Source organism: Dasypus novemcinctus, chromosome 15, assembly GCF_030445035.2.
Source record: "Dasypus novemcinctus isolate mDasNov1 chromosome 15, mDasNov1.1.hap2, whole genome shotgun sequence".
Taxonomy (NCBI): domain Eukaryota; kingdom Metazoa; phylum Chordata; class Mammalia; order Cingulata; family Dasypodidae; genus Dasypus; species Dasypus novemcinctus.
Window position 1 is genome coordinate 45888778 of NC_080687.1, and position 72089 is coordinate 45960866.

Consider the following 72089-nt stretch of genomic DNA (forward strand, 5'->3'; position numbering starts at 1 on the left):
TTTCTTGGACAACGACTTTGAGAGATGACAATCCAGGAAATTCTAACAACCTCTAATCAAAAGAGCTTGCAAGAAATTTGATAACATTCATCCAAGCTTCAGCGTATCTGACTTCTTAAGGTATCATTTAAGTAAAAACATATCATCTATGACTGTAATTCATTTGTTCTATCAGTACTTTTGAACTACCACTCATTGTACACAATGATATTTCAAGTGTTTTCAGTTGATATTGCAATGCATCTAACATTTAAAGTGTCTATTCATTGATTTATTTCAGTGTTTTACAAAAAAGTTTCTTGGGTCAAAAATGTGTTCAAATGTATCAGGTATACATGTGTTTCCAACTGATCTCTTACAATCCTAGAAAGGATAAATAAGGAAGGAGAATGTGGGTTTCGGTTTCTTCTCAATAAAAGTAGAAACTCTTCCACTGATATGCTTCTTGGTACCAAAAGTTTACTACAATGTTTCTCTTCGTAAACAAAATGACTCCACATTTCCATTCTGCATTCACTGCTTTTTCCTTTATTGTCCCCAACATGCTATGCTGAATCTTGTTAAACATATGTAACTATTTCTGAGACTCTTTTTCTTTTAGTCCTGACACTTGTCGAAAATAGCAAAACGCTAAATTATTCACAACTTAACAAAACAAAATGTAAAGGGGTTATTGAATAGATCAGATTTGTGAACCAGAGGACAAACACTAGAGATGGAGATGGTTCTGGTAACATTTGCAGTCAAAGCTTGAACTTTATAACATTCCATATTTGAACCTTGTTTTCTCATCTTTCAGCTTGTCAGATTCACTCTCTCAGAGGGGTTTTCTTCAAAGTAGAAGACATGGCTGCTTGTGATACCTTATATATATATAATTAAAGTAGAACTTCAGAAGACCCGACAAAACTTTTAGATTTAAAGTGATTTCACAGCTGCATTCTTGCTTCTTTCTTACTTGGCACAAACATCAAAATATGATATAAAAATTTTTATATTGCAAAAAAGATTATTTTAATAAGAATTTGTTGTAGTAACCCATTATTTTTCATATAATTAATCATTTTTCACTCAAATTATTCTCTTGTCATATAATTGATATATTCAATTACTTAAGTATAACTTAAATTTCAACATTTAAAAATGAGTAATTATTATGATAGAATTATTTTCTAAATGTATCATATCTATGTTCTGTTGAATTGGTTACCTCAGTTTGGACATGCTCTTGTTCTTGGTATGCATTCTGTTGACTTTGCACCCATTTTAAATAAGATATTGCATCAGTTAAAGTGAGCCCACTCAATCAGGTTGGTCTTTAATCTGGATTACCAGAGTCCTTTATAAACAGAGCTAAAGTCAGAGAAAAAGAAGTCATTGGGAGCTGCCAGAAGTTGGAAGTCAATGGAACTTGGAAGTAAAAGGGTAAGACATTACCATGTGCATTGCCATGTAAGTGAAAAGTCAAGGAATTCCAAAGATTGCTGGCCAACTAGAAGATGCCAACCCTGGAAGGAAGCAAGCCTCTAACCTCTGAAACCATTAACCAATAAATTCCTATTGTTAAGCCAAGCCATTGCATGGTATTTATTTTAGCAGTCAGGAAATTAAAATAATAACTATGGGAGAGGGTGTAGCCCAGTGGCTTGAATGCCTGCTTCCTATGTATGATGCCCTGGGTTGAATTCCCAGTACCTTTTAAAACATAATATTAAAAAATATATATCTGTATTCTAGTTTGCCAAGAAACAGAAATTGTTATTAATTTATGGTGTCCATTTATCCAGGTTCAGCCCAAATTCTTGATTTTCCTTCAACTAACATTAAAATTTAACACTATTTACATATGGGGCAGAAACATTGTCATGAATGTTAGAATAAGGAACTCTGACAAACCTTTCCAAAAGAGCAATAAAAATTCCAACAAAAAGTGGTCAAAATCCACGGTTTCAGAACTCTGAAATATTTGGATTAGCCAATGGCATGCCGAAATCCAGGGAACACATTTTTTAAGACATGTCTAAGTAAGAACAATGAGCTTTGCTATATTTTAATTTGCCCTACTACAATTCTTTTCTTTTGGGTTCCATGGTAGACTTGAAAATCAACAGCTTACTATTGAGAAATAAAAAGCATAACCTTGCAAAAATATCTAACAAGTCACTCCTGCCCCCACTTCTGTGGATCATCCTGTGAGGGCATGGCCTTGCAGGAGAATATCAAATGAATAACTCTTGCCCCTGTTTATGTAAATCAGCCTGTAAAAACATAAAACATGTCCTAGCAGGAAGATATCAACCAAGTGACTTCCCTCACTGGCCCCATGCTTCTGTAAATCAACCTGCAACCTTGCACCTGCATTCTGCTTCTCTAAGTCCACTTGCAAAATTTTGCCTAACAATGCGTTAGTCAATGAGCCAAAGTCATGTCAATCCCACATAAAATCCTATATAAACCTATGAAAACTGAAAAACAGGGCTCAGAATTTGGAGATTGACTCTCCTCTGGGCCCTTATGTAATAAATCTGTTCTTCCACTTCTCCTGAGAAGCTGGTTTTGGGTTTTTCTGTGGTTCAGAACTCCTGGCTTTGTAACATTTGGTTCTCTAGCCAGGAAACCCAACTGTGTTGGCCCTTTGAGCCTCCAGTTTGGGACTGGCTGACATGGCTGGCAGAGTTCTCCATATGAACAAGGTGGTGCCATCTATCCCCTTGATGGGGCCTTCTTTGAGGAAAGGATCCCTGTGGGCCACATCCTCCACCCCAGCCTGACTTGGTGGAGAGGTGGATTGAACATCAAGAGACATCAGAAAGGTAAAGTCCTGGGGTTCTGAGTCCCAGTCAGACCCATCTTTGGAGGGAAGGGGAGACTGATCACCTCCCAAAATCTCCAAATTCAAGATTGCAAGATAGGGCAGTCCATTGGGTTGGACTTTGTAACCTCTGAGTGATTGTGTGAATGAATGTGGACTACAGAAGTTTGCCTCTGCTGATCCAGTTTGTGGCTCCACAGCCAGCAGTATGGAGTCTGAGCGGGTCTCCACCTGCACTCCACTGCTACATCATACGGCATAATGGCTAATCTGGACTCTACATGGACACCTTAGCTAAGATGAGCCTAAGTTCTCATGAGAGACGTGAACAGGCAGGCATCTGAGTGGTCTCATGAGAGGCCCTCCTCCTTTGTTTGTCCTGCAACACTGGTTCAGGGATGGGATCATCCAAACTCACAATCTTAGGTTGTATGTGAAGGGACTGTCTCCCAAAATCTTGAGATTCAAGATTCCAGGATAAGGTAGTCCCTTGGGTGGGAATGTGTAACCTCTGGTTGATTGAGTGAATGAATGGGGACTGCAAAGGCTTGCCTCTGCTGATCCGGTTTGTGACTCCACAGCCTATGCTAAGGAGTCCAAGTGGGCCCCAACCTGCACTCCACAGCTACATCATATGGCATAATGGCTAATCCAGACTCCACACAGACAATAGCTAAGATGAGCCTAAGTTCTTGCAAGAGACTTGGACAGGCAGGTGGGCATCTGAGTGGCCTCATGAGAGGCCCCCTCCTTTGTTTGTACTGCAACACCAGTTCAGTGGTGGAATCATCACAGTCCAAACTCACAGTCTTAGATTTTATGTTAAAAAACTTCAAGAAAGACTTTTCTGGGAATTATAGTGCTCATATGTTCCCCAGATCTTTCTGGACTCTGTGCAAAGTAAAGTGGCCTAAGTTTAGTGTTAATTAGCCCTCAGAGAGAACCCTAGAGGTGGCCAAAGTTCATGCAGTTTGGCAGACAGTTACTGAGATCCCCAGCCACCCTAATCAGTTTGCTTCCATCAATTCCTGGTCAAAAACTGCCCAAACCCGGCTTCCTTAAGTTTAATTCTGTGTTGAAAGGAAGGGTCAGAATAGGATCCTAGTAATAGCCAAACTTCAAAAACCTATTATTCTACATAATCTCTGGAACAAAACCCACTACCCCTGCCATTTGTTCCAGCCATTCCAGAACAAATCCCTGCCCCAGAGCCTCCACAAGCAGATCACCCAGAAACTCCTCCACCTTCAGTCTCCCTGGGCCCATCAGCACCCCCTGCCCAGGGAGATCCTGAAACCCCTTTTCAAAAAGACTCCAGCCAGTGCAACCTGTGCTTAAGGGGCCCATCTATGAAACACAGGATCCAGCCCAGATCAGTGCAGGTGGAACAGCCCAACCTGGGAGGCCAATCCTATTTTATCAGCCTTTCACAACTACAGATCTCAAACTGAAATCACCACACCCCTTCATATTCAGAAAAGCCTCAGACTCTTATTGACCTCATGGAGTCCATTTTGCAAACCCACCACCCCACTTGGGATGATTGCTGCCAACTACTCCTAGCCCCATTCAATACAGAGGAGAGGCATCAAATCCCCAAGGAAGCCAAAAAGTGGTTGCAAGAAACAGGCCCCCACAGGTGTCTTAGAACCCAGAGGAATGGGCCTGAGAAGCAGTACCAGAAGCCCAACTGGCCTGGGACTTTAACACAGATCAGAGGTAGGCTGCCCTTCAGCAGTATTGAGAAGCCTTCCTCAGAGAGGTAGGGGAAAGAGCAAAGTGGCCCACAAACATGCTCCAAATGGCGCCATCACTCAAAAGCCAGGGAAATTTTTATAAGCAACTTTGCAAAGCCTTCACAATTTACACCCCCTTTGATCCAGAAATCCCAGAAAGCCAGAAAATGGTCAATGCAGCTTTCATCATCCAGGTGGCACCAGACATCAAACAAAAACTTCAGAAGCTAAATGGGTTCACAGAGATAAACCTCTCCCAGCTCTTCAAAATCACAAAAACATGTATTCATCAATCAGGACAAAACTGTTGAGGGGGAAGCAAAAAGTAAATAAAATAGCAGGTCTCCCTATTAACGGCAGCCTTAAAAATCCAGACCCAACCAACTGAGACAATCCATCTCAGAAATAGGAGAACACTTCACCCTGAAACTCCCCACTGCTGCCAGTACTGCCTGGTTTATGTTTCTGGATTTAAAGGATGTTTTTTTTCTGCCCACGGGTAGCTGCCCAGAGTCAGTCACTATTTGCTTTTAAATGGGAGAATCCCAAGACTCAAAAAAAAAAAAAAAAAAAAAGACTCAGTGGTGGACTTGGCTCAGTGGTTAGGGCATCTGCCCACCACATGGGAGGTCCATGGTTCAAACCCCGGACCTCCTTGACCTGTGTGGAGCTGGCCTATGTGCAGTGCTGATGCATGCAAGGAGTGCCGTGCCACGTAGGGGTGTCCCCCACATAGGGAGCCCCACACACAAGGAGTGCGCCCCATAAGGAGAGCCACCCAGCATGAAAGAAAGTGCAGCCTGCCCAAGAATGACACCACCCACACAGAGAGCTGACACAACTAGATGACACAACAAAAAGAAACACAGATTCCCGTGCCACTGACAACAACAGAAACTAACAAAGAAGACGCAGCAAATAGACACAGAAAACAACTTGGGGGAGGGGAGAGAAATAAATACATAAATACATACATACATACGTACATACATATATAAATCTCTTAAAAAAAAAAAGACTTGATTAACTTGGACTCATCTCCTGCAGAGCTTCAAAAAACTCCCCACCTCTTTTCCTAAATCCTGCCACTTTCCTGCCAACTGAAAGAGGAACTCCTGAACACAACTGTGCAGAAATGACAAAAAGATGTGTACCAGCCACCCCAACCTCCAGGAAAGGCCACTTCCTTGTCCAGATCAAACCCTATTCACAAACATCAGCAATTTTATCAGAAATGAAATGAGGCTTGCTAAACACAGTCATCACAGCTAAATAAATAATAAATGCAGCTCTCCAACCTAAAAGGTAGTCTGCACAGCAAGCAAAACTCTGGGCACTAATTCAAACCCTACAACTGGTCACCAGGCAAATGGTAAACATTTACACTAATTCTAAGTATGCATTTGCTACAGTACATATCCATGGAGCAATTTATAAGGAGAAGGGACTCCTAACTGCAAGAAAAAAAAAATCCTTCAACTACTGAAGGCAGTCTGGAAGTCAGGCAGGGTCACTGGCATACATTGCCAGGAACATCAAAAGAAAATGGATGCAGTTACTAAAAGAAATACACTAGCCAATGAAGCAGCTTGACAGGCAACCAAAAGGCCCACAAATGGCAACCCCACCACTGGTGCCTCACACCATTAAAACATTAAAACAACACATTAAAATCTAAACTATACCTTGGAGAAACAGGAGTGAGTAAAGAAAAAGGCACCAGACCCCAGAGAAAAACTGACTACTCCCAGATAGCCAAGTCTTCATCCCAGAGGGACCACCTACACCCTTATTCAACAATACCACTAGCTCTCCCACTTGAAAAAAAAAAAAAACTGCTCAGAAAATATTATTACATTGTCTGGATAACCTTGCTCTGCACCACTGTTAGCAGCCAATGCCAAATCTGCACTAAAAACAACCCCTTCCAAGATCCCCAGGCCCTGACTGGCATCCAACATACAGGAACTTCCCCTTTTAAAAATGTAACAATGGACAATGGACTTTAGAGAAATAAAACCAAGTCAAATGTATAGGTATTTATTAGTAATAATGTGCACCACCTTGGGCTGGGGCAAAGCCTTTCCCACCTGCACTGAAAACAAGAAAAGTAACTAAAGCTTTGCTCTGAATAATAGTTCCCTGGAATGGGATACCTTTATCCATAAGTAGCAACAATGGCCCAGCTTTCATGTCCACTGTTGTCCAAGAGCTAGCAAAATGTTAGGGATTAAATAAAAACTCCACACAGCATATATGCCCCAAACCTCAGGGAAAGTAAAATGCATAAATCAAACCCTCAAAACCACCCTAGCTGAGGTCTGTAAATACATATATATATAAAACAGAGCTCCCAAGAATAAATCTACTCCCATTAGTCCTCCTTAAAGTCATACTGCAGACCCTGGATTCTCAGGATTTTCACCTTTTGAAGTTCTGTTTAAACAACCACCCCCAATTATTCAAACCTTCAAGGGAAATCTCAGGCTCCTAGGAAAAACTGGCCAGGATTCTATCCTCCAGCAGTTAAAAAAACCCTAGCCCAAATACACAGAACTGTCCTGTCTCAGGATCCCATCCCATTAGGCCACCCAATATACTCACACTTGCCCAGAAACCTAATTTGGGTAAAAGACTGAAACAAAAAAAAGGCCCTCCAATCTACCTGGATGGGCCCACATACCATTATCCTTGTAACCCCCATTGTTCTCAGTTTCAGGTATTGGCCCTTGGATTCATCACACTAAAGTTAAAAGGGCACATTCGAATGAAAACCAAGATAAGCAGGCAACTCACCCTGTATCTGACTGTCCCTTGAAAATCTGAATTACCCAGAGCCACTGAGAATTGACATCACCTAACTAGATAAACTCCTGTTCCCCATAGTTGCTACTCCTCTTCAAACTGCTCAGATTACTGTTTGGGCCTGAACTAAAAACTACATCTCCCAGAAACTGGAATGTAGTTAAAAAAAAAAAAAAATACTAATCTTAATAATGCACTTGTGTTCTGTAAAATGCTTTACTAACTTATTTTTCCACTTAGCTTGAGTATTGCCCTATAAAAGTTATAAGGGCATTAAAGGGGGGGATTCTTGAGAAATAAAAAGCATAACCTTGCAAAAATATCTAACAAGTCACTCCTGTCCTCACTTCCATGGATTGGCCTGTGAGAGCATGGCCTCACAGGAGAATATCAAATGAATAACTCCTACCCCCTGTTTCTGTAAATCAGCCTGTAAAATCATGGCCTGGCAGGAAGATATCAAATGAATGATGTCCCTCCTACTTCTGTAAATCAGCCCCCAACCTTGTACCTGCATTCTGCTTCTGTAACCCTGATTGCAAAAGTTCACCTAGCCACATGTTAACCAATGAGCAAAAGTCATGCTGATCCCATATAAAACCCTATATAAACTTATGAAAACTGAAAAACAGGGCTCAGAATTTAGAGATTGACTCTCCTCTGGACCTGTGAGTTATAAATCTGTTCCTCCACTTCTCCTGAGAAGCTGGTTTTGGGTTTTTCTGTGGTTCAGAACTCCTGGCTTTGCTGCAACACTACCATAATAGTATAAACTATGAACCTATCAGTCACTGAAAGAGTCAGATGAGTTTGCAGGTGTTTCAATTACTATAGGATTATTTGAGTTCCATGTAAAATTGTGTTCACAAGACTTTATTAGACATAGAACTTATTAGACATAGAACTTTCCCAGTGTAAACAGTTTTTTTCCCATGGAGTTATTTGTAGAAAACTACTAGCAGAATTTTTTTTAAAACATTGCAGCTGCCTGGAGCAGTGACAGTGGTTGGTGTAAGCAAGCTAACAAAAACTTCAAAACAAAAGCTGGGAAAGGAGAAGTGCACTTTGTAAATCTCTGAAATATTCCTGGGAATGTAGAATAGTATGCAATGTATAGGGCTTTGAATATGTACACTGCTTTGTCATTCTCAGAAAGACCTGAGAAAATAATATGAACTCACATCTGGTTAAAATTGAGGCTCTTCAAAAGAAGGAAGTGAAAACTGAGGCTGAGCTGTAAACTGCCTGACTGAGTTTAAATGCACAATCTTGCTATGGAATAGACAGTTAATAGTTTCAGGCATTGAATGAAATCTCTTCCCAATAATTAAATGAGCAGACTTCTACCGAATTAACTCAAGAAAGTCATGAAGTAACCAGCCAAACAGCATTGACAACAAAAACAAGCATCAACAACAACAAACCCTAGGAAAAGGGGAGAAAATGAATTACAGAGTTAGTTTTATGTTATATTACATAAAATGTCCAGTTTTCACTAAAAGTAATAAAACATATTAAGAAACAAGGAAGTATAATTCATACACAGTAAAAAAGGAGTCATAAAAACTATCCATGAGGATATGATGACAATGAATTAATAGGTAAAAATTTTAGTCCAGGTATTTAAAATTATTTAAAGATCTAAAAAGTTAAGGAACTAAAAAAAACCATAAAAATAATGACCCTGTGAATAAAGAATTCCAATAAAATATAGAAATTATTTTAAAATAGAAGACAAAATTAACACAATCCCAGAGTTTTGAAAAATCAGATGATTTTTTCACCAGAATTCTCCAAGGTAGAAGTACTAACGATGGTATAACTAAATGAAAGGACACTAAACAGTAAGTCAAATCTCATGAAGGAAGAAAGGGAAACAAAAAAGGTCACTATATAGTTAAATATAAAAGAGTATAAACATACTGTTTTGTTTGTAAAACACTTTTTTTCTAGCACATGATTAGAAAGACAAGTGTCTAAAACAATAGTTATATATTAGTGTTTATGGGTATTCAGTGAGTGATAATTTGTGTGACAAAAATAGCATAAAGGAAGAGGGAAAGAATGGAAGTATTTAGGAGCAATAGTTATAGAAATTTAGTTGCAATAATGCAAACTACACTGTGATAAATTCAAATGTAAATTATAATCTCTAGAATACTTTTAAAATTTAGTAAAATAAATAGAAATATACTAAAATAAATTAGAAGACAATTTAATATGTTAATGAAAAATATTTAACACAAGAGAGTACTAGAAATAAACAGGAAAAACTACAATAAAAATGATATGACATATAGGAAGCAAATGACAAAATGGCTGGTATAAATCATATGTTATTGGTAATAACATTCTGTGTAAATAGATTTTATCCTCCAATAAAAAAGCAGAGAATGGCAGAATATTATTTTAAAAAACATAAACCAATAATATGCCATCTACAAGAGACTCACAATAAATTCAAAGACATAAATTAGTTTGAAAGAAAAAAAATACACCATGCAAAAAGAAAACAACAAAAGAGTAGGAGTCATTATTCTAATATCAGACAAAATAGATTTTAAACCAAAAATTGTTACTAAAATACAATTTGATTATAATAACCTGTTTAATCACTCAAAAAGATATAACAACCAAAAAGATATATGCACATAAAAACAGAGAAGCAAAATGTCTGAAGGAAAAAAGAACCTGACAGAATTAAAGGAAAAATAGAGAATTCAACAAAAATAATGGCAGTTTCAAGGTTTCATGTTCAATAATTGATAGAACAACTAAACAGAAGCAAAAGTATTGGGGGAAAATAAGAAAAATTAGAATGGAAATAAGTACATTGAGATTAGAAAACAATAGAGAAGATCAACAAACTTAAAGCTGTTTTTTTTTTTTTTTGAAAAGGTCAGTAAAATTCAAACTTCATTTAGATGGACTAAGAAAAAAGAAAGAATTAATTGAAATCAAGGATGAAGGAGAGTACATTACAACAAATATTACAGAAACTAAAAAATGCTTATAAAAAACTAAGAAATAATGTTAGTAAATTTGATAACCTATATTAAATGGACAAATTCATAGAAACACAAAAACTACCAAAATTGATGCAATAAGAAATTGAAAATACCTATGAAGAAATGAAGAACTTGAATTAAAAATCAATCAATTCCTAGAATCAGTTCACTTCACTGTTGAAATCTATCAGATATTTAAAGAAGGATTAATAGCACTAATTTACAATCTACTAAAAGAAAAAAATGAAGGTGACAAGTACTTTTTCCACTCATTCTATGAGGCCAATATTACCCTCAGATCAAACCCAAAGATAAGGGGAAAAAAACTGTAAACTAATATCCCATATGAATATACAGGTAAAGATTCTCAAAAAAAGTACAAGCAAACTGAATCCATGAGCATGTAACGTGGATTATATATTATAACCAAGAGGGATTTATCCCAGTAATTCACAGCTAGTTCAATGGACAAAAATAAAGCAATGCAATACATCACATTAATAGAATGAAGGAAAAAATTATCATCATCTCAATTGATGCAGAATTCTTTGACAAAATTAACATCCTTTCAGGAAAAAAAAAATCCTAAAACTAGTAATAGAAATAAACTTCTTCCATGATAGAGGGCATTTCTGAAACACACACAGATAATATTATGCCCAAGGCTGAAAGGCTGAAAGCTCTCCCCCTAAATACAGAAACAAGACAAAACTGCCAACTTTAATGACTTCTTCACAACATTACACTGGAATTTCCAGCCAGAGCATTTAGGCAAGAAAATTAAATAAATAAAAAGCATTCAGATTAGAAAAGAGTAAATCTATTTCTATGCACAGGTATATGATCTTAATAATAGAAAATTTCAAGTAATTAACATACAAAAAAATTAGATTTGATAAACTAGTTTAGCAAGGTTCCAAGATAAAAGAACAGCATAAAGAGACTATTGTATTTCTACATAGTAGCAATGAACTAGTCAAAAAAAAATTTACAAAACAAATTAATTTATGATAGCATCACAAGGAATAAAATACTTGAGACCAAATTTATAATAGAAATGCAAGACTCATTCACTAAAAACTATAAAATATTATTTAAAGAAATTAAAGAAGATCTGGATAAATGGAATGATATTCTGTGTTCTTGGTTTGGAACACTTACTAACATTAAGATTGTAGTACTCCCCAATTTGATTTCATATACAATGTAGTTATTATAAAAATCACAGCTTGAACTTTTCCAGAAATTGACAAACTGAAATGCAAGGAACAGAAAATAAAAATACAATATCGAAAAAGAAAAATTAAATTGGGCAACTCTCACTTCCCATTTTCAAAATATGCTATAGAACTACAGTAATCAAGATTATGGTAATGGATATGGATCAATATATAGGTTAATGGAATGGAGTTGAGAATCCTGAAATAAATCATCACAGATTTTGTCAAGTTGATTTACATTTAGAGTATAATGAAAATTCAATGAAGAAATAATAGCCTTTTTGTGATGGTTAAGCTAATGTGTCAAGTAGGCCATGTAATTGTGCCCAGTTGTTTGGTCAAGCAAACACTGGGCTAACTCTAATACAAGGGCATTTATGGACTTTAGTCACCACTGACTTTACTGAAGTGGTAAATTATAGATTACAGTTACACCAATCAGGGAGATTGCCATCAGCAATGAGTGACACTTTGTCCAATCAGTTAAATGCCTTAAAAGGGGAAGTGATTCCAGCATTGAGTGAGAATTTTCCAGTCCATCTTTGGACAGCCAACATCTCCCAGAACTCATCAAGAACCTTTATTGGACTTTCCTTGGAGCCACTGGTTGCAACCTGCCTGGGGAACCTGGACTTGTGCATCTTCACCGTCATGTGAGAGACTCATAAAATCAGATACTATTGACAGATATCTCTTGTTGATTCTATTTCCCTAGAGAACCATGACTAAGCTTGGTACTGGGAGTGGTTCTTAAGGAACATAGTTTTAAACATGGGGAATCTGAGGTGGTTCTGGGAGTTTTGCAATTGGCACTCTATTCTAATTGGATTCAAAGTTATTGATACCTCCCTTTCCAATAACGAAGAGGGTGCTAACAGTCCATGGCATGAGTTGGCAATTAAGATACCCAAAATATCATCACTGGATTCCCCTACTTCCTTGCTTATAAGAAGCAAGGATCTGGATGAGAGTGTTTTCAACACCTTAATGAAGTTTTGTGGAGTCAAATGGTATAATGATTTTGACTGGCTCCTAGATAATCTGGGTATGGTTACAAAAGAAAGAGATGAGGTAAAGGCTTCAAATTTGAAACTTAAATGCTGCATGAATGATGGGAAAGTTTCTATGTGTGCTCTGAAAGAAAATCTTGTCTCCTGTAGCGACAGGCTCGAAATATCTAAGAACCAAACTCAGACTCTCATTGTATGAATAGGAGAATTACAAAGGAATCTAAAATCTCAACCCTGCAGGCTTTCTGCAGCTAAAGTGAAGGCATTGATTGGAAAAGAGTGGAATCCTGAGAATTGGAATGGAGACATATGGGATGATGATAATAATGGTAGAGACATTGGAACCCTGAATTCTGCTGAGACTTTACCAGATAAGCCTGCGATGACCTGCCCTGTCCAGACCACACCTTGTCAACCTTGTATCACCCAACCTCCAGCCTACCCCAGGGAGTCTGAAACAACTTTCAGCTCTGAGGTGGGCACCAGCCAAACTGAAGACTGCTCTACCCAGTCTCTGGTCTGCCCCAGGGAGTCTGGACCTCTTCCCAGCTCTGACACATGTACCAGCCAAAATCCAGCATGAACAGCCAAGCCTATAGTCTACCCTGAGGAAACAGCCTTCCAATCTCTGCCTGAAGAAATTAATCCTGTCTCACCAGAAGAAAACACAAGGGAATGCCCTGAAGACAGTAGCATGCAAGGCATTTCTAATCTTTCTCCTTACCTACCCCCACCACCTCTCTTGTCTTCAAGACCTATTACTAGAATAAAATCATAACAAGTCCCCAAAGATGAAATATAAAGTGTGACCCATGAATAAGTAAGGTATACTCAGAAAGAACTGCATGAGTTTTTGACTTATATAGAAAGAAATCAGGGGAATATATGAGGGAATGGATATTAAGGGTATGGGATAAGGATGGAAGGAATATAAAGTTGGATCAGGCTGAATTTATTGATATGGGCCCACTAAGCAAAAATTCTGGATTCAGTGCTGTAGCTCAGGGGGTTAGAAAGGGCTCTAACAGTTTGTTTGGTGGCTGACTGAAACATGGATCAAAAGATGGCCTAGCATGTCTGAGGTTGAGATGCCTGATTTACCCTGGTATACAGTAGAAGAGGAAATTCAAAAGCTTAGGGAGATTGGAATGCTAGAATGGATTTACCATTTGAGAGCTGCCCACCCACCCCAGGAGTGTACAGAGGACACACCTTTAGCCAGGACTGTGAGGAATAAATTTGTAAGGCCAACTCCATCTTCCCTGAAGAGTTCTGTGGTTGCTCTTCTCTATAGTGCAGTAGGGAGGGCTGTGATGGAATTAGAATCCTTAAACATTATGGGAATGATCAGATGTCAGTTAGGTAAAAGTCAAGTATTGGCAGTTAATCACTAAAGTCAAGGTGGGCATGGCTACCACAATGAAAGACAGATTCAAAAAAGCACTCACAATAATCAGTCATATAGATTTATGTCATTTGCTAATACATCATGGGGGTACCTAGCAGTGAAATAGATGGGCAGTCTACTAAATTTCTTCTGTATCTGTATGAACAGAAGAGTTCAAGGCCAAGTGAACAAAACCCTACCTCAAGTTACAGACACAGAGAATCATATCCCCTTAATCAATTCCCAGACCTGAGACAGTTTACAGACCCAGAACCCCTTCAATAAGGAGAAGGCCAGGTCTCCTTGGAGAAGAATCATGTTAAACTGTCAAAAATTTATACTGTTAATCTTTCTCCCCTTTTTCCCCAAAGAGATCTATAGCCTTTTACCAGGATAATTGTGCACTGAGGAAAAGGAAATGATCAGACATTTCAGGGATTATTAGACATTGGCTCAGAGTGACATTAATTCCAGGAGACCCAAAATGGCACTGTTTTCCCCCAATCAGGGTATGGGCTTATGGAGGTCAGGTAATCATTGGAGTTTTAGCTCAGTCCATCTCACAGTTGGTTTAATGGGTTCCTGGACTCACTCTGTGATTATTTTCCCAGTTCCAGAATACATAATTGGAATAGACATAGTCAGCATTTGGTAGAATCCCCAAATTGGATCCCTGCCTTGTGGAGTGAAGGCTATTATGGTTGGAAAGGCCTAGTGGAAGCCACTAGAACTTCCCCTGCTTATCAAAATAGTAAGCCAAAAGCAATACCAGATTCCTCAAGGGATTGCAGAAATTAGTGCTACCACTAAGGATTTGAAGGATGCAGGGGGGTGATTCCCATCACATCCCCATTCAACTCTCCTATTTGGTCTGTACAGAAAACAGATGGATCTTGGAGGATGACAATAGATTATCATAAACTTAATCAGGTGGTGACTCCAATTGCAGCTGCTGTCCCAGATGTGGTATCATTGCTTGAGCAAATCAACACATCCCCCGGTACCTGGTATGCAGCTGTTGATTTGGCAAATGCTTTTTTCTCAATTGCTATTAGTAAGGGCTGCCAGAAACAGTTTGCTTTCATCTAGCAAGGCCAGCAGTATACCTTTACTGTCCTGCCTCAGATGTATATCAATTCTCCAGCACTCTGTCATAATATTGTCCACAGGGATCTTGATCATCTCTCCCTCCCACAAGACATCACACTGGTTCATTATATTGATAATACCATGTTGATAGGACCTAGTGAGCAGGAAGTAGCAAAGACTCTAGACTTATGAGTAAGGCATTTGTGTGAGAGAGGATGGGAGATAAATCCAACTAAAATATAAGGTCCTTCAACCTCAGTGAAATTTTGAGGTGTCCAGTGGTGTGGGGCATGTCAAGATATCCCTTCTAAAGTGAGGGATAAGCTGTTGTATCTGGCCCCTCCTATGACCAAAAAAGAGGCACAGCACTTAGTTGGTCTCTGGATTTTGTCAACAACACATTTCTTATTTGGGTGTGCTACTCTGGTCCATTTACTGGGTGACCAGAAAAGCTGTTAGTTTTGATTGGGGACTGGAACAAGAAGAGGCTCTGCTTTAAGTCCAGGCTGCTGTGCAAGCTTTTCCACCACTTGGGCCATATATTCCAGCAGATTCAATGGTGCTGGAAGTTTCAGTGGAAATAGAGACGCTGTCTGGAGCCTTTGGCAGGGCCCTGTAAGAGAACGACAATGCAGACCCTTATGATTTTGGAGCAAAACCCTGCCATTCTTTGCAGATAACTACTCCCCTTTTGAGAAACAGCTGGACTTCTACTGGGCCTTTGTATTGACTGAACTCTTAACCATGCACCATCAAATTATCATGAGAACTGAGTTGCCTGTCATGAGCTGGGTATTGTCTGACCCACCAAACCATAAAGTTGGGCATACATAGCAGCACTCCATAATAAAGTGGAAGTGGTACATACAAGATAGGGATTGAGCAGGTCTTGAAGGCACAAGTAAGTTACATGAGGAATTAGTCCAAATATCCATGGTCACAATCCCTGCCATGTTACATTCTCTTTCCCAGCTCAAAGCTTTGGCCTCTTGGGGAGTCCCTTACAATCAGTTAACTGAGGAAGAGAAAACTCAGCCTTAGTTTACAGATGGTTCTGCACAATATGCAGGTGCCACCCAAAAATGGACAGCTGCAGCACTGTGGCCCCTTTTTGGGACATCCCTAAAGGACAGCGGTGAGGACAAATCCTCCCAGTTGACAGAAATTCATGTGGTGCCCCTGGTTGTTCATTTTGCTTGGAAGAAGAAATGACCAGAGGCCATTCATGGGCTGTTTTCAATTGTTTGGCTGGATGATCAGGGAATTGAAAGGAACATGATTGGAAAATTGGTGACAAACAGTTCTGGGGAAGAGGTATGTGAATAGACATTTTTGAGTGGGCAAAAATATGAAAATATTTGTGTCCCACATGAATGTTCACCAGAGGGTGATTTCAGCAGAGGAAGATTTTAATAATCAAGTGGTTAAGATGACCACTCTGTGGCTAATGCTCAACTCTTTCTCCAGCCACTACTGTCATTACCCAATGGGCTCATGAACATAGTTGCTGTGGAGGTATAGATGGAGATTACACATGGACTCCGCTACACAGACTTCCTCTTACCAAGAATGACTTGGCTACAGCCACTGTTTGGTGACCAATCTGGAAGTAGCAGAGGCCCACATTCAGCTCCCAATATGGCACCATTCCTCGAGGTGACCAGCCTACTACCTGGTGGTAGGTTGACTACATTGGACCACTTCCACCATGGAAGAGGCGATGATTTATTTTAATTGGAATAGACACACACTCTGGATATAGCTTTGCTTTTCCTGCATGCAATGCTTCTTCCAAAACTACCATCTGTGGACTTACCAAATGTCTTATCTACCACACTGGCATTCCACACGGCATTGTTTCTGATCAAGGAACCCACTTCATAGCAAATGATGAGTGGGAATGGGCATATGCCCATGGAATTCACTGTCTTATCATGTTCCCCATCACTCTGAAGCAGTTGGATTGATAGAACGGTGCTCTACCTAGGTGCAACATTTTTGAAAACTCAGTTACGATGGCAACTAGGTGGCAATATCTTGCAGGGATGGGGCAATGTTTTCCAGGAGGCTGTGTGTATGCTCTGAATCAGTGTCCACTCTATAGTGCTGTTTCTCCCATAACGTGGATTTGGGGTCCAGGAATCAAGGGGTGGAAATGGGAATGGCACCACTCACTATTACCTCTAGTGACCCAGTAGGAAAATTTTTTGCTTCCTGTCCCTGCAACCTCAAACTCTACTGATCTATAAGGTTTAGTCCCAAAAGGAGGATGTCTGTCACCAGAGAACAGAACAATGATTCCATTGAACTGGAAGTTAAAACTGCCACCTGGCCACTTTGGGCTCCTCTTACCTCTGAAACAACAGTCAAAGAAGGGAATTACTGTACTGACTGGGGTGATTGATCCTAACTATGAAGGAGAAATACAACTGCATCTACATAATGGGGGTAAAGAAGAGTTTGCCTGGAATAGAGGAGATCCTCGAGGGCATCTCATAGTACTACCATGTCCTATGATTAAAAGCAATGGGAAATTGCAACAACCCAATTCAAGCAGGACTAATAATGGCCCAGAATCTTCAGGAATGAAAGTTTGGGTCACCCCACCAGGCAAAGAACCATGGCCAGCTGAAGTGCTTGCTGAGGGTCATGGAAACATGGAATGGGTAGTGGAAGAAGGTAGTTATAAACATGAACTTTGACCACATGACCAGTTACAGAAACATTACAGAGAACTATAATGGTTCAAGAATCTTTCTTCCTTGTTTCATTATGATGATGATAGTATACGTACACAAAATGAATTTATTTATGTTCTTTCCCAAACTTTTCCCTTATCATAAAACAAGTTGTATCAGTTTCATGTCATAATATTTGAGGATGTCAAGTTTAAGAGTGAGTATTACCCAAAATCTTGCATCCTATTCTGCATGGAATTAAAGTTTTTTTTTAAGATTTATTTATTTATTTTCTCTCCCTTCCCTCCCCACCCCCCACCCTGGTTCCCCCTGCCCCAGTTGACTGTTCTCTATTTGCTGTATCTTCTTCTTTGTCCGCTTCTGTTGTTGTCAGCAGCACTGGAATCTGTGTCTCTTTTAGTTGCGTCATCTTGTTATGTCAGCTCTCTGTGTGTGCGATGCCATTCCTGGGCAGGCTGCACTTTCTTTTGTGCTGGGCGGCTCTCCTTATGGGGTGCACTCCTTGTGCATGTGGCTCCCCTACGTAGGGGACACCCCTGTGTGGCACAGCACTCCTTGTGCGCATCGGCACTGTGCTTGGGCCAGCTCTACACGGGTCAAGGAGGCCCGGGGTTTGAACCACGGACCTCCCATGTGGTAGAAGGGCGCCCTAACCACTGGGTCAAGTCCTCTTCCCAATGCGTTTCTTGTTATATGCAAGAGAGTTGAACACTGTTAGGCAGAAAAAAAAAAAAAAAAAAATATATATATATATATATATATATGCATGTTTGTTATTGTTTTTACTTAGAGACTAAGTACGGTTTAAGATAATGTGTATAGTTGCCAAGTTGACAAGGCATGGACTATGATGGTTAGGCTAATGTATCAACTCAGCCAAGTAATTGTGCTAATGTGTCAACTAGGCTAGGTAATTGTTTGGTCAAGCAAGCACTGGGGTAACTCTAATACAAGGGCATTTATGGACTTCCGTCTCCATTGACTTTATTGCAGTGGTAAATCATAGATAGCTGATTACAATTGCATCAATCAGGGAGATTGCCATCAGCAATGAGTGACACTTTATCCAGTCACTTGAATGCCTTAAAAGGAGAAATGATTCCTGCATTGAGTGAGAATTTCCCAGCTCATCTTTGGACAGCCAGTGTGTCCTAAGAACCTTCACTGGACTTTCATTGGAGCTCCTGGTTGCAGCCTGCCTAGGGAACCTGAATGTAAGCATCCCCACAGTCATGTGAAAGACTCATAAAATTGGATACTATTGACAGTTATCTCTTATTGATTCTGTTTCCCTAGAGAACTGTGACTAACACACTTTTCAAGAAATGCTGTTGGAAAACTGGATAACCACATGCAAATAAGAAGAAATATGACTAATTTTCTACATGTAAAAATTAACTCAAATTAGAATTAAAAGCTCATAGATGAAAACAGAAGCATAAATTTTTTATGCCCTTGGATTAGACAATTTTATTGTAGATATGGAACCAAAAGCATAAACTACACACACACAAAAAAGAAGGAAGGTAGATAAATTGGGTTTCATCAAAAGAAAAAAAATCTTTGTGCTATAAAGGGCACAGCCAAGAAAGTGAAAAGATTATCCACAGAATCAGGGATAAGTCTTCTGAATCATGTATTTGTTAAGGTACTAGAATATGGCACATATAAGTAGCACCTACACCTTAACAATCAAAAGACAAAAAGACAAAACAAACCTTTATCCAAAGTAGATATATATATGGCTAATAAGCACATGAAAAGATGCACATTATTAGACAGTAGGCAAATAGAAATCAAAATCACAATAGGATAACATCTCACACCCACTACAATGGAATAATAATAATAAACAGAAAAAATGGAAAATAATAAATGTTAGGGAAATGTGGAGACATTGGAACCCTTGTACATGACTGGAATATAGGAATGTAAAATACTACACTGGTGGTTACTCAAAAGGTTAATGAAAGAGTTACCACATGACTCAGAAATTCCACTCCTTGGAGTATCCAAAGAATTTAAAATGGGTATTAAAACAAAAACTAGTACATGAATGTTCATAGTAACATTATAATTATATTAGCCAAAAAAAGGTGGAAACTACACAAATGTTCATGATGGAGAAATAAACAAAATATTGTATATTATGCATTGGAATGCTATTCAGTTATCAAAAGAAATGAAGTAATGTTACACTCTAGAGCATCAATAAACTTCGAAAGTATTATGTGAAGTGGACATGGTCAGACAAAAAAATGTAAGTGTTGTATGATTACATTTATATGAATTATCCAAAATAGGCAAATCCTTGAAGACTTAAAGTAAATTAGTGGTTGTTAGAGGCTGGATATAGGGGTATACAGGAAATGACAGTATGGAGAGGAGATGCTTCAACTGTTATGCAGCAATGGCAGAGAGAGTAGTTTAAGGGGAGGCACTAGAAAACTGGGCATACAATCACGAGTTCATATTTCAAACATCCTTTTTTGGTATAATATATATTCTTTAGGTGATTAAAAAAATATCTTGTATGTGTGTATGTGTGTGTATATACATATATATAAAGGGTCAAAACCATAAAATGAAACAGACACATCTGAAGGGAAATAAATAGGTCAAATTCTATGACCTGACTATTTTCTTGACAGCTTGTGAGGTATGCCGAAAATATCTTTATTTCAGTGATACAGATTCATTGCAATGATGGCCACAGGTCTTTACCACTCCCTTTAGCCATACCTATTGATCTTCTGACTTCACATATTCTCACTAAATAGGCAGAGTCAAATTCCCCATCCCCTAAACCTAGACTAGCCTTCAGACTTGCTTTAACTTTGGAGATATTAGCAGACATAAAACAAGCAGACTTGTTTAAAAATAACTTCCAAGTCAGAGAGTTTACAAGCATGAGAATGATTCAGTACACCATTACTACCTTTGAAGACGGAGGGAGACACATGAAAGGAAGAGAAACCAATGGTAGACAGTCAGCAAGAAAGCAGGAACCTCAGTTATAAAACAACAAGGAGACAGATTCTGCCAATAACTGAGCTAGTGTTGAAGTGGATTTCTTGGAATATGCACTATTGAATCCACTACTATTGAAAAAACATCTTGGTCAGCACATGGATTTCAGCCTTGTAAGACCATAAGAAAAGAATCCAACTGAGCCTGTCCAGACTTCTGACTTACAGAAATGTGACTTAATACATGGGTACTTTACAAGCCACTAAGTCTTTTGATGATTTGTTACCCAGCCATAGAAAACCGATAAACAATCAATCTTAGCGATATGAAAATTCATCCTAATCAATTTTCACTATAATGTTTCTCAAATACTTATAATTATTTGAAATGTTTGTAAATATGCCAAAATCATATTAATGTATATAAGCAATTATTAATCTGTTTTATAATATTTTGCTGTTGAAATTGTCAGTTTTGCAAGTCTATTTCATATTTTTTTAATAGAGAAAACACCACAGAAATTAGCCCATTACTGAAAACTTAGAGAAAAGAAGGCAATCTTTTATTTCCACTAGGGTGGAGGTTATCAAATTTCTCCCATAAATATTTTAGGCTTTGAAAATCTTACAATTTCTGTCACATCTACTAAATTCTGCCATTGTAGCACAAAAGTGGCAGTAGACTATGTAAATAAATGCTTGTGGCTATGTTCTAACAAAACTTTAATACAAAGGTGGCAGTCCAGATTTGGCAGACAGGTTCTAGTTTACAGACCCCAGTATCACTGTCTATCATCTTAAAGTGAAGAAAGGGGCACAAATATGATTAATATAAACTATTATCATTACGATAAAAAAAGTGGTTAAAATAGGTCTAACATGTGAGTGAAAGAGTCACACTACTTGGTTTTAGGTTACGACTTCCTTAAGCCTTACTTTCCTTATCTATAAAATAGAAGTAATAAAAATATCTGTCAATAATAATGCTATGAGATAACATGAAATGGTTTAATCCATGTAATTTGAACATCCTATCTGATATAAGACCTTTAATAATTTTATCCATTATTTAACTAACATTATCTTAATTGTTAGTTATATTAATTTTCTCACTGTTATGAATGGTGGGAAGTAATAGACGTAAGTTATATTGCAGTTGAAATATGGACAAGGTGAAAGGAGAACTAAACATTGCTCAAATTTTCATAAAATATAATAAAAATACAGTTTAATTTATATCAGAAGGATACCTTCTTTCCCAACTATCTTATTTTATTCTTATGAGAGTATAAACAAGTTAAACAGTAGTGAGTAGCAGATACATCAGGATAAACAGTTGTTAGCTTTTTAAAAAAATGCAGTTTCCTCTTCAGGTTCACATATTGCATTTGGCTAATTTCCTTCACACTATTTTAATATAGAAAAGTCCTTGAGGCCTTGTTTACTTCTTTTTTCTCTTGGCATTGACATTTTAGGAGATTGTAAGCCATTTGTCTTGTACAACTTCCCATATTCTCAATTTTTTTTAGATTTCTCAATACTGTATCAGTTAGAAATTTTCTGGCAAATGTACAATATAGGTAATATTGTGTATCTCTACTTTTATAAAATCCCGAAGCATATCATAACAGTTCTGTCCCACGATAGAACTAAGTTTGACCACTTATTTGAGTTTGACCTAAGGCCAAAACTATTAATTATAAAAGTTCATTTTCACCCTGTGAATATACTATTTCCCAATGAACTTATCCCCAAGAGTTTTTACACCTACTTATGATCCAGACTTAATCAATTTTTGTGAGGTTGCAAAGTTATTGTTTTGCTTTTTTTCTTTTGCTTCTACCTATCCTTCTACATTTATTTCTTGCTTTCTCTATAAAGCACCAATTTTCATAAGTATATATTTACCTTTTAGTATATATGGTAGAATAAAGGGTAACATAGAAATTGAGCAGAGAAAGAATGAGAGAGAGAGAGAAAGAAATAAGAAGACTTTTCTAGCTATAGTTCTCATGAAAATTGAATGACATTTTAAAAGCTGCAGAGGCAGAATCAATACTAAGAATTGTCAGAAATCCATTCTGTACCAGTATGTCCAGATTTGATGGCATAAACCCAGACTGCTTTATGTCTTATTAGAGGGATTTAAAATGTATAAAATTATTCTAGTTTTGGAAAACTATACTGCATGTTCCTTAATCCACATACCTGGTAAATTTATTGACTTAGGATACTGAAGGAAGGAATATGGAAGGTGAAAGAGCTAAAGTATCAAGTAGAAAACTAACACATCAAAGAGTGAATTGTATTTTGGATTGTTAGATTATCCTATATGGAATCATGCTATTGAATGAATAGAAATTATAAAAGATTTTTTGAACAATTAGAAAATTGGAATATAGGGAATATAACCTGTGTACCATTTATGGTGCGAGAACTCACAAGAGAGTATGAAGATAAATGTATTCTAACAATAATATAACTTAAAATGTAAATCTGCTTCTACCTTTGCCTTAGATGTGTAAAGTTAGAAAGAGTGCCACTTCCACAATAACAGAAAAAAATTTAAAAGATCAAAACTTCTTGAATTATTGAAGACCCAAAGCTGCAAATCATCAAAATAGCCTAAAGTCTAAAGAAAGAAGGCTGCATATAAGGAAAGATGGAGCCCAAGGACTAGCTCATTGGAGTAGAGGTTAAGAGGAAGATAGTGCTGCCATACAAGTGAGTAAAAATAATTCAGTTACAAGTCCTAATTAACTGCTAAAGACTGAGTGTGGTTTAGCATGAGTGCTAAAGACATAGCAGAGGGTTTCCAGTCACTCCTGTCCTCTTTCCCATGGAACTCCACCAGGCACAAATGAGAAAGTTTGATTGATTAGAAAAAGACTGAGTAAAAGTTCCAGTGTAGTATAGAACTAGAGGGAGATAGCCGCAACAACCACAAAAAACACCAAGACTTACCCAAACTCTACTTCTAAGGGCAAATTGCAAGGGGAAGAGCAACAAACCCTGTGGCCCACAAGATGAAGTTTAAATTCATTACTGCTGGGAAAGGGGAGAGGAAATATGTTTCTATAAGGAGGGTGGGGTCATTTGTAGACATAAATATAATATAATTCAGCCTTGTAATGGGTGGCTAACATGTTTGAAGTTGGCTTAAGCCATCCTTAGCTTTTGGTAGACCTTGTGTTCATTGGTGTAGAACCTGAGTGCAGCTACCACCTTTCCCTGGGATCCACAAATAAACCTGTGCATGGAAGCAGATGATAAAACTCATCTTCTAACAGACAGTGATCCCTACATATTCCCTTAACCTGAAGCTCCTGTAAGTGTTATGATGCCTGACTTTTCCCCCTCTGCAGTATCAGTTCTCAATGGAGAGGGAGGGACAGTTTTTGTTTTGTGGCACAAGGGGTGTGTGCATATGATATATCCCTGAATTGACCAGCACACTGAGATTTGCTAGACATGAGGGACTGACAATCTTTAAGAAGAACTTGCTCTGTCTCTCTGAGTTATGCCTATGTGAGTCATCCTTTGCTGGCAACCCTGACAACTGTTAAGTCATGGAGTGGATTGTAGACCTAGGATCACTGTTGCTGGGACAGGCATCATTGTTCTCTTGCTACCCACTATGTGGTGAGACCCCACTCATAGAGATGATAATATATGTCTCTCTTTTTGACCAATAGTTTGGCACAGCAAGTAGGGTGCTAACCCTTGGTATCAGAGATGGAACTTACCATGGATCCTACTTTTTCTCTAGCAAAGAAAAGTAAGACAATAGTTGTCTACTGCTGAGTAAATAACAATGGCATAAAGAGAGAATCTCTCTAAGAAAAAGATGCCCAGAAGAGGTCTAAAGGTGAGGGAGGAATAGGAACATTGAGGAAAACTCCAGTAAAGCAGTCCACACCCTAAATGCAAGTTAATGCTAGAGAAATTTGAGACTGATGTTACAGTCATATTTACTATTATAAAAGCAAAAGCAAACTGCAGACCTGCTTCTGACTAGATGAATTCAGTGCTTTCCACTAGTTGTCTAGAAACAAAAGAGGTATAGATATATGAACTGATAAATACAGCTTATCTCAGGGTCAAGTGTGCCACACAGTATCAAGCATTCCAAAAATTTATGATGTACATGCAAAAACTCCAAACAGTAAAAAGAAATATAAAAGAACAACAGAATCATAGATGCCATAAATGTTGGAACCATTAGACGGTGAATTTAAAATAAAATTAAAATTGTTAAAAGATCTAGTGGAAGACTTGTACAACACGCATGAGTAGATGGGGAATTTCAGCATAGAGATTAAAAACTGTAAGAGAAATAAAAATGAAATGCTAGAAATAGAAAATGCAGTAATGGAAATGAAAAATTACTTGGACAGTTCCATCAAGAGATACAGCTAACATAAGAATCAGTAAATATAAATACAGACAATTGTAAGTTACCAAACTCAAAAGAAAAGGAAAAAAACTTGGAGGAAAAAATAAAGCATCCAAGAGCTATGGAAAAAAAAAATGTTTTGACTTTGGAGAAGAAAAATTCTTAAGTATTTGAAGAGATAATGGTTGAAAATTTTCAAAAATTACTGAAACATAAAATCAAGTACCCAAGAAGCAGAGAGAAACACAATCAGGTTAAATAAAAAAAATTAAAACGTGCCTAAGTACACCACAGTCTAACTAGGGTATGCAAAATAACTTTTTAAAAAGCCTAGGAAGTGGGGTGGTCAGGGAAGACACATTGCACTCAGAAAGAAAAAATATATGAATTGTATCAGACTTCATATCAGAATCTATGCAAGCCAGGAGACATTATAGTGGCATCTTTAAGATCCTGAAGGAAATACCTTTCAATCCATAATTCTATACCTTGTGAAAATAGTTAGCAAAAATGAAGATCAAACAATTTTTATTAGAGAAACAAAAACTGCTTTGTTTTTTTAAGAATGTATCAAGTTTCAAATGCTGTATCTTCTTTTTTTAAAAAAGATTTATTTATTTATTTCTATCCCCTTCCCCTTCCCCTTCCCTGGCCCCGACTCTGGTTGTCTGTTTTCTGTGTCTTCTTCTTTGTCTGCTTCTGTTGTTGTCAGCGGCACGGGAATCTGTGTTTCTTTTTGTTGCGTCATCTTGTGTGTCAGCTCTCCGTGTGTGCAGCGCCATTCCTGGGCAGGCTGCACTTTCTTTCATGCTGGGCGGCTTTCCTTATGGGACACACTCCTTGAGCGTGGGGCTCCTCTATGCCGGGGACACCCCTGCGTGGCAGGGCACTCCTTGCACGCATTAGCACTGAGCATGGGTCAGATCCACACGGGTCAAGGAGGCCTGGGGTTTAAACCTTGGACCTCCCATGTGGTAGACGGATGCCCTAACCCCTGGGCCAAGTCTGCTTCCCTGCTGTATCTTCTTGATGGATTAACCCTTTCATAAGTGTATAGTGACCTACGTTAGCTTTTGTAATATTTTTTGCCTTAAATTTTTTTTGTTTTTTGTTTTTTGGTAATACTAAAGCCATCCAGCTGTTTTGGATACTATTTGCATGGATAATATTTTTTCCATCCTTTCACTTTCATCCTATTCATATCTTTAAATTTAGAGTGAGTCTTTTGTAGACATCATATAGTTGGATCATGTGTTCTTATTTTCAATCCATCCTACCAATCTCTGTCTTTTAATCAGATAGTTTAATTCATTTTCATTTATGATAATTATTCTAATAGTCCTTCTCTATAAGGAAGAACTCCTGCCATTTTGTCATTTGTTTGTACATGTCACCTCCCATTTTTTGTTCTTCAAGTCATCCATTACTGCCTTCTTTTGTGATTAAATTTTCTAGTGTACCATTGTGATTTCCTTCTTGTTTATTTTTCTTGTACTTTCAGTTCTTGTTCTTGGTGGTTACTCTGAGGATTACAATTAACACTTAACTTTATAACATCAAGCTTGAATTATTAACAACTTATTAGAATAGTATAAAAAAAATCTACTCGGATAGAGCTCCTCTTCCCTTTAGGTTGTTATAATCACAAATAGCATCTTTATGCATTGTGTGCCTATTTTTATAGCTTTGTGATTATAGTTCTATGCACTTCACTGTTAAATTATATAGGAAAAATTCAGTTACAATACATATTTGAAATACTACTGGCCTTTATATTTACCTTTGTATTGATGCTTACCATTGTTGTTTATTTCTTCATATCACTATGAGTTACTATGTAGTATCCTTTCATTTCATTTCAGGCTAGAGGATTCAATTTAGCATATCTTGTAAGGAAGTTTTACTACCAACAGATTCCCATACTTTTTGTTTATCTGGGAATGTCTTCATTTGCATTTTATTATTGAAGGATAGATTTGCAGGATACAGAAATCTTGGTTTACAGTGTTTTTTCAGTACTTTAAACATGTCATCCTACCAAGGTTTCAGATGAGAAATCAGATTAGTAGCTTTTGGATTCTGTCATTGCTTTTTTATAATTTGACTGTAATGAATTTTAATGTGGATTTATTTACATGTAATGAATCTCAGTTTATTTTGACTGGAGTTCATGAGATTCTTTAATCTGTTGATTCATGTCATTAATCACACTTGGGAAGTTTCAGCCATTATTTCTTTGAGTTCTTTCTGCCCTTTTCCTCTATCTTGCATCTCTGGGATTCTCATTAGGAAAATGTCAGCATGCATTTTAGAGTTCCACAACAGGACTTCTAGGTTCTGTTCATTTTTCTTCTTTTTAAAAAAATTCCACTACACAACCTGGATATTCTCAATTGACCTATATTCAAGGTTGCTTATTCTTCTGCCTGACCAAATCTGCTGCTCTAGCCCCATAGTGAATTTTTTATTTCCATTATTGTATTTTTAAGTTTCATAATTTCTAGTTAGTTCCATTTTATAATTTCCTTTTACTAATATCTTCTATTTTGGAAGATATTGTTCTGCTGGTTTCCTTTAGTTCTTTGTCCACAATTACCTTTAACTCTTTGAGCTTACTTAAGACAGGTCATTTACATTCTTTGGCTAGAAGTTTCAATCCCTGGGCTTCCTTAAGGACAGTTATTATTATTATTATTATTATTCATATGAAAGGACACTCCTTTCTTAGTTCTTAGCAAGACATATTATTTGTAGTTGTTGTTGAATACTGGACATTTCAAATATTATAATTTGACAACACTAGAAATCAGATTCTCCCCAATCCCTGGGTTTTGTTGTTGCTGGCTGTTTTGGGTTGCTGTTTCTTTCTTCTTCCTTTTTAGCTATGTGTCTAAACCTTTTTTTAAAAAAAAAAAGTTTGGATTCTTTGTCACTTATATCTGTATTTCATAAGCTTTATTATTTGTTAGTTTTTGACAGAGTTACCCTGAATACCTGGAGCCAATGAAAGAAAAAAATGAAGAAAAAGAAACAAAAGTTCTCCTAGTCTTTGTAGATTGCCTCTATGTTGGGGCACACATGAATATAGATTAGTCAGGCCACTTTTGACTCTGCCTTAGTCTCCAAAGTCTGAAAACCAGGCAGAATGGAAAGCAAATGTTCTTCTCAGAACTTTTGTGAGCTTTCATCCCTTATTGGTTATACATATGGATTTCTCAATTCCTTGTTATACATTGAACTTTTAAAATTCCTTATCATATCTTCTATTTTCCCAACCAGCTTCCTGAAAAATCTGTCAGGAAAGCTTTCCCAGTCATAGGAATTCTCCAAATTGGGCTGAACAAAAGGAATCACATATGTTGGCCCTTTAGGGAAATATCAGGCAGGCCTAGAACTACAATTATTTAAGAATAAGGTCTTACTGCTCCCTCTGGTGCTTGCCACCTACACCATGAATGTGAGCTTCCATCGCCAACACCACTGTCAGTCAATATTCAGTAGGAGGGATAATAAGAAAGTAATTTAAATCTGCTACAAATTGCCCTGACCTAAAATCAGCAGCTTCTTTTGCCACCAAGTCTTCCCGTTTTTGGTAAGATTTTGACAGGAATCCAAAAGTTATCCTTACTCTGTTCTCAGAATAATTAATCCTGTTTTCTTAGGCTAATTATTGAGTTGGGGGAGAGACAGTACCCTACAGTTCCCTAGTGTTCAGTTTTAGAAACATCATCCCCAGGGTCATATTCTTAAACTTCATTTACCTTACTCCTTCTCTAACTGCAAGTATAATAAATGTGCATTCATTCGTTAATTTATTGAATATCTTACACCTCCCAAAATATAACACAAATACAATGACTGTCTTTTTCTTACCACTCTTCACCTGTGCCTGGCAATAGTAGTATTAATCATATCGGTGCAAAATACAATAAAGAAGAAAAAGAGCCAAGGGAAAATGACTATTGAAAATGTTAGTGCTAATTTTGCTTAATAGGCCACAGTGGATATATCTTATCAGGGTATGGCTCTCCTCCATGAAGTCCTCACTAACCATTCTCCAAGTGACTGTTTAATAGATGTTAATCAGAGAGAAATAAATGAATTCTGCATGTTTTAGCGACCACGATCCTTAGTGAATGGAAATAAGCATTAGTCTAGAGTAAATATAAGGAAGATTAGGAAACTTTGAATAAGAATGTGGCAATGAATATGGAAATAAATACATATACTGTAGCAATGTTTAAAAGGTTAAATCAGTAGAAAACAGTTGATACATACTTGCAAATTTAGCCTGATAGAACAGACGTATGCCCCAAAATATTTAAAAATCATGCAGTAATGTTTTTTGGATGTATGGTGGTTTTTTTTGGTCGTTCTTACTTTATTGCCTACCACAGAATACAGAACTGATAAACACATTTTAAGTGAATGAATACTCTAAAATGCTTTTTAAAAGTGAAACTGAGAAAAAAAGGAAATAGTAGATTCTGGTATGGAAAAAACTGCTCATTTTAAAACAGATTGGTCTGAAAATAATAAATGCATTTGGAATTAAACAGCCTAACTTGAAAGCACATATTCTACTCTCTTCACTTCATTTGTAGTTGTATTATCTGAGGTTAGACACTGATACACAGTGACAGACAAACTTCCATGAAGGAGCACTGGAGAAATCTGTTCACATTTAATGAACCAGGGAGCTTTGTTATAAAATGGGGATCTCAGAGCAATGAAGGCTAAACTAACATCTTACATAGGGAATAAGTGCTAACAGGTGAACTTCTCTCTATTCACCTGATTTTATGCTGTGCATGCTAGCAGTGAATTGGTACAAAGAGTAGCAGGTGTCCTAGCAGGTGATAGCCCTATAGCAAAAATAAAGAGCATCTAAATTTTTGTCCTATAAATCTCATCCAAAATTCTCCTTAATACTATAATAAATATGTAAAATACTTTTTAATCTAAAAGAGGCAATGCTTAAATGCTTCTAATATGACTAATTTGAAAAAAATACATTTTTATTTTTAAAATCATGCACCTTTCTGGCTAAACCAACCTGAAAATTGATACATGGTTTAAAACACACATTTATATTTTAATCAGTTTTTGAGGTTTCAGAGTCTGATTGAAACTATTACCTACTGAAAAAATGAGAAAGGTTTTTAATTAGTTTATTGAAACTCTTTAAATAGTGATAACTTGAGATTCCTTTTTATTTTTTTGCCTGTTTTTATCATGGAAATTTTTTACTAGAGCCATTATATAAGTAGTTCACCTCCATTGTTTAATTTTCAAATTATATTTTGCTGAAATATCCTTAGTTGGAAAAATGCAGCCTTCTACATGGAAAATCCCCTCAAATCCAAATGGAAGTTAAATAAAATAGGTCAGGTTGAGCCTCTGCCTCAAGGGAGAAAAAGAGTGGGTTTGAGTGAAAATATAATGGGAAAGGAAAGGATGTGACATAAATTGAAGAAGAACGAGACATATGCTCATAAAGGTTTCCTTAGAACTTAAAATAAATTTCTTAAAGTTGAGGCTGAGATATTTACCTTATTAGGATTTAATTAAAACAAAGTAGATTTTATATTATGGTGTTTCCATAAGTGGTACCAAATATTTGGCATGTCATTCTTTTTTCTCTTTCTTTTGCAAAGACAAAATTAAATTGAATTTTTATGGACACTCTCTTTTGGGACCAATAGTCTACATGACACCTGTCAAAGCATACAGCCCAATGATCTAAAATTTAACTGGAGTGGAACTGACCCCCAAAATGAAATAGAGACCCTCAGAAGTGATATTTTAGGATCTGCTGGTAATGAATTTCAAGGAAAACTTTCAATCTAATTGCCTATTTCTTGCCACAGTCCCTTCTGTATAAAATTCATATAGACATTTGTAGTAGGTTGAATCATGTCCCCCATGGGTTAAATTCTTAAACCCCTTCCTGTGAATGTGAACTCATTTGTAAATAGGATTTTTGATGATATTAGTTGGTTGAGATCAAATTGAATCAGGCTGGGCCTTATTCCAATATGACTGAAGTCCTCAAACCAGAGGAAATTCAGATGTAGTCAGTTAGTATAAACCAAAAGAGGAGAAAGGAAACAGCTTACATGTGAAAGAAACAGGGACTGATTGTTAGCAAGCTACCACCAGAACATTACAGACTTCAGAGAAAGCCTGATCCTGCCAAAACCCTTATAGAAAACCCTTATAGAACCCTTATTACTCACTCACACAGAATCCTATACTTTCTTTAGACTCCACAAGTAGATGCATAAAGTTAGAAAAAGTGCCACTCCTATAAGAAGCCTGTACTTGAATCAGATGACATATACTGTTGTATTTTATGCTGTAATCTGCAATCTGTCCCAACTGGGGCAATTGAGTAGGTAAAGGCCAAAGATACTCCTAAACATCCTACAATGTATAGGTCAATCCCAAACCATAAAAATTATCAAGCCTAAAACGTGAATAGTGCCAAGTGTGAAAAACATTGCTGTAATTAGCAAATGTGCCCTCTATTATAAGTTTTCATGGGAGATGGTTAGAGTCAGATCCATGCAATGAATTCATAATCTTACATTTCTATGTATTTTCTATTATAACAAATTTATAATTCATACTTGGTCAAATAATGTATAAATCATTGGGAATGCCATATAAATGTATAATACTTTAACATTAAAATATTATCTTTCAAATCACCTTAAGTTACCTTAAAAATTTATTAAATTAAGACATATGAAAGATATTTTCTCCATATTTAGGCAAGGAAAATATTTACTAGAACATAGATATAAATAAGCTTTAACTGTCATCTGGCCTATACTTTTACTTTTCTGATAAAAGAACTAAAAGCTAAAGTAGGTTATTCAGAATTATATTACTAGATAATATAAGAATAAGGACAAAAAGTGAATCATAATTTTAGTAAATGTTATTGATTCCTCACTCAGATTCCATTTAAAGGACAAATGCATCCTCCTCCAGAAGCAGTGAGTATTGGATGCTGTATATTCACGGTCACCCATTCCCATCTCCTTACTTCTCCAGAGAAATAGCCACATCTGTTGGGAACTACATTACCCTGGGAACTTAATTTTCTCCAACCCCTACTCCTAGAGAGAAGTAGCTCATAGCCTAATGATTCATTAATATGAATATACAAAAGCCTGGCTTCTTTTCTTCAAGTAAGAACAATTATAGCTAAGGTTTACTGAGACTACATACTTGCCCAGTTCTTTCCCATTTCTTATCCTTTTTCTTCCCTCTTCAGCAGAGTTTTTTTTTCCTTAAGCATATTCCCACAATAAATTATGTGTTCCTAGATTCTTTTCTGTTTTTTTGAAAACCCAAAGTAAAACATTTTGTTCCCTCCCTCCTCTCCACCTGGTCAATATCTAAGGTTAAATCTCTATATGAACAAAATGGGCAAATTCTAGCTCTGTTAAGGAAATAAAACAAATTATATTTTCATGGCATTGAAAGATCTAATTAATATGTACAGGCATTAAGAAGAGAGCAAGGAAGTAGAGAGTGGATCTTGACAGTGCTGGATCAAGGAGCTGAAACATAAAACTGGCCATCAAAAACAATCTCTTTGACTCTATGGATAGGATTCTGGAATCAGATTACTTTTTGACTGATGAAACCTATCACTATTCATTGTATAATGTAGCAGTGCAATTGCTAAGCCTTTCAATTGTAGTGAACTGGGACAGAATATAGATAGAAAGAAAGACTCTGCCTCATGCAATATTTCTGATATTTGAAGAGAGAAAATGGCACAGTATCAATAAACTCATGAATATTAAATATATTTTAGATAAAGTTGCATAACATAGGTAGAGAGAGTAATATATTTCCTTAATTATTTTTATAACCCCTAGTTGGAAGTTAGAAGCCCACCTTAAGACTATTCAGAAACTTCAAATGAGAAGATGTCCTTTAAGGCAAAACTGCCTTTTTCAGAATCTCCCCCCTCTCCTCTTCATCAAATCAACAACTACAGTCAAACTACAATGTAAACCATTATCCATGTGGTCCAGCAGTGTTCCAAAATGTATTCACCAAATGCAATGAATGTGCCATGATCATGAAAGAGGTGGTTGAAGTGGGAGAGTGGGGTGAGGGGAGTGGGGGGTATATAGGGACCTCTTATATTTTTTAAATGTAACATTTTTAAAAAAATAGAGAAAAAAAATCTCTACATGAACTGACTTGCTAATTTCTGAGTTCCCTAAGGAAAGAAGAGGATTATATGACAAAGAAGCTAGAAAATCTTTCTAACATATACCTGAAAGAATAGGATTAAGAGTGTCTCTTGAAGGTACTGGATTAAAAGAAGTAAAATATGAAGTTGCATAAGAGTTTGATTGCTAGGGTGACTTTCCCATGAAACAGTTTAACATCTGTTAACATCTACAGTTATCCCAAAATGTGATCCTAATGTACTTCTGGGATGATTCTTGGAAATTTTGGGAAAACAATGACTCATATTAATGAAGTAAAGATGTGAGAACCTGCCCTGCAAACTGCGGAAGAAGGGGTCAAAATGTTCTGAAAATTGTAAATGCTATCATCAGGTCTACTGTTTTCACACTGGAAAAACCACCAACTTGCATAAATAGGAGATTAAAAATTTTTATGCTAGCATATTCTATCCATGGACAGCCAAATGATCTCAGGAAAGTCTCATAATTCTTTAACTTAGACAATAAAGAAACAGTGGTGAGGTAAGCAAAAGTTTCCTTGAGAAGGTCAGTAGTGGAAGGCCATGACTGATGATATGACAGCAAAAGCTATCAAATTCAAAGGCCATTTGGCAGCATTAACAAACAGGGTGGGCATAATTATCATAGTAAGAAGCAGGTTCATAATAAGAGACAGGGGTTCTGACCCTCCCAATTCTATGAAGATTAATAATATGGTATTAGTAGGAGCAGGACAATTGGGTAGCCAACAAGAGTATTGATTATGTTTAATCTTGAGATGTTAAAAACAAATGAAAATGCTGAGGCCAGTTTTTAGACCTAATGACTGAAGGAGAGACATGAACCAAACAAAAGAAAAACCCTGATCCAAGGATGTTTCCAAGAGGAAGCTTTTACAAACAATATAGAAAGTAAGCAGAGTAATGATTCTTACAGCCCTTCTCTAAATGAAGTAGATAGGTGTGGCAGTTTAATATTATTTATGAATTCCAAAAAGAGATATAGATTATGTTTGTAAACTGGTCTGGTCCTCTGAGCATGAGACTTTTTGATTGATAAAATTCAAAGTCTTTACGTTTGCTTGATTAAATCAAAATTAGGGCTTTTATTCAACCACATCACTGGGAATGCAGGTGAGACCCCATCCTCTTGGTGTGCTATATAAATGGACACTCAATCAATAAGAAAAGATACACAAGAATAGAGAGAGTTCCATAGACACAGAAGAGGAGAGAACTTTGACCCTAGGGCCCCAGAAAGAGCTGAACCATTCACCTGACAGTTTGCAGCTAAAGAGAACAGAGCAGCTGAACCCTCTGCCAGTCTAGAGGTGAGATCAGAAGAAGCTGGGCCCACGAGCCTTAAGAGAAAAGAGGTAGGCTAAACCCTCGCAAATATTGCTTGCCATCTTGCTTCAACACACGGCAACAGTGTTTAGTGAGGAAGTTACCATGAGTTGAACTCTTTAGGGCCTAATAATTGTAAGCTTTTACCCCAAATAAATACTCTTTATAAAAGCCAATAGATTTCTGGCACTTTGCATCAACACCCCTTTGGCTAATATAATAAGTAAGAATTTTTCTATAAAGGGACCCAAAGACATTTATTCACAAAAAGGAACTATCCAGGTCTTGGATACATGCCTCACTATTCAATTAGGGTTACATGGGAGACAGAATTTCAAATAAATTTTGACTCAAGTCCATATCACAATGAGTCCATGATTTTCATGGATAAACCCTGTGGTAATTTCCTGAATATATAGTTGGAATAGATACTTAGGAGTTGGGTGATCACTAAATTTTGTTCCCTGACCTGTTATTCTGATTGCTTCCTTTTCGCCCTGTTTGTGAGGAAGGAATTCCTGTACTATAGTTAGAGGAATTGCTGAACACACATGATCCATCATTGGATAGATGACCTCTACAGCACACTTTTAGTTATATATACTCATATCCTTGGGAAAGAGGACAATACTCTTTATTTTGGGAAACATGGTGTTTGTATTTGGGAACAAAGTGAACAAGCAGAGGTTTTGGGGGGTAAATTTTATCATTAGAAGAGGGTGGAATGACCCCTAGTTCATGATGGAGTATACGATTGGATTGTTGAATAACTCCTTGGAATGGCAGGGAACTGAGGCCTGCTACTCAACTCAGGAATAAGTAGGCACAATGACTGGGCTCTGTGATAAGGAGGATTGCTTGGATAGGGGACCTTAGTCACAAGAGCAGACAGGTGGTGTTCCTCAATGTCTTAGTGTGCTAGGAATCCTGTAACAAAGTACCACAAGCTGGACTGCTTTAAACATCAGCCATATATCTTATGGTTCTAGAAGCTACAATGCTAAAATCAAGATGCCAAAAGGGCCATGCTCTATCTAATACCTGGAAGGCAGAATCTTTTCTTGACTCTTCTTGCTTCTGGAGTTTGCCAGCATTCTTGGGATTCCTTGGTTTGTAGATGCATATGTACCTCTGTTTCATTTATCCTTCTTTCTTGTTTAAATCCTCACATAGCATTCTCCCCTGTTCTCTGCTTGAATCTCCTCTTCCCTTCCTATAAAAACATCAGTCATGTTTTATCAGGGCCCAACATTATCTACTTGAGCCTCATCTTAACTAATAATATCTTCAAAGATCTTTTTGCAAATAAAATTAAACTCACAGGACTGGGGGTTGGAACTTGAACATAACTTTGGGAAGACACATTTCAAACCATAACATTCATCATATTCCCATTTTATTCACCCATCTGGCACTTGTAAAAAACCAGATGGACCAAGGCAGATGAATGTCAAATACCACAAACATAATCACATTGTAGCTTCAATTTCAGATGCTGTACTGGATATGGTATCTTTATTAGAGCCAGCCAACACAACCTCAGATACTGGTATGTGACATTCATCTGGCAAATGCATTTCCCTATGCTGTTCAGTGTGAAAAATTATAAGCAATTGCATTCACATTGTACAGACAGCTTCATGATCTTGCCCCAGGGCTATTTTAATTCTTTACTCTCTGTCATAATATAGTATGATAAAATCTAGACCATCTGGACTTTCTATGTACATTTTCTTGGTCCACTATGTAATTGCAACCATGATCTTTGAATCTGATGAACAAGAAATATCAAGTACTCTGGATGTACTGGTAAGACACATGTGCTCAATTGGAAGGAGATAACCCCTGAAAATATTAAAGGGCCAACTAACATTGGTTAAATTTATAAAAGTCCAGTTGTCTGGAGCATGATGGGACATCCCAAAGCAAAGTACAAGCTACTGCATATTGAAATACTTACTACTAATAAGCTCAATGATTTGTATGTCTTCTTAGCTTTTGGAGTTAAAATATGCTACTTTTGAACACACTGCTCTAACCTATTTAATAGGTATGCATAAGACTGCTAATTTTCAGATGAGCTCAGAGCAGTAAAGAGCTCTGAAGCAGCTCTAGTTTATTGTATAAACAGTGAAGCCACTTGGTCTACATGATCTGGAACCTCCATGGTACTACAGATATTTGTGGAAGAAAAGTGTAATGTGTCACTGGCAAACCCCAAAAGGAAAGTCACATTGAAGACAGAACTCCAGATTTCTAGAGTAAGATCATCTAGTAGAGGTCCATATAGCATTTTTGAAACAGCTCCTAGAAAGCTACTGGTCCCTGGTGAATACAGAAAATCTGACCATGGTATATCAAATGACCATTCGGCCAAAATTGCCCATCGAGAATTGGTTATTGCCAGACCCACTAAGTCATTGTCATGCACAACAGAACAAAGATTTTTGAAAATTTAAAGGTGACTCAACCAATTGATGTCAGCAGGATTCTCTCTTTGGCCATCCCAGTGCTTCTGCAACAGGGTTGTGTACCAAGGAACCATGGAGGCACAGATGGATGCTATTCATGGGGTAAATCATAGAGTCCTAATCACAAAGCTTGGTTTAGTTACTTGGTTTAGTTATTGATACTTCTGAATGTCCAACCTAAAAACAATAGAGATTGATGGTGAGCACCAGGAATGGTGCCATCCCTTGTGGAAGCCAACTAGTCAGTAGGTGATAAATTGACTACCTCAGATCATTTTCATTCTGTGAATAGCTATGAGATCTCCATATATCTGATTATACATTTGCTTTGTCTACCCCTTAGTGTTTCTTACAGCACATTGTCTAATCACTAATAAAGTGTGATTGACACATTCATGCTGCATTGCTTCGGACCAAGGAACCAGTTTTGTAGAAAAGAAGATAACACAGTAAGTACATGATCATCAGATCACTGGTCATCCTGAGAATAATAGAATGGATTTTAATGACACAGTTCATGTGCCAGCTTGAAGATGACATCATGTGAAGATGGAGAGAAACCCTTCAGAATGCAGTAAAGGTCATTCATTGTCTGGTACTGAGTCTATACAGGAATGAAGGTCTATGTCTGTTTTCTTACTAGGTGAGCTGCCTAGATCAGCAAATACCCTATCCAAAGGGGGAAAAACTATTTTAAATGGGTGTTAAATGAGGAAGATGATGAGTAACAGTCATTATCATAGAACCACCTGCAGCAGCAGGCTTCAATTCATCCTGTTAACCTTCTTGTTTTGACTGTCCAGGAATTATGACCAGAGTATACTGGATAAACAGTGAAATTAATGTAAGAAGACAGTGAACCTCTATAGTACTATAGGTGGTCTACTATAGAGGCTGTTTGTGACTCTGGAGATACCTTTGGCAAGGTCACTTCACTCACACTCTTGTTGCTGAGGGGGTTGACAACTAAGGTCTCACAGCTACCAAGATTCTTCAGAGAACTGCCCTAGACTGACAGGTGCTTCCTTGTTCAGAACATTATGCCTCTTGTCCCAGGGGTTGGCCTACAGATAATTACTGACTTATTTGCAGTACAAATGACTATATCCTTTGTCTTAACTGAGGTGTAGTAATATTGCAAAACCTACCATTCAGGCCAAAATTAGACTAATGGAGAGCACAATCTTTCTAGTCTCTTTTATTCTACTTATCCTTATTCATTCTCCCCATTACAGGCTTTTTCCTGAAGAAAACTCCTTGAAAAAAATCATGCGCATTCAAACCGCTGACTCAGGGTCTACACAAAGGGAATCTATCACAAGATAGCCTGACTTCAAACTTTACGTTAACTCCTATTCTGTTAATAACACTGAGTCCAAAATTTACTATTCCATGTTTTGCATATATGATAATTACATATTAAATCTTCCCTTTCATTATAAAATAAATACATATTTAATATAAACATTGGCATAGGAAAATTATAAATTATAAAATGGAAAGCATCTAAATTATTCAATTCTTTTGATGATCAGTTGGCAATAATAATGTCTGATATGCATAAATAAGTAGATAGATAATGATAGAGATAGCTGATTGATGGATAGGTAGCTGATATATAAATATATTACCTATGTATATGCATAAAAGATAGGACTCACAATCATAAATGCATGTTAAAATTATATTATTAAGTATTCCAATCCATGAATATAGGATAAATTACATTTATTTAGATCTCTTTAGTTTCTTCCAGTAATGCATTATAGTTTTTGCACAGAGGTCTGTGACAATTTGAATTTGATGACTCCAAAATTTAAGATTATGTTCTTGAACTAATAATTCCTATAAGTGTGGGGCCATTTTGATTGAATTAGATAAGTGAGGCATGAATCCGGTAGGTATCCTCCTTCTTATTGGAGCTTTACAGAAATGGAGTTAGAGAGACACACAGAAAAAAGAAACTGCCATTTTAATCACACCATGTAAGAGAAAGGAAAAAGTAGAGAGAGGACTTTAAATTCACCTACAGCTGCAAAAAGGCAGAGAAGCCCTGAGCATGAGAGAGTTCTTGGAGTATAGAATTAACAGAGCACAGAGACACCAAAAGGTGTCCCCAAGGGGCTAGGCCCATGGAGCAGCTCGAGGCTGAGGAGACAATGGATCCTCTGCATATGTCTGATTGCCACATGGCAGGATGCCAGGATGACCAGGAGCTGACAATGGTGAGAAAGCATCTCTGATGTTCCCTTGATTTGAACATTTCACAGTCTCAGAACTGTAAGCCTTTACCCCAAATCAAATTCCCACTATATAAGCCAAACAATTTCTTATACTTTGCGTGGGCAGCCCTTTGGCAAACTAAGACAAGGATTCATTAATCTTTGTTAGATTTATTATAGGTATTTGATCATTTTTTATGCCATTGTAAAGAGTATCTTTTGTTTAAAAATTCCATTTTCTAATCATTAGTTTCTGGTAGTGGAAGTAAATTGATTTTTATATATTGACACTGTATTCAACAGTCTTGCCAAATTCACTTGCTAATTCTAATAGGTTAACTGTAGCCTTTCTTTTAGATTTTCTACATATAAAACCACACTGCCTGAGAATAATGTTATTTTTATTTGTTCCTTTCCAAATCTATGCTGTTTTCTCTATTTGTTTATTTTATGCCCTGTTGCATTGGCTTGGATTTTTAGCTCAATATTAAATAGTGGCAGTAGTGGAATCCTTTAGCAGGCCCATACAGTGAAGAAAAATAAACCCTTAGTCAATTGGTAAGAGTTAATATCACCAATAGGGAACAAATGAAAATCATGTGAACCTGCCAGGATACAGTGAGAACGTAGTGTTGCTTCTCTGAGATTCCAGTAAAGGATGCATGCTCTGAATCAAAACATGAGGAATCTTCAGACAAACACAAACTGAGGGCAGTTTACAAAGTAACTGGCTTGTAGTCTTTAAAAAGTTCAAGGTCATGAAAGTCTAGGAGAGTGTGGAACTATTGTTCTAGATTGAAGAAGATTAAAGAAACCCGAGGACTGAACACAAAGTGTGATTCTAAATTGGATTGGAGAATATTGACTGCAGTCAGAGGATCAGATGGTAGTAATAGATCCATGTTCATTTCCTGTTTCTGATGACTGTATTGTGTTGAAATAGAAGAAAGTCTTTGTAGGGGAAAAAAAGCATTAAAATATTTTGGATGTAATAGAGCATCATCTTAGGAACTTATCCCAAATTGTTCAGGAAAAATTTCTCATTTACTATATTTGCTTCTTATATGTAATTTTCCTTTGTGATTGTTTCTACATTTAAAAAACTAAAAACAAAAAAACAAAACAAAAAACAATTTGGGGGAAAGTTCGTCAAGAATCCCCTTGTAAAATTATCTTCACTGGGTTCTTCTTGATAGAGTAATTCTTGCTTAATGTTAACAATGTTATTATTGTACATTTAATGTTTTATTAGAGTTTCCTGCATATTTTACTATGATTTTTCAAGTTGTCCATGTATTTGTGACATGTGTGTGTGTACCTATGTGTGTGTATATGGTTCTTTTTTATTGGGTTCTGTTGAACATACTGATCTATTTGAAAATTTTTATTTTTTTAATCCTATTTTTTTAAATTTGACTTCATAACTTTCCCATGTGTCATCTATATTTTTTTCTTCCTGTACTTTTATTTATTTTGTTATTATTTTTTAAATTTCCACATGGATGCTCCATTTATGTAATTCTGTTTATTAATGAGAAAACATTCAAAGTTTGTTACTGTCTCCTTATTAATTCACTTATAATTGCATATAATTGCATTTTCAATTTTATCTTTAAGAATTAAAAAGTGGTTTCTGTTTTAAAAAAATATAAATACTTAGATTTCCTAAAATTATATATTCACATTTTATTATAATATGGTTTCACTGCATTCTAATTATAGATTGTGGCACATGATTTTTGATTTGGAAATATGTTGAGATTTTTCTGTTGTCAAACCAAGGATTAATTCCTTTATATTTCACTTTTTTTTACTTTAGTGTTCAATATATTTTAGTTGCATACATAAAATAATTAGGTAATATTGATATATGAATTAAATCAAATTTTTAATTTATTTTAACACTCTTTCTGTTTCTATTTTTATGTAATTCAGGGGTCACATTCTGGGAGTGATAGTTGCAGGTTTTTGTTTTTGTTTTTACTATTATCACTATACTTGGCTTCTCTTTAAATTACCTTCAAAATAAATATCATTTCCTTTCTTTTCAACCTTTTATGAAATTTTATTTTTAGGTGAATTCTTTTAAGTAGCAAAAAAAAATTAATTTCTTTGACAAAATTTTATTTCCTAACAAGTAAAGTGAAGGCATTCGTGTTTATGATGATAGCTAATATTTTAGTTATTATTCACACTATCTCATAAAATTGCTTATTTCTGTTATTGATTTTATTTAATTTTCTTTGTATAGCTAGTATTGACATCATATTAAATTTCTGCTCTAACTTTAGCTACATTAATTCTTCATATTAACATGTTTGAAACTAAGTGTTTTTACAATATCAAGGCAGTTGCAGTTTGATGCTTTTCTGGACCACAGAAAAATAATGTCCTTAGAGCTAATCTATTTCGTGGGTGTGAGCCTGTTTTAGAAGAGATCTTTTGATTAGGTTACTTCAGTTGGGGCATAGGCCAGGATGCATCTTGATCCTCTTTCTGGAGTCCTTTATCACACAAGGCTATGAACAAGATGAATACACAGAGAGAGAGGGACAGTGAAATCCACAGAAGCTAAAAGAGGAAGCCAAAGAACCGAGAAACTGAAAGCAGAAGAGGAGAAGGGAGAGACCAGTAGATGCCTTGTGTTCTTTGCCCTTTGACAGAAGTAGAGGATTTTTGGCAATTTGCTTTTGGGGAGAAAGCATTGCCTGATGATGCCTTGATTTGGACACTTAGCCTCAGAACTGTAAGCTTGAAAGTTAATAAATCCTCATTGCAACAGCGAACCCATTTCTGGTATGTTGCCCTCTTGTAGCCTAGGAAACTAAAATAAAGGTCTAAATACATTATTTGATTCTACTCCCAGCAAGTCAAGGTCTTCACTGGTTATTAGTTAAACATTCATCAGTCTCAGAGTTGGGTTATTGCAAATTGATAATTTAGTGATCCTTGTTAGGTTGTGAATCTCTGGGAAATGGAACTGCACAATATTTTTATTTGATTCCCCAAAGTCACCACATTTCATGTAATACAGACTGAACTCAAGAAGATAAAGCAAATAGATTATTTCCCAGACTCTATTGCATTGCTTTTCAAATCTTCTTAAGGTAAATGTATACTTTAGTAATCATCTACACATGTAGGCACCATGTAAGACTTTCCAGTTTCATTTGTACTGCTAGCAAATATATTCTTTGACAATTCATTCTTTTCTCATGTAGCTCCTATTGTTCTTTATAAAATTTCCCTACCCCAACAAATATATGAGGTATATTCTACCATTTATTTAGTTTGTAGTTAGATTCTGCTTACCCCTTTTTAAATTGCTCACTACTTTTTCCAAATCACTCTTAATCCATGTCTCTACAGAATTTAATCATTTGTAACTTTCAACTCCAATAAAAGCACATATATAAAAATAGACATTTTGAAACTATACAGAAAATTATTAAAATAGGATAAAGAAGAATACAAAGGATTTTGGCAATTATTACAGAGTTTGAGAGAACATTGTCCAGAAAACACTATCTTCACTTCTGACAACAATTCCAAGTTAAGGGTGTTACCAAAGTGGCCATCAGATTTTATAGTTACCTCAAAGAACTAACATAACTCACTGAAAGCTTCATGCTTATTGTTTTTTAGAGGTAAAGTATATGGATTAAAATCAGCCAAGGGCTGTGTCCAGGAAGGTTACAAACTCAAAGCTTTCAGGTGTCCTCTCTTCATGGTGTCACAGAGACCTTTAACTCCTCCCATCAACAAGGTGATAGGAAGACAGTACAGATGAAGCACTGTAAACCAGGGAAACTCACAAGAGTCTTGGTGTGCAGAGTTTTTATTGGGGCTCCATGCTTGCCTGACCACATGGCTGGCCTTTAATCTCTAGCCCCACTGAAGATAGAGCATGTATCTTTAGTGTTCAACCTCTGGAGATAGAGCTGACACCATGTGACTCACTTTTACCCTCTAATCACTTTGGAGATAGAGCAGATAACCCAAAAATCACATCACAAATCACATTGTTAGAGAACTTAATGGTCAAAGCACAGGCAAACACATGTACTCTTTTCTTAACATTTAAAAAAATTTCTTTATAAAAGATAGATTACAGAGTTCATAAATGATACATAAAAAATGTAGGGGATTCCCATGTGCCCCCCTCTTTACCCCTCCCACACTTAAACACATTAACAGCATCCTTCATTATATGGTACACATATTAGAGTTGATGAACACATACTGGAGCATTGCCACTAAGTTTCGATTATAGTTTATATTTTAAACTCTCTCCTGCACAATTTTGTAAGTTATGACAGGTATATAATGGCCTGAATCTTTCATTGCAACATCTTTTAGGACAATTCCAATAGCCTAAAAATGTCCCCATCATACATTTATTTTTCCCTCTCTCCCCTGAGAACCTCCAGAGGCCACTGCTTCTACATCAATAATAAAATTTCTTCCATTTCTAGAATAATAATAAGTCTATGGTAGAATGCCAGTAAGTCTACTCAGTCTATTGTTCATTCCTGAGGATTCTGGCATGGTGATGCCCACTCTGCCTATAATTGAGAGGGTGCTTAGATCCCATGGGGCAGATGGATGGAACAATCTCACTTGTAGGTACAGACTCTCTCTGTTCCTTGAGACGGTCATTGTCCATCATCATTTCCTTGTTAGTAGTCCTGGATGAGTCCAATGAACTGGAGATTAAGTGTTACAATTCCCTTAAGATTGAGGGCCCAACTGACACATGGAAAACCCAAAGATTTAAGTCTCCTGGACATAAACCTATCAAATCTAGCACTAACTATAGGTTCAAATAGAAGGGGAAGGAGAGTCATGTGTAGGGAATTCACAACTGAGTGCAACTCTGTCACATGGTGAAGGCGGCCGGTCAGCTGCACCACGGGGGAGCCACACAGTGAGGCGACTCGAGGACCGGTTCCACTGGGGGAGAGGGCCTTCCTCACGCTGCCAGCGTGGGATACAGGTTGTCGGGGCGACTTCTCCGCCTCGCTCCGGGAACTGCCGCTGGGGCCGCATACCAGCTGTGATGAAGAGGACCGCGCTATGAACTCACATGACCACCAGCCAGAAGAAACAGGAGACTTTATTGGGAGAGCCAGACCATGTGGGCTCATGCGCAATATGCAGACGAGTTTGGGGAAGAGGAGAAGGGAGAATATATAGGGATATGGTAATTTAGGGGAGGCGAATGCGCCTTGGCCTTGCCCCATGACTCAGCACTCATGACTCACCATGACTCAGCACTCCTGACTCATCATGACTCAGCACTCCTCATGATTGTGATGGCACCCAGGCCCACAACACGGCCTAGGCTCCGTACAACATGGGGGTAGATACATTCCAAAGTAGGGCCACTGGCAGGACCAAACTCCTGAGTTGTCAGGCCTGCCTGAATGTCTGGATATCTCCAACACCTTCAGAATTCCCACTATTTGAGACAATATTTTCTGTGGCAGTCAATGGGATCCAGCTGAGGCATGCATAAGTGTAACTTCTGGGATTACCTCCCAACTCAGTTGGAAGTTTCTTAGCCATATAAACTCATTTTTCTTTACCCTTTTGGTCAAGTCATTTTTCTAGGTGCATTGCTAGTTGGTGCTTGGCAATAATCCCTTGGTGCCAGGGAGGCTTATCTCTGGGAGTCATGTCCCATGCTGAAGGTGGGGAAGGTAATGCATTTCTATCCTGAATTTGGCTTAGAGAGAAGCCACACTTGAGCAACAAGGAGATTCTCAGTGGTAAATCTTAGGCAACCTATAATACTAGGCTAATTTCAATTTCAAAAGTAAAGGCTTATAAGTACAGTCATCAATATTGAGGGATTGTCAGTGGTCCATCCTCCTTTACTAGTCACTGCCCCTGTATTCAGGGAAGTGTAGCTGTTCCATTAGAGAATGTCCAGAAACTCCCAGCATGAGAATTGCATATTCTTTTGGTTATTGTGTGGATCTCCACCCACCATGACAATGCCCCAGAACACTTGAACTCATTCATATACCTTATACATATGCCCTAGGTGAACCTCCTCCCATCACGGACACCTGCAGCAATGATTCTCCCCTGACACAGTGTAATCCTTCTGTAATCCAAAATTACTTCAAAGATGAAGTCAACAAAATCTAAAACTTATTTGAAGATAATAAAAAAAGGACACCGGGGGAATAAATGGAATAAAATGTTACTGTACATACAAGACAATGATCTTATATTAATGAAAGACATAAAGCCAAAATTAAAAAAAAAATTATTAATTCTTTTATTTTTGTATTCTTCGTGTTTTATTTGTCATTTTTTCTTATTAATTTTCTTATGAATTTTAACAAAAGTACTCTTACCAACAGGACATATTGAGGACCTAGTGATCACTTCCCAGTAGTTGAAGATAAAGGTCAGACCTGTTTACTATATTTCCAAAGAACATTTAAAAATGTAGAATTGCCTGTATTGAAACCAACAGTGTGAGTGTTCTGGTTTAACAGTGTGTTTTCTCTTTAAAGTTAATTAAAAGGTAGTTCAGAGACTTTTAAGTGTTCATCCATCCTAGAATTAAATTCTCACAGCCACAGTTTTGTGTTTATTGCTGGGCCCTATGTCCTAGAGAATCATTGATAAATTCAAATATTAATATATCCAGAGTGTGCTAAGAGAGCAATTAAGTCTTTATAGGAATGATTGAAGAGATTGGAAATACATAACTTGGAAATGAAATATTAGAGAGCCCATACTAATTATACTGAAATGATTGAATACCTTCTTAGAAAATTAGAACATGGAGCTTCAAAGAGAAGGACTAGTGTTCATAATTAAAGTTAATATATAACTTAGGCAGTTAATGTTGGGGTTTAAGATATATTTAGGGGATTTGAATCTCTGGACTGACAATGTGATAGCCAGATCCTGAGCCTCAACAGACTCCAGCACCTACAATCTGATTTATTGGACTTACCACACTCAGCTAAGATGGAGTTGAAGAAGGACAACCACCACACCATGGAGCCTAGAGTGATTACAACTGAAAATGGGAGGATTGCATCCAGCATCCAGGTGGAATCTGACCCTCCTCTTGACATAGAGGTGCAATGGACACAACCAATCCAATGTCCACATAGAAGAGGTGGCATTGGAATGGGAAAAGTGGACATAGTGGACGAAGGGTATGGGGAAAGGCAGGAAGAGATGAGAGGTGGAGGCGTCTTTGGGACATGGAGCTGCCCTGGATGGTACTTTAGAGGCAATCACCGGACATTGTAAATCCTCACAGGGCCCACTGGATGGAATGGAGGAGAGTATGGGCTATGATGTGAACCAATGTATATGAGGTGCAGAGGTGCCCAAAGATGTACTTACAAAATCCAATGGATGTGTCATGATGATGGGAACGAGTGTTGTTGGGGGGGGGGGAGAGGGGGGGGTGGGGGGATGGGGTTGAATGGGACCTCACAAATATATTTTTAATGTAATATTATTACAAAGTCAATAAAAAATAAAAAAATTTAAAAAAAAATATATATATATATAACTTAGTGGAGCACACAGAAAGACTGTCAGGTGTCCATAAATGAATTTGGCCAACTTAGAAAATACTGGATCTCCTTTCAGAAGTTGGGTGACCATTTACTGAGTATGATTCAAGCATAAGAAGTAATGTTGGACAATTTGCTTCAGAGTCTAAGAATAATCTTTATTCTCTCTGTGCTATTCCAGTTCTTTTCATATCATTTTAGAAGTTGTCAGAGATTTGTAATAGAATTATAGCATTCTAAATGGGCTACTTTTTCACTGAACAAATGAGGAAATTGGAGGCAGAAATAAAAGGTGACTCACATAAAGAGTGTGTCAGATATGGAATAATTGGTTTTGTTGATGTGTGTTTTTCAATTACAGGAAATATGGATCAAATCTTGGATAACTGATACATTGCAAGATAATTTCTTCTAATATGCAATCATACTAAAAACATCAGTTACATAATCAAGAATAGAATACTGGGGGCAACAATATAGATCACTCCATGTATAGACCTGAAAAACATTACAGATTGCTTTGTTCATCACTATCATTTTACTTTATGAGACACTGGACTGTAGACAATTAAAGCAGCTTAACCAAAGCTCATAAAGCAAGTAGAAGTGGGAGAAGCAGTAAACGTAGTATCTTATTTTTCTCAGACAAGTCTGCTATTCATTTATGTTGAAAGTTCATATATTTCTCTAGGATACATGAAGGACAATTTGCCATGGATTAAATAGGTAAAATGATTACTTACAAGAGGATGTAGAAAGACAAATACAAACTTATGTATTAATCAAAATGTGAAAAATCTGAAGCACTAAAGACACTCTTCTCAAGGTTGAGCCTCTCTCAGTTTTCTACTCTATCACTATCTACAGAAATTTAAGCAGGTGGCATTCAGAAAGAATCAATAGTATATCCCTATTAAATTCTCTATTTCTCGAGGTCACATGCTTTGACCCTCTTGTGGTCTAATCTTTTCAATGCTGCCAAGCTAAAAATTAAAAGCGATTTTGCCTTTGGATCTCCAATGGTAGAAAGCAGCCAAGAATGAATTAAAGGGAGCACTACCAATGCAGCAGCATTTTGTTCTCGAAGAGTATTTCAGAGAAAGGATCTAAAGAACACCTATCTGGAGGAACTTTTAAAGGATATTCATAGTCATGAAAGGAAATATAACTTAGTAAACCTTAAAGCCCTCAACTAGAATTATCATTAAGTTTTAAAATCTAAATATAAATATTATGTAATGATGACTTGCTTGTGTCATTGAATAGGCAGATATTTTCAATTTATGCAAAAGACAGCAATTTGTACAGGAAAAAACTTCCCTATACTTTAAGGAGCTGGAAAAGGAGGTACCATGTCTTTGCACCATGCAAGTTTATCTTTCCAGATTAGTTTGCTATTGTTTATAAAATGATAGAGATAAGGTTGAGGTTAGAGTTACTTGGAAATTAATACATTGAATAATTGGAGGGATGAAAATTTATCGATTTCGTACTTCAAGGAAGTCACTGATGACATGGTATATCGTTTATCTAAAAATGATGTGAGGAAGGAATTATGAAAATGGGTGAAAACTTTTATCCATCAGAAATGATACATGGAAAGTATCCTCTTACAAGGAAAGTAGCACATGTGAGAAACATTGTACTTCCAAGACATATACATAAGAAAATTGAACTTAATCCCAGCAGTCACTTCTGGGCAGTCATGACGTTGGAAGAGAAAGGATCCAGTGAAGGAGAAGAGACTAATTAGGCCGAAATAATCACTCAGATAGAAGAAAGTAAGGATGGCACATATTTTCCTGATTGTGGGATTTGGGAAAGAGGGAGGTATGTCTAGGAATGAATAGTAAGAAGTTTCCTGAGTGTATGTTGAATAAAAGCCCATGAAAGCTCTGTTAGGAAAGCTTCATTTAAAAAGCTATATCATTTTTCAATGTTTCTATAGTCTTGTTTGTGTTTAAATTTAATTGTGTTAAATTAATATTTTATACATGTTATATTAAATCAAAATTATATTGGTTTATATAAATGTTACAACATGCAGGGACTAGAACATTAAGGGACCCAACATTTTATAAATCATTTACTTCAAATATAATTCTTTATAAGAGTGAAAGTTTTGTCTATAGGCTACTTCAGAACATATTCATCTTGGTCTCCCATAACAAAATCAACCCAGATAATTATCTTTGGGAAATATTGGGGAATCTGGTAGATTTGTATCAGTGTAAACATAGGCTATAGTCTATAAATCAAAAGAAATGCATGATTAATTATACTTGGCCACCAAATGAAATTATTAAAAAAATTCTTATAATAACAGCTTTAAAAAGTAACTAAGGAAACATGACCTATTTTTTAAACTTAAAATACAATATAACTTAAAGCAATGCTGGTAATCAAATTCTATTTGATAATTGCCCTGTTCCACAAACAAAGAAATGAATAGCTGAAAATAACATCTTTATTTTTTGGTAGTTCACTGATTCCCTGCTGTATGTCTTCACCTAAAGTAGAATTTTAGGACAATTAGTGGGTGTAGAGATTATTATAATTTCACAAATGTAGGATTATGACTTTAGCTAAAGAATAAACAGCAGGAGGAGAAGGTCTACTAAGAAGTAAATATCCTATTTCCAGGAAAGTATGGTTTGCAATTAAAAAGAAATGGGAACAAGAGTGAACAGAAAGACTTAGTTATAAACACTTATGAATTTTTGTTAATGTAAGTTTTTAGGAGGAAATATTGCCATTAAGTAAACAATCCACAGATAATAAAAAAATTAGATGACCATTATAATTTAAAGAAGTTCCCTTTTCTCTTGAGAGAATCAAATTTTCTACAGTGACAAAAATAGAGATTAAAGGAGCAAAACAGTACAAAAGTTTGGAAACTGATACTTGTAATAGTATTTCTACTGTAGGGCTCATCAGTAACACAGATAAAGTAAGAATTTATGCAACTATCAACTTTGACTAGACAAACACAATTTAATAATTTGAACAAAATGCTCTGTTAGAATACATGGAAAACAAACTAGATATCAGAGATCTGGAAACATCCACCTCACCTGTCTGCTAATATAAACCAAATTAAACACAGATGAGTAGACTTAAGACCCAGGCTGAACAAGTATTTTCTTTTTAACTTACAACATTGTTAGGGGTATTTAAAAAGATAATGTTAAGCAGCAAAAAGAGACAGTTAATTATATAGGGACCCACAACATTCAGGGTAGAGGGGAGGAGAGATAGTCGAGATCATAGAGAGAAAATTTTATTGAGAAAATTTTATTCCAAAATGTCCTTTCTTCATAAAATATTTGATCTCTTATTATCTTAGTAAAATATATATTCCCACCTATTTAAAAGGAAGCAATGAATTATAATCTGAATTATCCTAAGAATTACTAAAATGAGAAAAAGCAGAAATAAAAATCTGAAATTCCTAAATCCATATCACTGTAAGAAGTGCATCCCACATGCAATAAGAAGAGTTAGATGGCTGATCTCAGGGAGAAAAATTGAGATTCTAAGAGCTATTGGAACACATGTTAAAGTAATGACCAAATCAATAATTTGAACACTAGAGAAAAATGACCAGTTCTAATACAAGAATGTTAAGCCCAAGATAAGTGTTCTTGGCATAGGCATAAAATGGGTAAGAGAAAGTATAGTGAGAAATGGATTACAGAGAGAGCAAAACATCAGATTATGTAGAGCCCTCTGTGTTATGGCACAGCATTTAGAATGTATTCTAAATGCATAGGAAAGCCATTGATAAATAATAGGCAGAAGGAAGAATATTCCATGACCTGAGACCATATAACAAGACATTTATAAATCTGCTTATGAGGTAGATGTGAAGATTAAATGCATAATTCAAGTGCAACAATCAAGTAAATACATTATGTACTCATTTATTTAAAGAAAACTTCCTTAGCATCTTAAGGAAACTGGAAGTGATAATAGCAAGCTTTCCAATAATGATAAAGAATTTACTTATAAAAGAGTTTATGGAAACAATTTACCAGAATTCTCAATGTAAAATATAGACGCATTTCCTTAGATTGCAATTTTTGCTTTGTTAAGTGTGTCAAATGATTTTAAAAAGGATGTCAGATGAAGTCAATAATTTTAACTTTTGAAAGTGAATTTGCTTTGACTCATTCAGTAAAATAGATTTATTATAGTATTTAATCAGTGTGGAGATGGTACATACATATTTTAATAGCTAAAACATAAACTGAATTATATGAATATCAAGAGAACATAATTTTTATTCCAAGTCAATTTATATGATGGATCATCAACAATGGGAAACTAGATTTGCAATTATACAATATAGAGATAGAATAACAATATAGTTTGCATTATAATATATTATGCTTTCACAAAATTTCTATATTATTTTCCTTAAGCTAAAAATATTATTGCTAACTCCTCTCTAATAAGCATAATAAATATTTCTTCATTTCCCAGCAATACTGAATTTATGTACTACTATCATCACTGCAATTTTAACACTTGTAAAATATTTTTAAGTCATAAAATTTGTTTTCTTTATATGAGTTATTTGCTTATAAAAATCATAACTCTTTGCATTTATATTGAACTCCAATAACTCAGAAATAAGAGAAAAAACTTTAGTCATCAGCTAATTGAACCACTAAAATTAAGATACTCTGATTTATAAAATATTAAGTTGTTCTCCCCTCCTTTCTTGGATTCTAATCATAATTTGGACTGGAAATACCATACTTTGTTTCATGTGGAATGCCTTAGGTAACTAGGCAGTTCAAGTGGTAAAATCAATTCATTAAGGTGTTAAAACTAGCATATGCTTTGATAAATAAAATATAGGGCCTATTTCCAGATTCACGCCATTCTTTACTAGAATTTTAGTTTTTATGCACAATCATGCAATTCATGTTTCTTTGGTGGAAAATTATATAGACTGCAAAATGCACATGAGTAGGACAATATAAAGTTTATATGTATAGTGTGACCCCTGGTAAGGGCTATATGTGAATCTAACCAGTGTATTTTCTTTAGACATAGAGTGGAAACTATATAAATGGAGTAAATTCTTATGAAGAACTCATAGCTGACTACTTCAATATGAACATACACCGCTGCTGAAATCACAGAGGGCTTGGATTGAGTCATGATTGTATGATATTAGCACTGTCCTCTGACCTGAGCCAAAGAGATGATCTATCTTCAATAGCTAGTTTCTGTGATAAACTCAACTCATTCTGTGTGGTTGGTTCCCTACTGAGCCCATCTGTAAAATCTATCTTTGCTTGTGGCGACCTTTGACTTCAAAGTGTTCTCTGAAGAAAAATCACAAAGGTTCTAAGAGTTGTAGATGCTTCATAAACTCTTTCAAAAAATACTTGTTATAGTATTTCTACTATAGGGCTCATCAGTAACACAGATAAAGTAGAAGGGTCTACACACAGAATTAGTAATAATAATAACTCAAATCAATTAAATTCTGTTATTTTTAAGATTATATTTTACAGCATAATTTTAAACAAAGTTATAAAAATTCTTTAAAGTCACTTGTGATCTATCAATATATGAATTGATTGCATTTTTATGGATTATTTAGAAGAAAAATATTCTAAATACTGCCCACAATATCCATAATGGAATGATTTTGTCTTTTAAATTTTCATTTCTTTTAATTTGGACAATGTAATTATCTCAAGCTTATGGAAATGAAATTCTTCTAATTAATACAGAGAGTTCCAATGAGAAGTTAAGGAAATCTTCCAAATCATTTACATTTCCATGAAATAGCAGATGAGTACCCATCTATCCATTCATGCATTTAACAAATATTATGAGGTTTTGTTTTAGTTATGCACTATGAAAACTACTAGTTGCTGGGAATAAAGAGGTGCGCCAAAGGGAAAACAGTCCCTGCAGTTATGGAGCATTTGGTTTAATGGGGTATACCAACAGGAAAAAATAATTGCAATAAATGTAGTTACAAACTGAGTTATGTCCTCTTTAGGAAGAGGCAAAGGGGTTTTATGAAAAAGCATTTAGAAAAATATCCTGATTTGACTGTGCTTTGAGGGAAAACATATGAGGGAAATTTACAGCTGCGCAAAATTCTGCTATTTGAGCAAAGATACAAAACATCATCTTGGTTACCAGAGCATTGGATTTAAGAGGAAGGAATAATGCAGAAAAAAAGGAAACTGTGTGCAAAGAAAAATGGGAGAATATTTGGAACATTGCTGCATCTGAAGCAATGCCTGAGCAATTCGAGCTGAAGAAGCCAGGAGAAGGTTCGTTTTCTTAGTTTGTTTTGGTTTTGTTTTTGGTTTCCCACAGGATGAAATCTTCATATTTATTTTTCTTTATTTGCAGAGGAAATGGCAGTGAAGTATCCAATCAAAGAGGCAGCGAACAAGCATTGTGTTGCAATACTTGACCGGACTTTGTGCTTTAAAGATACACTACTCATTTTGAAGACAAAGGATGGTGCAGATTTTTTAGTCAATTTTATTGATACATAATAATAAAGCATAAATTCATGCAAAGTGTACAATCAGTGGTATTTGGTATGATCGCATATTTGTGTCATCCCTTCAATCATTCTTGGAGTGCTTAGATTCCAATAATAATAACGAAAAAAATTTATCACCTCTCAATCTCTCAGTGTTTCCCTGCCATACATAGCTGCTATTCTTTTTCCTTCTCTCTTGTATTTATATTTTGTAAAAGCAGTCTTATATATGTAATATCATCCACTTTTGTGTTTTGCATGTGGTTTTACTATCTTATCCAGTTGCCCATAACAGTTTTTAGTTTTACTTCTAGTAATACATATGACCTTAGACTTCCCTTTCAGCTACTATCAATAGAATTGATAGTTAACAAACACAAGGATGTGCTTTCACTATTTCTATTAATTTACAAAAGTTTGATAATGATGAACACTCTAACATGCTTTCACTACATCTATTCATTTCTAAAAGGTTACAAACAACCTTTTTATCAATTGTGCACAGATTAACTCTCAGCTTTCCATTCTTCTACCTTCCTTCCTTTCTCTGGTGACCTATATTCTAATGATTAACTCCATGAATTTACACATTATATTTAGTTCACAATAGCTCAATCATACAGTATTAATCCTTTTGTGCTGGTTGCTTCATCAACATAATGTCCTCCAGGTTCATCCATGCTGTCACATGCCTCACAACTCCATTTCTTCTTACTACTGCATAATATTCCATTGTGTGTATACACCACAATTTGTTTATCCATTCAGTTGATGGACACCTTAGTTGTTTCAAACTTTTGGCAATCGTAAATAACACCACTGTGAACATCAGTGGGCATGTCTCTGTCCATTTCTCTACTTTCAGTTCTTCTGGGTATATACCAAGAAATAGTATTGCTAGGTGCCATGGCAAGTCTGTATTCAACTTCCTTATGAACTGCCAACAGTGGCTGTACCATTCTACATTCCCACCAACAGTGAATAAGCAGTCCTGTCTCCCCACATCCTCTCCAACATTTACAGTTTTCCAATTTTTTAAAATAACGGCCTGTCTAATAGATGTGAAATGATAGCTCATTGTAGGTTGGATTTGCATTTCCCTAATCTCTAGGGATGTTAAACATTTTTTCATGTGTTTCTTTGTCATTTGTATTTCTTGTTTGGACAATTGTCTTTTTAAATCTTTTCCCCTTTTTTGAATCAAGTGGTTTGTCTTTTTATTATTGAGTTGCATGATGTATTTGTATATCATAGATATTAAACCCTTATTGGATATATGATCACCAAATATTTTCTCCCATTGAATTAGCTGCCCTTTCACTCTTTTGACAGAGTCCTTTGAAGTGCAAAGCTGTTTAATTTTGAGGAGATCCCTCTTATGTATTTTTTTGTTTGTTTGTTTTGTTGCCTGTGCTTTGGGTGTAAGGTTTAAGAAACTACTGCCTACCAAAAATCTTCAAGATGTTTTCCTACATTTTCTTCTATGAGTTTTATGGTTGTCATTTTTATATATAGGTCCTTGATCCATTTTGAGACAATTTTTGTATAAGGTGTGAGATAGGGGTCTCCTTTACTACTATAGGATAGGGAAATCCATTACTTCCAGAACCATGTTGAATAAACTGTTCTGGTCCAGCTGGCAGGGCTTGACTACCTTGTCAAAAATCACTTGACTGTAGATGTGAGGCTTTATATCTTAGTTTTGGATTCGGTTCCATTGGTGAATGCGTCAGTCTTTATGCCAATACTGCACTGCTTTTACCATTGTAACTAAGTTATTACTTAGTCTGGAAGCAAGATTCCTCCAACTTAATTCTTTTTTAAGATCTTTTTGGCTATTTAGGCCCCCTTACCCTGCTAAATAAATTTGATAATTGGTTTTTCCATTTCTACAAAAAAGGCTGTTGGGATTTTTATTTGGATTGTGCTGAATCTGTAGATCAGTTTGGTTAGAATTAACATATTGACAATATTTCATCTTCCAATCCATGAACACAGAATGTCCTCCCATTTATTTACATCTTCCACAATTTCTTTTAGCAATGTTTTTTGGTTCTCTGAATACATGTCCTTTATGCCCTCAGTTAAGTTTATTCCTAAATATTTGATTGTTTTAGTTGCTACTGTAAATTGAATTTTTTCTGACTTCCTTCTCAAATTGCACATAAGGGTGTACAGAAATGCTATTGATTTTTATATTAATCTTGAATCCCACCACTTCAAAGAACTTGTCTATTAGTTTTAGTAGCTTTGTTGTGGATTTTTCAGAAGATTCTAGGTATAGGATCATATCATCAGTGAATAGTGCAAGTTTTACTTTTTCCTTTCCCTTTGGGGCTAGTTTTATTTCTTTATCTAGCCTAATTCTCTAGATTGAACTTCTAGCACATAATTGAATAACAATAGTGACAGTGGGCAACCGTGTCTTATTCCTGATCTCAGTAAGAAAGCTTTCAGTCTTTCGCTAGCTGTAGGTTTCTCATATATGTACTTTATCATATTAAGAAAGTGTCCATCTATTCCTATTTTCTGGAGTGTTTTTATCAAGAAAGGGTGCTGTGTTTTGTCGAATGCCTTTTCTGCATCAATTGAGAGGATCATGTGATTTTTCTTCTTTGAATTATCAATGCAGTTTACAACACAAATTGATTTTCTTGTGTTAAACTACACTTGCATACCTGGGATAAAAACGACTTGATCATAGTCTATAATTCTTTTAATTTGCTTTTGGATTCTGCTCATAATTATTTTGTTGAGGATTATTGCGTTCATTAGAGATATTGTTGTAATTTCCTTTTTTTGTAATATCTTTATCTAGTTTTTGTATTACGGTATTGTTGGCTCTACAGAATTAGTTTGGTAGCATTTTTTCCTGTTCAGTTTTTTCAGAAGAGCTTGAGCAAGATTGGTATTACATCATTTTTGTATGATTGGTAGAATTCACCTGTGAAGACATCTGGATCCAGGGCTTTCATCTTTGGGAGGATTTTGATGACTGTTTCAATCTCTTCACTTGTAATTGGTTTATTCAGGTTTTCTCTTTCTTCTAGGGTCGGTGTAGTTGGTCGTGTATTTCTGGGAATTTGTCCATCTTCTCTACATTGTCTACTTTTTTGGCACACAGTTGCTCATAGAATCCTCTTATGAGTTCTGTGTGCTCAGTGGTAATGTGCCCTCTTAATTCTGTTTTTCTCTATTTGTATCTTCTCTCTTTTGTTCTTTGCCAATTTATCTAAGAGTTTTTTGATTTTGTTGATCTTCTCAAAGAACCAAATTTTGGTGTTATTGATTCTCTATATTGTTTACTTGTTCTTGATTTCATTTCTTTCTGCTCTGATCTTTCTTTCCTTTGGCATGGCTTGGGATTAGTTTGATGTTCTTTTTTTAGTTCCTGCAGGTATAGAGTTAGAGCTTCATTTTAGCTCTTTGTTCTTTTTTTAATGTAAGCATTTATTTCAAAGCTCTGCCTTTGTCATTTTCCATATGCTTTAATATGTTGTGTTCTCATTTTCATTTGTCTCAAGATATTTGCTGAATTCTCTTGCAATTTCTTCTTTGACCCACTGATTGTTTAAGAGTGTGTTGTTTAATCTCCATATATTTATGAATTTTCCCTTTTCCATCCAATATTGATTTCCAGCTTCATTCTGTTATGATCAGAGAAAGGATTTTGTATAAAATTAATCTTTTTAAATTTATTGAGACTTTGTCTTGTGACCTATCTTATGGTCTTTCTTTCAGAAGAATCCATGAGCACTTGAAAGGAATGTACATCCTGCTGTTTTGGGGTGTAATGGTCTATAAATATGTTAAGTCTAGTTCACTTATCATGTTATTCAGGCTCTCTGTTTCTTTCTTTTTTCTTTGTCCAGATGTTCTATACAATACTGAGAGAGGTATGTTGAAGTCTCCAACTATCATTATAGAGACATCTATTCCTCCCTTCAGTTTTGCCTGTGTGTGCCTCATGTATCTTGGGACACTCAGTCTAGGTGCATAAATATTAGCATAGTTATTTCTTCATGATGAATTGCCCATTTTATTAATATATAATTACTTTCTCCATTCTTTATAGTCATTTTTCTTTTCAAATCTATTTTGTCAAATATCTGTATCACTACTCCAAATCTTTTTTGATTATTATTTGCATGGAATATCTTTTTTCATTCTTTCAATTTTAACCTGATTGTGTCCTTATATATGAGGTGAGTCTCTTGAAGACAACATAGAGATGGCTCATGTTTTTTTACCCATTTTATCTATGTTTTTTGATTGGAGAGTTCAATGCATTAATATTCAATGTTATTACTGTAAGGAATTACTTCCTTCATCCATTTTGTCCTTCAGTTCTCTATTGTCATATCATTCTACTGTCTTCTTATAATTTAGTTTACCCTTCCTAATAATCTTCATTTCTACACTCCAAATATCTCACCCTTGTTTTTTTGTTTTGTTCTTTTTTTCTTTCAGGCTGCAGCATTCCCTTTAGTATCTCTTGTAATTCTGGTTTTGGTAACATATTCTATCAGTTTTTGCTTGTCTGTGAAGACTTTGAACTCACCTTTATTTATTGATTGATTGATAATATTCTTTTTTTTTCCCCTCTCTCCTTCCCCCTCCCCCAGTTGCCTGTTCTCTGTGTCTATTTGCTGCGTGTTCTTTTTTCTTTTTTGGTCCACTTCTGTTGTCAGCAGCATGGGAATCTGTGTTTCTTCTTGTTGCGTCGTCTTGTTGTATCAGCTCTCCGTGTGTGCGGAGCCATTCCTGGGCAGCATGCATTTTCTTTTGCGCTGGGCAGCTCTCCTTATGGGGTGCACTCCTTGTGCGTGGGGCTCCCCTAGATGGGGACACCCTTGTGTGGCATGGCACTCCTTGTGTGATCAGCACTGCACGTGGGCCAGCTCCACATGGGTCAAGGAGGCCCAGAGTTTGAACCATGGACCCTCCCGTGTGGTAGACAGATGCCCTAAGTACTGGGCCAAGTCCTCTTCCCCTCACCTTTATTTTTGAAGGAGAGTTTTGAAGGATAAAGACTTCTTAACTGGCAGTTTTTCTCCGAAAGTATCTCAAATACATTATACCACTTTCTTCTTGCCTCCATGGTTTCTGACAGGAGGATGACACCATGGAGTTTCTCTTGTATGTGATGCTTTGTTTTTCTCTTGCTGTTTTCAGAAATCTCTCCTTATCTCTAATATTTGACATGCTGAATAGTAGGTGCCTCAGCTTAGGTCTATTTCAATTTATTCTGTTTGGGATGTGTTGTCCTTCTTAGGCATTGATATTTATGTCTTTCATATGAGTTGGGAAGCTTTTTGTCATTATTTCCTCAATATTATTTTTGCTCCTTTTCCATCTTATTCTGCTTAATCCATAATGAGATTGTTTGTGCATTTCACATTGTCACTCAATTCCCTGTAATTCTGTTCCATTTTTTCCAGTCTCTTCTCTTGTCTTTTCTAGTTCAGATGTTCTGTCTTCAAAATCACTAAATCTGTCTTCAAACAATTTAAATCTGTTTTTATGTCCCTCTAATGTATTTTTCTTTTTGTGTCTTTATTTATTTTTTTAATATTACATTAAACAATATGAGGTCCCCATATACCCCAACCCCCTTCACCCCACTTCTCCCCCCATAACATTGTATACTTCATTTCAATAAGTTCTGTTACTTTTTTTTTAATTTGGAAGATTCAAATCATTCTTTATGCTCACCCAGTGTCTTCACTATATCCTTTGTCTTTAGTCATGTTTTCTTTAAATTTTTGAACTGATTTAGGAGAGTTGTGTGACTATCACTGATTAATTTTCTTAATTCCTCTATTTCTTCAGGATATTTGTTTTTTTTTTCCCTTTGATTGGGCTACCTCTTCCTGTTTCCTAGTATTTCTTGTAATTTTTTGCTGATATCTAGGTATCTGCATATCTTGATGAATTTACTCTGATGATTTATTTCACTCTCTTGCAGAATGTTTTCTTTTGTTGTTGTTGTTGTTTTTCCCACCACAGCTCTTCTTTGATATTAGGTGCAACTTCTTTTAAGTCTTTAAAATTGCTAAGCTTAAGTTATCAAAACTAGACCAATGACTCACTATTGTGGCACAGACTTTCTCTGAGGGGTTAGAATATAGAAGGAACAGTTTTTGTTCATGCAATATCCAGATCAGCCAGCAGGTGGCAATGTCCATACACACATCCATGGAGCTATTTCAGTCTCAACTTTTGTGTGTTCCTGCTTTCACTCTCTTGAGCAGCTATTCAAAAGGGGCTCTGCTGGCTGATTCATAGAAGAAAAGTCCCCAATGCCCACTCCCTTTTCCTTTGAAAGAGCTGACAAGGAGGAAGATGTCTGTTTGCCTCTGAGTCCAGTGAGCCAGGGGTTTGAGCCTGCTTAATATCTTGGGGGTAGGGAAGGAGAGTCCTTCCCAGCTGTTGCATAATTTTGGTAAGTCACATTTGTTGTTTCCAGTTCTTCATCTCTCTGTTCCTCATTCTCTTTGAGTTGTGTAACACAGGTTTGCTGACCCCTGGTTTGCTGACCCCCAAAGCAGGTCTCTCAGATAGCTTTTGTCTCTTTCTTCATTGTTTTTGTGAGAGCATTGAACCCTGCCTTTTGGTCACCATCTTTCCACAAGCTATAGTTTGTTTTTTATTTTATTTTATTTTATTTTATTTTTTAAATTTTTTATTCATTTTTTAAAAAATATTACATTCAAAAAATATGAAGTCCCATTCAACCCCACCGCCCCCACCCCCCACTTCCCCCACAGCAACACACTCTCCATCATCATGACATATCCATTGCACCTGTTAAGTACATCTCTGGGCATTGCTGCACCCCATAGTCAATGGTCCACATCATAGGCCACACTCTCCCACGTTCCATCCAGTGGGCCCTGGGGGTATCTACAATGTCCCGTAGTTGTCCATGAAGCACCACCCAGGACAACTCCAAGTCCCGAAAACACCTCCACATCTCATCTCTTCCTCCCATTCCCCACACCTAGCAGCCACCATGGCCACCCTTCCCACACCAATGCCACATTTTCTCTGTGGACATTGGATTGGTTGTGTCCATTGCACATCTATGTCAAGTGGGGGCTTAGATTCCACATGGATACTGGATGCAATCCTCCTGCTTTCAGTTGTAGGCACTCTAGGCTCCATGTTGTGGTGGTTGACCTTCTTCAACTCCATGTTAGCTGAGTGGGGTAAGTCCAATAAATCAGAGTGTAGGAGCTGAAGTCTGTACAAATCCTTCTTTATCTAATTTAGTTTCAATATCTATGTCAAGTGAGGGCTTAGATTCCACATGGGTACTGGATGCACTCCTCCCGCTTCTAGTTGTAGACACTCTAGGCTCCATGTTGTGGTGGTTGACCTTCTTCAACTCCATGTTAGCTGAGTGGAGTAAGTCCAATAAATCAAAGTGTAGGAGCTGAAGTCTGTTGAGGCTCTGGGCCTGGGTGTCATATTATCAGTCCAGAGATTCAAATCCCCTACATATATCTTAAACCTAGCACCAACTACAATTCCAATAAAGTAGCATGCAAGTCTTGTGAAAAGAGATCCCCTCTGAGTCCAATTCCATCACGCAGAAACACCAGCTCCAAAGAAGGGCCATCTGTCATGGCAGTGAACCCCTTCTGCCATGACCATAGAACCCGTGGGTCTCTTTATCCCTCAAAAGAACCAATACCTGGGGTTGTATTGCTAACAGTTCCTTGGGTTTTCCATTTGTTTTCTAAGTTGTCATATTCTTCAGATCTTTTTTCAAATGACACATTGCATAAAAATGATGGCACTTAACCAATATGGCATTTCCATATTTACACCAACAATAGAAATTTATAAGACATAATGGCATACAATCTTGATATTTAGTAATAGTAATAAAACATGGAGGGTATCCATTTCTTTTTTTTTTTTTTTTAAAGATTTATTTTTATTTATTTAATTCCCCTCCCCTCCCCCGGTTGTCTGTTTTTTTTTTTTTTCTGTGTCTTTTGGCTGCGTCTTGTTTCTTTGTCTGCTTCTGTTGTCGTCAGCGGCACGGGAAGTGTGGGCGGCGCCATTCCTCGGCAGGCTGCTCCCTCCTTCGCACTGGGCGGCTCTCCTTATGGGTGCACTCCTTGCGCGTGGGGCTCCCCTACGCGGGGGACACCCCTGTGTAGCACGGCACTCGTTGGGCGCATCAGCACTGCGCATGGGCCAGCTCCACACGGGTCAAGGAGGCCCGGGGCTTGAACCGGGGACCTCCCATGTGGTAGACGGACGCCCTAACCACTGGGCCAAAGTCCGTTTCCCCTCATTTTTTTCTATACAAACCATCAGACATAACTTTATTCACAGTTTTTAAAACAAATCTTTAATTTGATTTGACCTACACATCCCCTTCTCATTTTCATCCATTTCTCAAACATCTTATCACATCGCTCACATTTTCACAAAACTGTAAAATTTACAAGTAATTAGATCTAACACCTAAATAGAGCTTAGAAAGTTGTCTCTTCCAGATTTTCTCACTTCCCTGAAAATTCCTCAAAAAAGAAAATAAAGAAAAGAAACTCTTCACTCATTCCTTCCATTTCACTTTCACATTTCACCATCAAATCAGCAAGATGGACTGTTCACCTCAATCCAAACAAGGCTAAAGAGAAAAAGTTCCTCCACCAGGCATTTTGAGGTAAAACCCAGGAGTCTGTTTCCTACTATGGCTTGTAAGTTTTTACAGTACTCTGGGTACTGTTCTGCTCAGTGAGAAGGTCACTTAGTCGAATAATAGTCTGCATAATTTGTGGTCAATTTTTGTCCATACTGTGTTGAGTAATCAGTAAAAGCTGGACAATGAACTTGGCTATCAAAATAAGGATCTTCATAGTTATGAGGAGAAAGCAAATACAATCTGCAGGCATAAAAGTTTTTCTGTTGGAGTCATCTTGACTATATGTAGCTGTTGATGCTGTAGCCATCTATTTTGTTCATCAGGTTGAAGAGGTAGGCAGTGACCACAGTAATGAATATTTAAACCCCTTGAAGAAATATCATCTTTATCCAAATGGCAAAGGAAAGTTAATTGAGATTTTAAGCAAGTAAGTTTATACATCAGTTTCAAAAATAGTTTGGCCTTAGTATGTACATATATGAAGATTTGGAGATACCATTAAGTAATTTGGCATGAGGAGGTCAGCAATAGAAATGGGAAAAAAATTCTATGATTTATGGACTTAACATAAGGTTGTTGCGGAAGAGGAATGAATCAGGAATGCCTTTCATTTTTTAGGCTTGTGCAATTATTCCATAATTGTATTATTTGGGTGGGAAGATAGTTTTATGGGAAAGATCAGAATTTACTCCTAGAAATTTGGAGTTTGAAATATCATTGAAATATTCACATGGTGATATATTTGATAGTAAGTGAGGCATATGGGTTAGTAGTCCAGGAAGAGGTATTGACAAATATTTAAATGAGGATTCCATGTGTCCATATGCATTAGTGAATCTCTGGGGATGAATTATTTTCCCAAAAGGAAAGAAAAAGCAGTGACTTAAAAGAGTCTGGAGAAATATTAGTGTTTAAATGCATAATTTGTAGTCCTAGAAACCTCGGTGTTCAAACTCTGAAACACAGTTTCAGGGAGAAACAGAGTATTTGTTGTAGGACAGAGCAAGGTATTAAGAACCAAACCATAGGGATTAATTCAAACGTTAGGACAAAAATACTGATTGAAACAGTATATATTTCCCAGTATATTCATTCCTGGAACTTCCCACAAACTATTATAAATTTTTATTTTACTCTGAGCACTCTTGACCTTTTAAAATAAAATATATTTTACTTACCTATTATATTTATCTTCTGTTTTCCCCTATACCATTGTAAACTCCATGAAGGCAGGATTTTTGTTTGTGTTGTTTTACAGGTTTCTTTGCTCTATCTCCAGGGCTTAGCACAGTGCCTTGAGCATATAGGTGTTCAATAAATATTTATTGCTTTAATTAATGAAAAAATGAATGAATGAATTGGAGAAAAAGAGTAATATGTTTGAACTCATTTAAGGTGCTAAGTAATAGGGCCAGTCAGAAAAGAGGCTGCAAATGGTATCTGTGAGAAGAATGCTGTAGGTCCTTACATAATCATTTACTATTTAGGAACTTTATCATGTAGGTGATTGGAAGTCACTAAAATTTCCAAAAAAACAAATGATACAATAATAGTAATATTCTAGAATGATATTTCTAGAAATGATATAAAACTTCACTGGATTACTGTAAAGCAATTAAGCATAAGATTTAGAGATGTGCCCTATTTCATGGAATATTTGGAAAGGTAATAGCAGCTTGAGAAAGGAGATTTATAAAAGTCAAATATTTCCACCTTGGTAAATTAAGTAAGGGAAGAATAGCAACCCCAAATTAGGAAACAACTCAGAAATGTGACCAAATAAGAGGTTTTTGATTGCTTGTTTGCTTTTTCCTTGTGTGTTTTTAAGGTGTCATATAGAACAGATTCAGACATTGTAAACTTGTTCACATTCTGCTTTATTTAATTGTAACTCCAAATACTGAATTGTTTCTACCATGTTTAATCCTGCTCTGTCTCCCAAGTCTCAAGTAACAAGACCAGTATGTGTTTTTTTCATGAACTTCATCAGTATATAATAAATTATTTGCCAACTCTTGTTCTTTGCTTAATCTGTGAATTTATTTAAACCAGTAAACCCTCACTCAGAGCATGTAACTTTTTATCTCATGGTAAGTTCTCTATACAATTTCTTCTTCATACTGAAAAGACAAGATAATGAGGGAAAAAAAAATATATTCTTTCTTTAACCAACAGAAGGGATTTGGACATTTACCTTTTCTCATAAGAGAGCATAAATTCATTCACTGGGAAATAGCTCTTATGTTCACTTTTAAATTTCTTTCTGAGTTTTGAATTAAAAGTATACTTTTTCTTCCCTAAAGGTGGCCATTTCACTCAGCCTGATTCATCAGTATATTGAGCTCAGAGAATATAATCAGAAAAGAGAAAGAGCAATATAAATGTCCATCCATACTTAGCTATGGGCTTGGTTATAAAATAATGGTAATAAAAGCAGACACTGAAAACTGGAAATAAGCCATTATATGAAAAAATACACTGTCTTTTGCCAAATGATGAATTCAACTTCCAAGATACTCCAGGCAAAATTAAGTGATTATACTTCAACACTAGGCTTCCACTCTGTCCTCACCCCCTACTGCTTTCCTGGGACACAAGTTAGCATATTTTAAAAAAGTGAATTTTATTGTTGTAGTATTGCCTATTCTTTTATGTTCATGGACCTCATAATATAGTTATGCATTCGGCAATTTCTAGGAGCACTAAACAAACATCAACCGATTTGTAGGCTTTTTTTTTTTTTTTTTTTTAACACAAGCATTTCCTTCTCTCACTATGGCCATGCATGCGTTTCTTAGTATTGAATTGCCCATTGGTAACATTCTGCCTAATCCTATGTCAGTGGTATATGACCTGGATGTGTGTGCGGATATATAATGTATGTTAAGAATATTGTTATGAATTGAATCTTGTCCTCCACAAAGACATGTTCAAGTCCTAAAAGCCAGTCTTGTGGATGTTAACAGATTTGTAAACAGTATCTTCAAAGATCCTATTAAGATAAGGCCAAAATTAATCAGGGTGGGCCACTCCAATATGACTGGAGTCATTAAAAGCAGAGGAAATTTGTGCACAGGTACACAGAAGTGTAGAGAGATGGCCATGTGATGGAGGCAGAAGCTGAGTTATGAATTGCTAGCAAGCCACCAACAGTATGCTACAGATTTCAGAGAAAGCGTGATCCTTCCAACACCTTGATTTTGGAATTATTTCTTCCAATACTGTAAGAAAATAAGTTCCTGTTGCTTCAGCCACTGGACCTTGGTAGTTTATTACAGCAGCCATGACAAAGTAAGACAAGTATGAACTCTGTCTCAGTCACTTTCAATATGTCTCAGTTTTCTCACTTTAAAAATACAGATAATATCACCCATCAAAAAGAGTGATTTTTGAGGAATCTATGAGATTATCCATGTAGGGTTATTAACATGATGTCTAATTTGTAGTAAACTCTCAAAAAGTTTTGTTATAATTACTATGAGCTTGGTCAGTGCTTATTTACAAGATTACTACATTGCAAATGTATCTCTAAATGGAGTGAATTGTCAACTTTTAATCTACTAGAGGAGAGTCCAAATAATATTTTCTTTGCTACTTCTTTATTCAAAATTTCTAGAAAATCTGTTGTTTTGCATATATATGTATATTCAAGTGAGATTATAAATTTTCATAATATATATTTTGCATTTGGTTTGCTATATTATAAAATTCCATCATCTCTTTAGGTTTATGTATTTTCTCCAGGAAACTGAAAATACAAGAGCAATGCGTTCTATGTAATAGATAGGAGATATTGAAAACCATTAATTAAATTGGTTTCCTAGCAAAAATTAGAGGCTATGATTATTTGAATTTATTTTATGAATACCAAAGACTATGTTCTTGACCTAATCCATTCCTGTGGGTGTGGAGTCCTTTTGATTGGACTTCCTCAGTGAGGCATGACTTAGGTTGGCTCTCATTCTCTTACTGGAACTTTTTATAAATAGATACAGAAAGAAAGAAAGACGTAAAAAGGAAGCCACCATCTTTATCCTGCCGTGTTAGAGGGAGGCTGAGAGAGCTCCCAGAGTCTGGAATTAGCAGAGCACAGAAGCACAGAAATAAACCCCCAAGTTGCTGGGCCCACAGAGCAATGTCATGTTGAAGAGATGAACCATATCCTGATTGTCCATGGCTGAACTCAGGGTAAAAGCAGAGTAGCTGAGCCTGAGAGAGGAGACTGGAAAAAGACAAGCCCTATGCCTGGTTGCCCAGTGCTGGGATCCAGAATACAGTCAGCCCAGAGGGTAAAGCAGGGACCTCAGCAGAGATCATCCACCATCTTGCTTCCCCGTGTGGCAGGACACCAAGATCACCAGAGGCTGACTTTGGTGAGAAAGCATCTCTGCTGATGCCTTGAGTTGGACATTCCATGGACTCAGAACTGTAAGTTTTTACCCCTAATAAAATTCCCATTATAAAAGCCATTTCTGGTACTTTATATCAATAGCCCTGTGGTAAACTAAGACATGGCCCTAATGGAGTGAGGAGCAGGAGTAATTGGTTTACCGGAGGAAGGAGTGCAATAAAGGGGGAAAGGAACAAGCTTAGATTTTCACACTTTAGCCTTAGACCAGGGTATACCCATATCTGGAGAGAAAAAATTGACTCGATGAAAACATACAAATGGTGTTTGCAGTAGAAATATATACTATGTGTTTATTAATTTCATTATAACTCAGTTTTAGTCTTCCAGACAGGAATAATAATTTTTAAATGATCGTTAAAAAGATTATATTAGAAAATATCAGTGAATTAGTCACACCACAATATTCTATTTCGATAATTAAATTTTTGTATTATTAAATGTAGAATTACTGAGAATGTATCTATTTGAATCATTTTATTTAAGGATGTGTTCACTATGCAAGTATTATGTATCTCTATCTCCAAGAGTGACAAATTTAATGAAGAATAGGGATATCTACAACATATATGTTATTAAATTATTTTCCACTTAGAAATAGCATAATATAAACAAGGTTTAAAATTTAGAAAGCAGAGAATTTAAAGATAACTGAATACAAACAATTGTATTACATGTAAAGAAAGTAAGTTAAAAGTATATGTCATTAAGTATAGATACTGCAAAGTAAGTAAATTTATAATTGTTTTTTATATTTATGACTGTATTTATATCTGTTTGTATTAATAATATTTTGTTATTTGTTTCTAAAGAGTTCATTACCTTTCACCATGCATACTTATCAAGATAATGCTAAATTCCATTTTTAAAATATTATTTAAAAACTCAATAACACTTTTTTTCTTTTTATCTCATTTTGTCATTTATAGCTTTTATTTCATATTGTATCTTTCCATATTATCTTGTTCCTAATTTCTTTCCTTCTCCTTAAAAGTAATTTACTCTTCTGCCTCATGATTTGTTTTCTCATGATCAAATTAAAATATGAGAATTAAAATTAATTTTAAAAATATGGAATATATTAATAAAGAAATCATTCAGTTCAACAAGACAAATAATTTTTGTAAAAGGGTAAATGATTTGAATAGATATTTCTGTAAAGAAGAATGCAAATGGCCAAAAAGCACATGAAAAGATGCTCAACATCATTAGCCTTTAGAGAAATGCAAATAAAACCAAATAAGATACCATTTCACACTCAGTAGAAGAGCTGATATTTAAAAAACAGAAAATTAAAGAGTTGGAGAGGTTGTGGAGAAATAGAATTACTCATTCATTATTGTGGGAATGTAAAATGGTTCAACTACTGTGGAAGACAGTTTGGTAGTACCTCAGAAACTTAAATATGGAATAACTATATGACCTGGCAAACACACTTCTAGGTCTAGACCCCAAAGGATTGAGAGCAGGGACTTGGACATATATTTGCACACCAATATCCATACTGACATAATTCACAATTGCCAAAAGATGGAAGCAAGCCAAATGTCCATCAACCAATGAATGGATCAACAAAATGTGGTATATACACATAGTGGTATATTATTCAGATATAAAAAGAATGAAGTTCCGATACATGTGACAACATATCAACCTTGAAGACATCACTTTGAGTAAAATAAGCCAGACAGAAAATGATTTTGTATTGTATGATTTCGATGATATGGAGTATTTAGAAAAAGAAAATTCATAGTGTCATAATCTAAACTCTAGGTTACCAGAAGTAGAGTAGGGATAGGCAACAGAGAGTCAAGGCTTAAAATGTACAGCATTTTTATTTGGAACAATGGAAATGTTTTGGTAATTGACGGTGGTCCTGGTAGCACAATGGTGTGAATATAATTAACAGCATTGAATGTATATCTGAATGTAGTTAAAAGGGAGAATGTTAGATTGTATATATGGTACTAGAATAATTTTTTTTTTAATCATGGAAATGTGAAACAAAAGTGTGGATCTTAAATTAAACCATGGGCTTTAGTTAATAGTGCAATTATAAAAGCATGCTGTCATCAACTGTAATAAATATTTGACATCCGTGCAAGGTGTTAATAGGGTAGTATATGGAAATCCTGTATTATATGCATGATTTTTCTATAAATCCACAATCTCTCTAATAATAAAAAAATATAGAACATATATATCTTATTCATCCATGTGACTATAATACCATCTCTTCAGAATATTCTCTGCTAAGCCTCCATCTAAAGTTGCATCTCTCATTCTTTATCCTTACCTGATTAAAATTTTCCCTAAAACTTATCATGTCTTGACATTACACACATTCACACACACAGAGACATACACATAAACACACATTCAGGTTATTTCATTATTTTGCATAATTCTCAAAGATAGTTGACTAAATAAATTGCTTTAAGTCTTCTTTTTTCCATAGGATTTTTATGTTTTGTGATCAACTAGAAAATATATGAACTGCAAGTAATAGTAAACTTAACTAATCAGTATTTAAACTTTACAGAAATTTATCACACTTATCAAGAAAGCTAGAGGAGGGTGGTTGCTGGCATTGGTTTATCTGTTTAAACGAATCATCCACTGTTATACAAAGAGGAACTGAAGCAAAGTACCAGAAATCTGTTGGCTTTAATAGTGGGGGTTTATTTGGAGCAAAAATCTTACAGTTCTAAAGCCATGAAAAGTTCAACTCAAGTCACCATAAGATGCTTGTTCTCATCGTTGTCAGCTGTCATGTTTTGAAGCAAGATGGTAGGTGATATCTGCCTGGTCTCTGCCTTCCCCTCTGGGCTTCCTAGCTCAGGTTCAGCTACTCTACTTCCTTCTTAACTTCAGCTACAAGCTGGCATAGGGCTTGTCTCTTTCCTGATTGTCTGTATCAGTCTCTGCTCTTCCACTCTCTTCCCACGTTCAGTTGAAAGCTGTCAGTCATATAGCAGGGATGGTCTCACCTTTCTCAAGGGCCTCAGTTATTTGAGCCTTCTCCTTTCTGTCCCATGACAAGACAAAAAAAGGCAGCACTTTCTCTTCCTATGTCTGTCTGCAGAGTGAGTCAATTTATATCAGGCCCATTAAGGAGGTGGGGACTCGATCTGAGTCATACCTTACTGATGTAGTCCATTAAAAAGCCCTACAGCAATCCTAACAGGTAATCAAATCAACAGTCCCTTAGACTGTACTTGCTAAGGTGTGTTTCACTTTTTTACATCTATTCCAGTATGTGTAGCTCCTGGCCTCTATGAGGACCTTGACTCTAACTGATATAATTTGATATTATTGTGCTAGTACAGTTATATAATTTGAAATGGAATTAAATTGGATAATCTTTTCTCTGTTTGTCCTAAAAATTGTCCTTCTGTTCTGTTCTTTGGTATTAATAATGATTGATTTAAAACAAAAAAAAGACCAACTATCCATCCTTCTCAACCATGGTTCTGGATAGTTTGAGTTAAACGATATCTAACAATCTGATATTTATTTGTCAGGTTTTCCCCTTCAAATTTCTATACTAATAAAAAAAATACCTCTTTACTTATTATCACCTAGGTAATGGAGATTTTTCAAACTGCCAAAGACTCTATATGAAGTACCAAATCTTTATCAGTTTGAAAAAAAATAGTTAAAAGTGATTAAGTACATGAAACGTACTTCTTCTGCAAATACAATAATTATAGAACATCTGGTACCACTTCTGCTGGGCCTGCTTTGGTGTGTTTTCTCAGTGAGGACTTGGATGCCAGATGTTGTGGATGCACTTGGATGGTCACCCGCAGTCTATCACCCAGAGGCACAATCGCAGAAGCCAAAACTGATGCAAAATCCCTGATGCCCAAAATTTTCAGAACTGCAGAAATGTCTGAAACAACAAATGATCAAGTCCTGAATTATCAAAAGTCAGCTTTACAAAATTGTTTCATCTATGAATATATGCAAATAAGTTATAAACTGCTTAATTCACTATATAAAAGTTGTATAAAATGGTTATGAAGTTTATTATTCATTAATAAACTTACAAATAATAAATATTATCTCTTAATTTACTCCCTATCTATCCAACCAAAAATGATTTTATTTAAAAGAGACCTAGTATTTATACTCACAATAATTGTTTACCTCTAGCAATTAAGACTGCTTAAGAAATCATGAAATGCATGTCCATTTATCTCTGACTTGAAAGTTTTCTTTTAAGAAAGAAAATGTTTTTACACCTATTAATATTGTGTTTTTGCAAAAGTTTACTTTAACTGTCCTCTGCAACCCCTTGTCTCACAGCTAGAAAAAAGTTTCATAAATGATTTTTCTGGTAAGGCAAGATTAGGCAATGTTAGTGACCTTTGTCCTGCTTCATCAAAATAGCCTTTCATCATTTGTAACAAATGTGTCACAACGAAGCAAAGTGCTGGTGGTGGGGTGATGTGCCAGAATCCTGTATGTTAAGCATGTTTGATTTGTAAATTCACAACTTCTCTAATAAAAAAAATACTAATTATATTCTAAGTAATAGAAACTAAACATAAAATACTAAATATTGTATGACCTCATTTATATAAAATGTGAATATAAATAAATCTATAGAGACAGAAATAGATTAGTGGATATGTAGGGCTGGGGATGGATAAAGATATTGAGAGATGGTTGTTAAGGAGTATGAGATTTTCCTTTTGAAGTAATGAAAATGTTTCAAAATTAATTGTGGTGATGAATGGACAACTCTGATTTTACTAAAAGCCACTGATTATGATTGTTCTTTAATCCAAGACAATACAGAAATTCTTTTGTATTGGTCAATTGGTTATCTTTCTTGTCCCAAAGTATCAATTAACATACTTTAATTAAGACTCTAATTCAGCAGAAATATATTAGAATATGGAGCAAGACATTTAATAAAATGGTAAATTTTCACCAGCTCTAGAATTCCCTGAATGTCCTTCTCTTTGAATCATTTAGATAGAAGCCAATTGTGAATATTACTCTTCATTTTACACTCATACCACTCAAAACATCTTTTCTCCCATTTACTCTATCATGGATCTCTAGCTATCTTTCTATGTTTACTTTTTTAGGGATTATGTTATGTAAAAGTTAATTTGACTTTATATTTTCTTAGAAACTTAGAATATAAGCAATCCATCTTTACAGCTAATAGTTTTGCCATGAATTAAATTACTTGTCAAATGAGAGTGATACCAGCTCAAATTCTTGATTGTGCAAATACACATTATAATAAAAGAATTACCTTAGTTGCTGCTCATCTATCATTTTCAAGCAGTCTCGTAAAAAGACATAAACAGATGTCAGACATCTGGATGTTTCAAGTGACAGAGCACTTTGAGAGAAATTTAAACTTTGAAAATTAAAAGACTGATCAATAGTTGCCTTAAACTCTCAGGGAAGATAGGAACATTTAAGAGATTCCCCTTATTAAGGTTTTTTTGTATATTATAGGTATAAAATTCTGTATTTTATAGGCTTTATATTCATGAAATGGAGAAAGAGAATG